The sequence below is a fragment of the Nymphaea colorata genome, chromosome 10, assembly GCF_008831285.2.
Source record: "Nymphaea colorata isolate Beijing-Zhang1983 chromosome 10, ASM883128v2, whole genome shotgun sequence".
In the NCBI taxonomy this organism is placed as follows: domain Eukaryota; kingdom Viridiplantae; phylum Streptophyta; class Magnoliopsida; order Nymphaeales; family Nymphaeaceae; genus Nymphaea; species Nymphaea colorata.
Window position 1 is genome coordinate 11,910,997 of NC_045147.1, and position 63,715 is coordinate 11,974,711.

Genomic DNA, 63,715 nt, shown 5'->3' on the forward strand with positions numbered 1-63,715 from the left:
AAAGAGGGACATCTGTAATCACCCCAAATTTTTCTAAAATTTTTGAAGATCCAAAACCGAAGTTCAGATCCAAATCGAGCATTTCAGATCCTAAATTCGAATTGCATTCGAAACGATAAAATTTGAGCGTCGCGCGTGCATAGACCTCCCCTTTGTTTTAAAAAAACTCATTTCTCACACCAAAATGTGTTTTTAAACACAAGTCGCACGCTCGAACGAGTCGAAAATCGATTAAACTAAAATCAGATTTGGAATGAGTTGAGAGTCGCTCAAAATGGAGTCGACCGCCCATTTTTCTTTAACTAAGAATTTTTTTTTACATATTTCAAATAAAAATCAATGTTTAAAAAAATATTTTTATTTCATATTTATTTCATTACGTTTTATTAAATTTAAATTAAAAAAAATTGCGTTTTTGAGTGTCCCACGACGCGCAGTTGCGCGACCGCGTGTCGTGAATCACGCGTGCGCACATGCAAAAGAGTGACATGTCGTGCGACATGTTCTCGTCGCCCGACAGTGCGGTCGGGTAATGACGCCCCGCGCGTCACAGCGCCCGACACTATTGCGTCCAGGCGTTGTCGTCTCCCCCTTTCACCCTTCATTTTTTACGAAAAACCACCCTTTAGGGGGCACTTTTGGTCTTCTTGAGTGGGCAAAGGCTCATCCCACTTCTAAAAAGTTTTTTAGAGGCCTAATGGCCAATCAAAACTCATTTCAAACCATTTCTTTTTCAAAATAATTCAAAATTATTTGAAATTCGGATGAAAATGTTATAAAATTTAAAATTTAGGTTTTAGCTCCAAAATCCTCTCTAAATACCCTCACAATTCTTCCCTTTTGAGTAAGAGTGGACATTGGGAGAAACCCTAGAGTATTCTCATTTGAACACTTAGGGTTTCTCTTGAGCTCTCTCTCTCTCTCTCTTCCTCTTTACATTTCTCATCTTCTTCTCCAACTTAGAGCAAGCTTTCAACTCTCTTGGAGGCATCATGTTGGAGCTTCACTCAAGGGGATCTTCATGTGAAGGTGTTCATCTTCCCTAGGTCTTTTCTTATTAGAGGTATGCAATCATCATCCCCCTCATTTCTCTCTTCATTTTCTTTTCATCTTCATCTCCCCATGTTTAAAGGAGATGACACTCAACCTCTTTTTAGAGACAAGAGACTATGCTCAAGTGCACCGGGAGCATGGAAAGATGAGATGATCTTTCATTTCATGATTGAATCATGTTTTCTCTTTTATTGAATGTAGCTTTGTTTTTCTTTCTTCATTTTCTTCTCATCTTCATCTCCCCATGGCCAAAGGAGATAGAACTCAACCTCTTTTTAGAAACAAGAAGTTATGTTCAAGTGCACCAGGAGCATAGAAAGATGAGATGATCTTTTATTTCATGATTGAATCATGTTTCCTCTTTTATTGAATGTAGCATTGTTTCTCTTTCTTCATTTTCTTCTTATCTTTATCTCTTTATGGCCAAAGGAGATAACACTCAACATCTTTTTAGAGACAAGAGACTATGCTCAAGTACACCGGAAGCATGGAAAGATGAGATGATCTTTAACTTCATGATTGAATCATGTTTTCTCTTTTATTGAATGTAGCATTGTTTTTCTTTTTTCATTTTCTTCTCATCTTCATCACCCCATGGCCAAAGGAGATAACACTTAACCTATTTTTAGAGACAAGAGATTATGCTGAAGTGCACTAGGAGCATGAAAAAGTGAGATGATCTTTCATTTCATGATTGAATCATGTTTTCTTTTTTATTGAATATAGCATTACCTTTCTTTCTTCATTTTTTTCTCATCTTTATCTCCTCATGGCCAAAGGAGATAGCACTCAACCTCTTTCTAGAGACAAGAGGCTATGCTCGAGTGCACCAAAAGCATAGAAAGATGAGATGATCCTTCATTTCATAGTCACATCATGCTCTCCTTCCTAGTTGAATCTTTCACTTTCCATAATCATCTCTCTCTCTCTCTCTCATTCTTTTTCCTTTCTTGAATATTGTCTATGTATTACCCATGCATAGTTGTTTGGTTTTCTGTTTATATGTGAATATATGATGAGAATGAGTGTGTAAATGGGGTTCTTTATTTTTATCTTCATATTAATTTTTAGGGTTGGGATTTGTCCAACCCAGGGAAACCTTCATGAATATGTACATGTTAAAAATGCATTATCATGTCATTGCGTATAGTTTCATTCTTAATCACCCAATTTGCAACCCTAACAACTGCCTCGTTATGTTGCTTGATTTTCTTTCATACCCAATGATTGAAGATTTTTCCTTGTAACAAACTAAATAATAACATTCTCCAATATGGCTTTGGAGATTTAGTTTAGGCTCTTACATGAGTCCAAGTTCCCCTCCGGCCCACATGAAAATTTGAAGTCGGTTATTTTTCATTTCCTGATTTTTAATTTCTTGAAGACATGTGTGTATATATATATATATGTGTATATATACATATATGTGTACATGAGGATTTTCGTTTCTCTTTTTATGTTTCCACACTTTATTTTACAAATTTTCATATACATATGAATGCATATATACATGTGTTTTATTTTTTCTTTCTAGAACCTTTTGTTCATTGTTTCAAGATAAATGTCTTATCCTACAAATTTCTTATATATATATATATATATATATATATATATATATATATATATATATATATATTTCTTTTTCTTTCCCTCTCAATTTAAGTTAAGACTTCATTTTTGAAAGCTCATAAAAATATGTATACATACATATGAAGAATATATATCTCATTTTATTTCAAAATCTTTCATCTAATGATCTTTGAAGTCTTTTTCTCTCTTTCTTTCTTTCTTTTTATAAAAATGTTGCATATCCTCTATTCCATTAAACATTTTCTCATGATATTTTATTTACCGATTTCACTAAGACCAAAAATCAAGTAATGACCCAATATTGGATTCATGCTTGATGGTCAACAACCCCAATCCATTTTCAAAAACTTTTCCTTCTTATATATGATATTTATCAAAACAAAAATCTTAAATGAATGTTATGGTAGGAATGCTTTTAGGTTAATATTATGGTAGGAATGAATGATTTTTCTGTCTAATCATATATGATCAATGCATCCATACATTTTCACACACTTTATTTCACTTATGATCACAAACATGTCACCAAAAGAACTTAAGTAAGATGAGATGGAGCACTAAGTAGGTGGTAACCGAATTAGAGCAAAATCTCAAACTACTTAAAGTCTTAAGACAACACTAAAGTGATTTCAAAATGATGTCACAAGCTTTTCAAATGATATTTACTAATTCTACTTTTTCCTCAAAACATTTCATATTTTCAAGCAACTCTTCAAGAATTTTTTCAAAAGTTTGAAAAATCAAACTTTCAATATTTTCTACACCGCATATAGCCCTTGGATTGTTTACTCATAGTAAAAGCGCCAGGAAAGATCGATCCTCGTACCAACGGACGAGTCCCTACCCCAACAAGGTTTCTTCCTATACGGCGGCGGCCTTTGGGTCAGAGACGTTGCTTCTACTATTTTCCTCGCTTGCAATCAAGTGGGAACCTCATTCAATACACGAGAGAGAGAGAGAGAGAGAGAGAGAGAGAGAGAGAGAGAGAGAACACAATCCGGAAAGTAACAAGAGAAGGTATATACGAGAAAACAAGAGAAATAACGGCTGCCATGTGAGGGAAACAAATCATTCAGGAGGTTCCGGGCGATTTGATATCCGGTCATGGGTCAGCGACTCAGCCACTTGGGTAAGAAAATGGATCTACTGATGCAAACGGGTCGGATTGAAATCACACCACCAGATTCAGCCGAATAATATCCAATTTTCTTTCCAATTTTCGAAACTTTAACTCATTTGTATTGGTAAAAGAGGGATGACAAATCACACCCCCAGATTCAGCTAACCGGATAATATCCATTTTTCTTTCCAATTTTTGAAACTTTAACTCCTGATAATATTCAATTTTCTTTCCAATTTTTGAAACTTTAACTTATTTGTATTGTATTGTAAAAGGGGGATCACAAATGCACAAGTTAAAGCCCCTCAAGTGTCACATCAAAGTTAAAGCCCAGCAAGAGTTACATCCCAAAAAGATATTGAGTGTGAGCTTGGTCGCGGTAGAATAAAATATTCTTCTACAGCTACTAATACTAAAGTTTGCACATCTGTCATTAAGAAAATCCAACACCTTCAATTGGACCTCCATCCACTTTCGAATTCCAGGCAATATCCGGCCGTCTACATCTCCAAATGCGGATAGGGTATGCAAGCACTTCTGTAGCCGCCACTGGATCTTCAATTGAGAATTGAGCATATTTGAGACAAAATTATGGGTTTGTCCGTTAGCAAAGGAGTCGCATCTGGATCTCCAAATTCATCGATTTGAACTTTTATTTGAAATCTGAGTTCCGAGTTCGATTAGATCCAGATCCAAAATGGGTTCTACAGCTACCTGCCGCAGGTCTTCTTCAGTAAGGTCCGGTCCAAATAGATTGTTATTTGTTTAGCCTAGTCCTCCGTTCGTCATGCCAAAGTATGAACATGAAAAGATGTAAAAAAACTGACTAAAAAAATATCAAGCGGAAATGGTGCGTGTGAGCACATACCAAAATCGTTTCAGTCGGCCTTCAGGAAAAAAGGAAAACAAAATTAGGAGTTGGTGGATTAAATAAAACAAAATGTTCCCACCTATTTTGGTGGGCAAAAAAGCTTTAGCACAAAACAAAGGCTGAGGCAGGCAGCAAAATAGCACCTTACCTTGTTCACACGTACCTTGTTGCTTTGAAATTGTTGATCATGTAGGCCCCGGAGAAGGAAAGGGGAATCCGCCTGAGAAAATGGAGTGGAAGAGATTTCATGGCAGATGACATTTCGTAGGTCTCAATTTCCAGAGTTGGAGAAACAAAAAAGTTGAGGTTCGTGATTCGTCAAAGAATGAGGACGGACTTAAAGTGGTCCAAAAACATTATGCTCAAATGAGCTACAAGGCCAGACAATAAATTACTACTGCAAATTTGCTTTTTTCTGCTTTTACATCGTTTTCTTTCATAATTTTGATCTGTATGCATCAACAAACACCTACCATGAGAAGAATGTGTATTCATGTGTATATATATTTTATGCCAGACATAAAATGGAAGCTTAAAAGTTCGTATATATTCTTTCTTTGCTCATAACCCGTCCATCTTATAAGTGTCAAAAATATTAAATTCTGTTGTTTTCAATGTTCATAAATATGAAGATCACTTAGATAAATGTTATATGTGACTGATTGCTTCATGCAAAATTTGTTTCTTCAGAAACATATGAGTGATAATTAGTACACGATTAATGTTTTGGTCCTGCAAACGTAACTTTATATGGTAAGATTTTAATAATTGGGACAGCCCATTTCATCCATTTCCTCATGAATGTTCAGTGATACAAAAGTAAGGTGTTGGTCAAAATTAGGTGCAACGTGTAGTTTTTTTTGTTTTGTTTTTTAACTGTAATGTATTCTTTCTAGTGCAAATTCAAGCGAATCTCCATTTGGATGATTCACAAAACCATGATTCAAACCCAGTTTTTGGGGCCGGACTCAGTTTGAATTTTTTTTGGCAACAAAAAACGGGACTAAAAAAAACCGGATATAATGAAGACGTTGAATTTTGAATAATACCCAACTCGGTTAGAATTAATAGCTGTTCAATATAGAGTGGTATCTCGGTAGTGGCTCAGTGCCCTTTTTCCCGAAAGGAAGCCTTCAACTTTTACTCAGTAGTCGGTAAACAGCTAGTTTCTGTAACTGTCTTGGCCCCAGCCAATGCTGGGCATTGAACTGGCACGACTCAGGCACTCTAGCCGGCCAGACAGGCCCACTCTTGTTAGACCCGACCTGATACTTTAATATGCTGGGCCCGTGCACTTTAATCAGCCCATTGGCAGCCTGATGGGCCTGACAATTTTTTTATTAAAAAAATTGAATACAATTTTAAAAAGTAAATTAAAAGGTTCTTAACTTTTATTTCGATGCTTCTGTGTGGCATGGACCACCTAACCCGAGGCCTAATAAGTCGTCGACCTGACCCCGGCCGACCCATGCCCAGCCGGCCAGCCCTATAACCGGCTGTTTATTTTTGGCTGATAATGGCTAGCTGAAAAAAAAAAAAAAATTATTGTGCATTTCTTTTCATGGTAGCATTTTCTGGTAGTGGGCCAGGAAGGAAACCGGTTGCCAGATCAGGTCACGCTGACATGGACGGATGACCTCAACAAACATGTTTTCTGGCTAGTGATGGCCGGAAACCGGCCGCCACTCGTGTGCCTAATAATGTGCTTTCTCTTCACCTAACCATGCGACTGAGCATGCAGACATGTATGTATTATGTATACATACACTCAAGTGTTTGCAGGTGTAGTCTTCTTCCGCAAAAGAGGTCAAAATGTATGATTTCTTTGTATTTGGTATCAGTTTTGCCAACAATTGATTTGATGTTTTCTATTATTCTTACATATCAACTATATATATATATATATATATAATGAAATCAACTGGCTAGTTCTGTGCTCAGATGGTTATTCTTATTTTGTATCAGTAAAAAACTTAGTAAAAGAGCAAGTCGCTTGACCACAATTTTTAGCGACAAAATACATAATTTGTAGTAGTTTTTAATGGCACAAAATAAAAAATAACCATCCGGCATGACCCAGGACGCTACTACACTCAAAGACCCCAGAAAAATGGATGCCCAAACCATTGGAGCTTCTTCCTCCTCGCCCCTAGGAAGCATATATAATGATATGTGTTGAAATTTGATGTCGATTATATACTCAGGGAGAAGGGATTGTTTACATGTACAAATAGGTTTGCATGCGTGTCTTATTCATTCAAATTTCAAAGCCATATTTAAAGTAATTAAGGACAGATTCTATATATTATACATATCATCAACCATGTTCGAAACGACCTGATCTCTTCCTTGTATTGGCACTCTTCTTTTAATTTGCGGACGATCTGATAGTTTTTAGGAAGACCACTATTACCTCCTTTAGAAATTCTGCATTTTCTTTGATCAAGTGGAATTTTTGTGCAGGCTTAGAAATCAACAAATGCAAGCCCATCTTGCTAATATCCAAACATTAATTGATGAATTTGCTTTTCGGTTGTAGCGTGCACTGCATGCAATTGGACTTTCCTTGTACATCATGAGTATCAGAATCTTATTCAAACTCAAGTCTAACATAGGAGCTGGAGACTATTATACACTGTGATATCAAATGCTAGTCTAATATAATAGTTCGAGAGTATTGCCAGGACAAGTCAAATATGAAAGTAGGGGAATACAATAAACCATGTGACATACCATATAATATAGAAGTTGGCGAACATCGGGGATGATCTAATACAATATAGGAACCATTCATATCTCCATTAAGGGAGAAGGGAATACAATAAGAGGCACGGCTTTCGGCAGTGTTACCCCATCCTTGGCCTCCATATCAAGTTGCTCTGGTTCCATCCCTTGGGGAAGCTCCCACGTAAAGGCATGGAGCAGAGAAGCCAGCATCAAGTGAACCATCCTTTCCCCCAAAGCTATGCCGACGCATATCCTCCTTCCTGCTCCAAAAGGGATGAATTGGTAGTGCTTCCCTTTAAAATCTACGTCAGAACCAATGAATCTCTCTGGCAAGAAGGATGTTGGGTTTTCCCAATATGCATCATCGCGGCTTATGGCCCATGCATTGATGAGAACTTGGGTGTGCTTGGGGATGGTGAACCCGGCAACCTGTACAGTAACATCTGCTCTGTGTGGTAAGAGAAGAGGACCAGGTAGGTGCAGCCTTAGGGTCTCTTTCACGATCGCATGCAAGTAAGGCAGCCGTGGGATGTCCGACTCTTGGACGGCGCGGCCGATGCCAATGGCCTGCTTTAGCTCAGACCTAGCTGCAGCCATCTTGTCCGGGTGGCGAAGTAGTTCCGCCATGGCCCATTCTACTGTGATACTGCTTGTCTCTGCGCCAGCAATGAAGATGTCCTGTTAATTAAACAAAGTCAGTATAGCAGGCTCATCAGCAAATTAATCCCATAAAATGATTGTTACTTGCATGCTTCGTCCTCTCATTATCGAAAGCTGTTTACGAAACACAAAATCAAGTAGCAATATTTCACCAAAATTGTTAAGGAGGTCAAACAATTAATGGGTATTGGGAGCTCTAAAGGATTTACCGTAGCGGATCGGCTTGTCAAAAGGGTAAAAGTCCCCTTCAATGCTTATGGGTGTTAGTCTATGTATAGCAAACAAGACAAAGAAGAAAAGGCTTTGAGAACGAAATCACCTAATAATTTATTTATTTTAGTGGACCATTCACTCAATATGATGAAAAATTGGTGATTTTGAATGGCTGAAGACGTCGGCTCATTAATGTCAATTGGGGACGTTCCATCTCCACTCCGATATCATTGGTGGATCTGTTTTATTGGAGGACAAGCGGGAACCTGATTTGAAGTCAACATATTAGATTGCTAACAATTGATAGCCAAGAGTCATTATCAGTGTTTGTTTTGGGCCAGTGGGCCCGTTTGATGGGCGAGAAATCTGAAGTAAGAAAGATGTTTTTGAAAATAAAATTTCGAAAAGAGTGAAATAGAAATAAATTTTGAAAATTTTCAAAATGACCGTGTGTTTGATAAGTTGGGATTTACATCTGTGGAAAAAAGAGAGATGGGCAGATGGGGAGCGGGTAATGGAGGCAGTGGCGGGGGACGTGGGGAGCGGCGGCGGCGAGAGATGGGGAGCTGGTAATAGAGGCGGTGCCATCGGCAGCGGTGGGGATGTGGGGAGGTGCCCTCGCCGTGCCCTCCTTCCCTCCTCGCCGTGCCCTCCCCCCTTCTTCTCCTCTTCCCGTGCCCTCCTTCCCTCCTCGCCGTGCCCTCCCCCCTTCTTCTCCTCTTCCCGTTCCCTCCTCGCCGTGCCCTCCTTCCCTCCTCGCGGTGCCCTCCCCCCTTCTTCTCCTCTTCCCGTTCCCTCCTCCCCGTGCCCTCTTCCCCTTCTTCCCCTCCCCTCCTCGCCGTGCCCTCTTCCTCTCTTCTCCTTCCCGTCTTCCTCCTCCCCCTCTTCTCCTTCCCTCCTCACCGTGCCCTCTTCCCCTTCTTCCCCTCCCGGTCTTCCTCCTCCCCCTCTTCTCCTTCCCTCATCGCCGTGCCCTCTTTCCCTTCTTCCCCTCTTCTCCTTCCCTTCTTCATCCTCCCTCCGCCCTTCCCTTCTTCCTCCTTCCTCCTTCTCCTTCCCTTCTTCATGGTAAAAAAAAATGTCCAAAAAATTTTTTCTACCTTTTGCCTGGAAAAGAATTTCCCCTGAATTTTTTTTTCCGTTTCCACCTCCAACCGTAAAAAAAAAAAAATCTTCACATTTGATAAAATCAGAAAAATTTCAAATATTTGAATTTTTTCTCCTTTGCTACAGAAATCTCCAACCATCAAACGACCCATTAAAGTATAGAGTTTATTTTGGGTACTTACCTTCATCATGCTTTAGCATGTACATGTGACCTTTCTTTTACAACCTATAAACTTAACAACCGGAATGTTCAAAGTGAAGACAGGTCGCTCACCAGCCCCATCTTAACCGTTGCACAAAACCTCTTGAGATAATTGTTTTATGTGTTCACTGTTTACTCAATCCTCTTTTAGAGAATAAAAAGGAAATCACACACCAAATTTGTCGTTTTACTCTCTTTGGTAGGAATATAGATTAAGGGATTAGATTTAAATCCGACGCACTCTTAACCGTACAGATCTTGAATTCAAGTTAAGATTCCAATACGAATGAAAAAAAAAAGCCTAGACCATATATACTTGAATCCAAATTCATGAATCCCATTTTTAAATTCAAACCCGAATTCGGTCTGACTTCGAAACCCAATCCAAATGATATTAAGATATATTGAAAACTGACTTTCAAAATGTGTGACTAGATGTTATATGTTTATTTAACACCAAATCTGATCCAAATTTGAAACAAAATTAATTTAAATCTGAATCCGATTCCAAAGAGATATCATCTTTTAAACCAAGCATGGCCTAATTTCTTATTGAATGTTAATTTTTTAAAAAAAAATTCAATTTTTTGAAGTAATTCCGTTAAAAAAGTCATAATCTTTATTAAAAAAAAGGAAAAAGGAAAAATTAAAAAAAAAAAAGGCATAAAGGATGTGTCATGTGTGGGAATGGTGAGTGAGAGCGCCGGTACCGAAAGTATGGGCTTGATGTTCTGTCTAGTGAACCCCGAGCTTGGGGTCGCCACAAGCCGAAGAAGCACGTCCAAGAAATCCTCGCCCTCCTTCTTCCACCCTTCTCCAGCGCCACATGATTGCAATCGTTTATCGATCAATTCGTCAAGGAAAGCAAACATTTGCTTCAAAAGAGCCTTGTTCCTTCGCCTGATCCCCTGAGGATCAACCAAGCTCAGCATCGGAAAGTAGTCGGCTATGTTTGCTTTCAAGACAGACTGTGTCAATCCCCACACCAGGCTCTTGAACTCGCCTGCCGACTCCGACTCCACATCCACAACGTCCTCCGAATACACCGTACGCGACACCAAATTCAGAGCAGTGGAAAAAGTACACTTGCCGATGTCCACCGGACGCCCGGCCGCTGATGCCGTTTGGATGTGCTTGAGGAGTGCCTGCACCTTCTCCTCCCGGAGTCCCCTCATGGCGTCCAGCCTCTTAGGCAAGAACATCTCGTTGTTGCAGAGGCGTCTCAGCTCCCGCCACCTCGGGCAGTTTTGGTTCATCGCGATGCTCGACTCGGCGTAGTTGAACACGTTGGTAGCGTCCAGTCCAGTCCGGCCGGCGAGGTCGCGGTCGTGCTTCAGCAGCACCTCCTCCGCCATCCCCGCGGAGGACACCACCACCGTGGTCTTCAGTCCGAGACGGAGGGTCATGAGAGGTCCATACTGCTTGGAGAGTCTAGCCAGGGACTCATAGGGCTTGGCGCCGAGTTGGAATAGAGAGCCAACCACCGGCAAACCCACTGGGCCTGGAGGGAGATTGCTGGTTTTCCGGGAAATAAGAGAATAGAAGGTGACAAAGGATAGCAAGATGCAGAAACAAGGTACCACCAAATCACAAAGGGCAGCCATTTATTTTCCGCTCCTATTCTTTGTTCCTCTCCCTTCCTTCCTGGCTGCCTCGATCGCTTTATAAAAGACTCCAAGACATTATGCTAAAATTTGATGCATGTCAATTATTACTTAAGAAAATGGGATTCTTAATTTACATGTGCAAATAGTTTTGGGTGCATGTCTTGTTCATTCAAAGCCATATTCAAGGTATTTAAGGACTCATTCTACACAACCATGTTGGGATCAGTCGCTTTTCCTAGTATTGAAACTCTTCTCCTTGCAAATGTTGGGATAGTTTTTAGTTGGCGCAAGTTGTGCAAGCAGTCTTCCAAAAGAATAATGCCCACAATATAAAACAAAATTATAGCACCAAAGACAAGTAACAATAACATGCTCCACAGGGCATGCATAGACATGATGAAGTCTGAAGATAATGCCTCTCAGCATATTAGACATGCCAGCCATGTGTTTGATGAGCAGAGAAACAGTCAGTTTTTTTTAGAAATTCCACTTATGGGCTCTTTTTTCAGTATGATCTCAAATGGGTTTCTTGCTTTTTCTGATTTTTTTGATAAGGACATCGCTTGTTCAAAGTTCCATTGAGAGGTTGCTTGGAAGGTTCACTCCCCTATCTATTGCTACAAGAAACACAATAAAAAACACGGCACTCTTGTTCACAGTTAAATCAAGTAAGTTTGTACTTTTAGACATTGTCCCTTAAAAATAAAAAAGTGTTGTTCATTTTTTCTTTAAGGCAATAAGAAAGGCAAGCCTCCTTTGGCGGTTGTAGTTGGAACAGGTACCCATATCGGAAAAATAGAAGATGTAAGGATCATAATTGAAGTCATGGAAGAAGACTAGATATTTTTTTCCTTATGTCAACTTTGGTCTGCTAGGGCCAAAAAAAGTGTGACATCTTCTCGTTGTCTTTTAGTGTGAAAACCTCTGCAAACATATGCATGCTTAACATATGCATGTTTAACAGTCAAGGAAAGTAAGTTCATGTTTCTCCCAGTCAAATATCATGACGTCTTAAATTTACTGCGCCCCCATTGGCTGATTGGATTCATTTTTTCAAAGGTGGATATACATGTGCGACGCAGCGGGTTATGTACCCCTCGGTGCACCCGATAGGCAACGACGAAAATGGTCCTCATTAATAGAAAAGGAAAACTCTTTGTAGGAACAGGAAGAAAACTAAAAACCAAAGAGAGTTAAAAAAAGATTAGAAAAAAGAGATTTTTTAAATCACAGAAAACACGTTTTTTTTTAAAAAAAAACACAAAAACACGTGATAAATTAAATCACCGATTAAAACTAAAAAAAAAGGAAAACTCTTTGTAGAAACAAAAAGAAAACCAAGGGGAGTGCGTGAACCGGTACATTCAATCACCTCTCCTTGTTGGTTGTGAGGAAATGGTTTAAACCGCGTCTGTGTCACATTAAATATGACTGAGCTTCCCTCTCTATCTATTGGATGCAGCTTTTCAAGACGGACATAACAAGGCTTGAATCTAGCATGGTGAGGCTAGAAAAATTAGAGCAGAGGCTGTAAGGGAAGTTAAAGGAGGCTGTTCAAGCCAGCCGATAAAGATTCATACATTAACTTTGAGATTCAAATTCACAACCATGTGCCAATTGTTCAGTAACCGAATGAATTTGATTTCAGTATTTATCTTTGTCACGTGATCATGAACAAAATGAAAGTCCTCCACGCCATGCTTGGTCCAAACATATACGATAGGGTTTGCCGCCAATTCTGGCGTTCCATCACATTCGAACCCCAATACTTTGCTCAAGGAAGGTAACCAAAGTCATTCAATTGCTGTACATGCCAAGATCTTATATTCTGCCTCAATGCTCTGCTTATGCGACTCAAGATACTATTTTCTCTTTCAGAAATTGACAAAACCTCTTGTGGACTTTCTATCTTCTACATTTTCAGCCCAATTGGCATCAGCTTACGTTGTAAGATTTAACATAGATGACCGTTGAATATGTAGGCCATAATCGTTTGTGCCTTTGAAATATCTAAGAATGTGTTTTACTAGCATTTCCAATGTGTCCCTCTAAAGGCTGATGCATGTGTTGACATGCATGATTGACAGCAAACGCAACATCCGGTGGAGTCAAGGTTATGTAATGTAATGCTCCCACCATGCTCCCATAGAGGGGCAGAACCAACGTAGGACTCTCATGGGTCCTAGCCCCAAATAAAAAAAAAAAAGTATATGTAAATTTTAAAAATTTTCACTTGTTATGTGTAAAAATTTTGAAAAATGATATTTCAGCCCTAGTCAAAATTTAAAAACATTCAACCCGTCTCAGTAAAAATTTTTTACTCTGCCCCTGCTCTGATGAAAGAATGGATCCAAGAGCGGAGCATAAGAAGTAGAAGTCCAACAAGAACTCATGGGCTTGGCATCAGAAATTTTGAACTTCGCAAAAACAGTTTGCAAGTAGCACCTTTGCCGAAGGCCTATTAACCACAATTTCGAGAAAATAAGAGAGATCCCCAAGGATCATGAAAAAACTAGTCCCAACTTTAGCAATCATGCGCTGAATAAGAATTGGCGATGCTCTTGCGACAATGAAGTCATCAACACATACAAGAAAATATAGTTGGTCATTCCCTTGAGTAAAGATAAATAAAGATGCGTCAAATTGAAAAACTCGAAAGACATGAGATAAACGAAAACAACTCAGTTGGTGGTATCATGCCTGAAGGGCTTCTTTGAGCTCATATAATGACTCATCCAACTTACACACATAGTGGGGATATGTGGGATTTATAAATCCGCTGGATTGAGATATGTAAACATCTTCTGCGGCCACTGGTGTTGAATGGTTTTTTCACTTTTATCGATGTCTGGTGTCAGGCAAAGGTTTAACTTCAATGACACAATAGCTTTATGCATTGGTGAAGGCTACAGTTAATCGACGTCTTTTGATAAACGTCGGTGGAAATTCATACTTACAGACATTTAGCTCCAATCGTTAGTAAAAGTCAACTTTTACCGATATTATATTTTCAATGTATCAATGAAACTATCTTTTTTTAAGTGACCCCATTAAAAAGGACATTATCAAAATCTAATTGCCGAAGTTCCTATTGAGATTGAACAGCTAGAGTAAGAAGAACTTGTATGGTTGTAGGTTTGATAGTCGGACTTAAAGTCTCAGTGAAATCAAGGGCTACTTCTTGGACAAAACTCTATGAGACAAGATGAGCTTGCAATAATCCCATCGACATTTCGTTTGATACCAAAGATGAATTTCCGGTCGACTAGGAACTGAATGTCATGTGCCATTCTTGTGCAATGCGTCTATATCTTGTTGTATTGCTTGCTGCCAATGAGGGAATTGAGCTGCCTGAGAATAGGCTTGAGGTTCAAAATTCGAGTTCTAGGTAGCATAGAAGGCATTTGGTTTGACAGAGTTGGCCATAGAACGAGTTACCATGGAGTATACATGGTGAGTTTGAATTTCGCTCATGAGAATGCATGGTTATTATGGGTATGATCACGCTATGTGAAAAGTGGTGGGAGAGGATGCTCATCATGGACATGTGGCAACATTTGGAGTTGAAGGCACAGGTCTCGCTTTAATAGATGTTAAGTTACAGTTTGATAAATCTTCATGTGGCTGATAGACATTGGCAGGAGGCAAACACATGGCAGGTGGCAAATACACAACATCATTATTTAATTGATCCTCACAATTTGTTTAATGACTACTAACCCACTTTGAAGTAGAGCAGGCCTTTGGCGAGTTAAAACGAGATAAAATCCATTGATCCAAGGCTGCTTCTTTGTAAGTGAATGAATCAAAAGTTGCAGGGCCATCTTGAATGCTCGTCAAATATTACATGTCTGGATATGATTTTCTTGCTTGCGGTTGGAAGCATCAGTAGCCTTTCTGTTGGAATTGGTAGGCATTAAAAGCGGTCTCTTACCGAACAATATTTCATAAGGCGATTTTCTATTAAGTTTCAGTGTCGGAAGGCGAATAAACTGCTTTAAATGCTTCAACCCAAAGCTAAAGATGAATTTCTGCATCATCCAGCATACTTAATCTGGTCTCGATAACATGATGGTTTTCACGCTCTACTATTCTGTTTCGCTCTGTAGTGTGTGGAGAAGACAAACGATGAATACCTTGATATTGCAGTTCTTTTTCGAAATCATGATTGCAAAATTCCTCTCTAGAGTTTTAATTGTCTGACCATATCATTTGAATTGGCTCTCCTGTTGCTTCTCAACAGGAGATTTGAAATTAGCAAAACAATCTTTGGACATCAGATTTGTTATTCAATAGAAATATCAATGAAAACCAAGATAAATTATCCACAATTAACAAAAGTTATTTAAACCCTTCTCGTGAGAAAACAGGTGCCAGACCCCATACATTTATCTGAATAAGGATGTCAACAGCAGATTCAAATCGGATCTGTCCATGTCAATGGATAAGATTCAGATTGGATAGATCCTTAAACGGATGTCAATAGATCATATTCAAATAGGGTATATTAATTGTGTTTTTACAAATATACCATGATTCACAATGAGCGGGGCCTTGATGCACCGACATGTCTAAGGCTATTTCAAGGCCGATTTGCCACTTCTGCCTCTCTAGGCTTCGGTATTGCTCCCCTATATGAAATGAAAGAAAGAGAGTGTGGTCAGAGGGTGATAGTGGAAAAAGTTGACAGATAAGTCACCCTTACTGTCACTCTATAGAAATCAAACTGACAAAGAGCAGAATAGGATTGTCGATATCGACCGACCTAAAAAAGTACCGATAGTAAAAAGGTCTTTTTTCTGCAACACTGCCTCTGTTTGGGACGCCCCCATCCATTAGGCCAGTGTTTCCTGCTGCCTGATGACTTTGGGACAAAAGGTAGGAAATGGGCAGGGCTCGCTATAGTCATGCTATGCCGGTCAGAGTGCCCCTTCGGTGACATTGACCTTTCTTTTTCTCCCCCAATCCGCTCTCGCTTGTCGCTACTAACAGGGTTTCAGTTGATTTCCCATCCTACATATTGGATTCAAATTCAGATTCAAATACAAATAAAGAAAAGTTATGTCCGGATCCAAAATATAAAATCCGTTTCACAATCGGAATCCAATTTTTATATTCATACCCGAATTCGAGTCTGAATTTTGAACCGAATCTTGCCAATTTTTAAAATGTAGGAGCAGTAGATATAGAATGTTTGCTTAAAAATAAATTCAATCTTAATCTCTATTCAAATGTGATTGGATATTTATATATACCGAATCTGATCAAATATTTATGTATATATGAATCTAAATCCGAATCCGATCGGATGTTGTTTCTCAAATCTGAATTGATCCGATTTCATAATCGGATGTTAAAATTTTTTTGGATTGGTTCGATCTGATATCCAAATCAAGTCAGATATATTGACATCCCTACATATGAAATATGAAGTACTTCAAGAACCTTTGAGGCACGATAATGAGATTCAAAAATGACACTTTATGAGCTTTTCCAGTTAAACAATGTTCACACACATGTCTAAGGCATGGAACTTATTGAAATGCAATTAAGAGAATTCAAAAGGAAATAATCTTCTTATTCACATGACGTAGGCTCGATGCCACTCTTTAAACGTGCCTTTAATTGCATTAGATTCTTGGGTAATGAAAGCTTTCTTGATATCTTCTTTGTGTGAACCCAAGTTGAGTATGATAAATCCCATCACTAGTTTTCAGCCCCTGTAGAAGCACCTTGCCTGTTCTCCGATCCTTAACCACAAATTAAGAAGGAGAAAATTTAAAAATGCAATCATTGCGTGCAGAAATAAATCACCCACATATATGAGACTATAACCTATTTTTGGAACATTGAGGTTATCCATTAGAACAAAAGAATCCCCTTGACCTTTAACTAACATATCTTCAGTATGAGCAACTGGAAGAAACTTACCGTTTCCCATCACAACAGCATTTGTTGTCAAGCTAACCATCACTGTCGAGTATACTGTTGGTAGCACCAATATTCATCCCCCAACTCTTGCATAGTCATAGTTGAAAAAGCTCGAGGGATGTTATAGCAAGTTCTTGCAGTATGACCTTTGTGATCACGACGATGACATATAATCGGGCCTCTTTGATTTGACAAAAAAATCTTTATTTCTAACAGATAAAGAAATACCTTAGTGGTTTTGATTGAATTGTTTTTGTCCTCAACCCCCGTCATGGAAATTCCACATCCATATCTGTGAACTCTGTCAAAATAGAAAGCCGTATGGACGACATCTTTGGAGGCCTCGATTTGAGCAAGACTATTGGCTTCATAATCTGTAAAAGCCTTTTCCTGATTTAGCAGCAAAAAGTCAATTTAAATGAGTTTGAAGGCGTTGTCATGCTTGTGACAAGGATCTCGTACTCTGCTGGTAGTCCATTTAGAGTTATTTGTACTAGGTCTCAGTGATCAATATGATTTCCAGCAGCATCAAGAGCACCTGCTGGAAATCTGATATGCTCTAGATAAGCCATCATTGAACTTGAACACTGCGCTGGGCATGGACACATACTCGATATCCGGCTTGACTCGAGCTCAGGCCTGGGCACTATTGCTGGCCCCATCGAGCCTATACTTATCGAGCTTGGTGTGGCCTGGCCCAATAATCTAAGGGGCCAAGGCTGGGCTAGGGCAATACAAAATTCACGTTGGTGGCTCAATAAGCCCAATAAACCTTCTAAACATTTTTTTTTTTAAATCTTTGCAGGCTGAAATTATGACACTCTTCGTCACGAATCGAACTCTATATGCAAACTAGTGCTTCAACAATTTCAAGAGTGGTTAAACATCAATAATCGTTAATGGTACTTCCTATTATATAGAATGCAGAGTCTAAAGCGACTGTAGATATAGAGATTGCTAATCTGTTTTGAGTCGTCTTAGATAAAATTTTATATTTACTTTTATTTGTTTTTCACCAAGATAATATGTTGAAGTCTTCATTATGTTGAACTCATTCTATTGATTCCGCTAAATATATTTACAGATCTGTGCAAGAAACAATTAAGGAAATGCATAATTCAAGTAGGAAATTATGACACTCTTCGTCACGAATCGAACTCTGTATGCAAACTAGTGCTTCAACAGTTTCAAGTGTGGTTAAACATCAATAATCATTAATGGTGCTTCCTACTATATAGAACGCAGAGTCTAAAGCGACTGTAGATATAGAGATTGCTAATCTATTTTTAGCCGTCTTAGATAAAATTCTATATTTACTTTTATTTGTTTTTCACCAAGATAATATGTTGAAGTTTTCATTATGTTGAACTCATTCTATTGAATCCGCTAAATATATTTCTAGATCTGTGCAAGAAACAATTAAATGCATAATTCAAGTAGTATGTGAACAAGGCATCTTTTGAAACATCTATATCTTTCACTTTTCACTATGACACTATTCGCAATTTCTTTCTCTCTATAGTTTGTACCATACACACTTTTATACTCGGTATACAACTCACGAAGGTTCTTCTCTATTTTCTCATATTAAATTATCATTACAACAAGTTCATTGAAACTCTAAACCAAAAAATTCAAATACCACAATTTGAAGCAGGATCTAAAATAAATTCAATTATAAAGAGAATAATGTAGTCTTTCTAATATTTGTGAAAATTTTCTTGCATTTTATATGCCAATGCCCTTGTATAGATGCCTATGCAAATTTTTTATACCTTTCGTATTTCTTGAAAAACTATATTAGCTGTTACATATTTAGTGATTGAGAAAATATTTGTTGCATTGTACAATAACTTCAAAAGTTGGCACAAAGAGATGCATAAGACCACTCATCATCAAAAGACAAATTTACTAATTATGATCAACATAAGCCAAATGTTGAAAAACATCTTTGTAAAGCAATGTGTCTCTCAACATGACATATGCAGCCCACCGAGTAGAAATATCATAGGTTAATTCTTTTTATATTATTCAATCCAACTGTTTTAATACAATCCTTAAAAGTAGGTAGTCGTTTTCGTGATCCCTTTGTATATTTAATAATTTCATGAATTTTTAAAATTGCATGATGCATATCTTGTATACCATCTTGAACTATGAGATTTAGAATATGTTCAATATAATGAAAATGTAAGTGTTTCTCTCTCAATAGAAAAAGGTTTCTTCTTTCCAAGTTATTTTTTAGTGTAATTATTGTACTGTCATTCATCGAATAGTTATTAGCAGCAATATAAATTAATATTCACTGATTGTTCATTTAGAGATGCATTCTGATGAAACCTCACACAAACGGTTTGCATCATGTGGTGAATACATATATAGAATGCATGTTTAGTAATGCATCTGTTGTGTTACTAAAAGTCTTCACTAATGCATTACGTCCGAACTTTGTTACCAGAGGCCCGTAACTAAAACTTTTTGTAATGAAAAGCCTTGCATTTCTGTTTAATGAAGTTTGTTGAAAACTGATATGGAAACATCAATAACACATTATTTGCGTCATAAATTATGTTTTTTTTTTAAAAAAAAAAAACTGTCTCCACTATCTCCAGTTGTCTAAACTTTTACATTTTCATACAATACAGCTACATCTTAACATATATAATATACACATCCAAATATGCACAATATGAATAAAGCTTAGACTCCTGCAATCATGAGCTGGATGTCTTCATTCATCAAAATGAAGGGAAGCTCTTTCAATCCACCAGTTACTGCATTGTCTAGTAAATTCCGCATACAATAGCAATAGAGTTACAACCATCAGAAAATAGACAACACACATGCTAAGAATTAGTTTCATCCAACCATTTCTTTTATAATTGGAAGAGTTTACAAGAAGCATTGGACAAAGCATGGAGTGCAGCTTACTGCATGTCAGGAGGTTCCACAAATTCACAATCTCACCATCCAACAAAAGTAAAACAAATGAAAAACATAAAACAATACAAGTATAGACATTTAAAAATTTTAGGAGAGCCCGGCAAATGGAAGGAATTTGACTGGGTCAATAAGCGTAAGGCTTATATAGTATAGTGTTCAATAAATAAACCACCAACCTTAATTATCATGATGTCAACATGCATCCGATAGGCATTATCATCTCCATGAAGTCGAGAAGAAGGAACACCTGGTTTAGGTCCTACACCAAACAAAAATCTGGTGAACCCAAACATAAGATGCAAAGAAAGCAAGAAAATAGGAAAAGTTATTAACTTCATTTTTACTATAATAGGATAATCGTATAGAGAACAACTTGAAAAAAATATTGCTACCTAAATGTGTGTGTGACCAACTGCGTTTGCCTCACATTCAAGTACTTTACCTGAGACAGTGTTAATTGTAGTTTCTATCTCAGCCAAGTTCACAAAGAGCTGTTCTCCTGTCTTCTTTTGCAGCTTGGGCATTTCACCTCTTCTCTAATGATTCTCCTATGCAACTCGTCCAGTTGAACAAATTGCACATGCGACAAGGAGATTAGACTGCCCTTGTTGCTGACTTGATCAAATAAGCCATCCAGCTAATGCTTAGGCTGAATCTCTGCAACCTTACTGTACTTGAGAAAAGTCTCTAGGGTACTGGTTAGGATGATGAATTCATCCTCAGAACGTCCTCTTTTATTGCATTTGCTTTTGCATTGTAGTAGATCTCATAGTGGTGGATGACTGAGCAGATCAATGGCGCAAATTGGTGATGAGCTTTTGGATCCCTTTGGACAGCCTTGAGTTCCTGGAGTTGGAGGTTTTGCTCTTTCATTCAGGTCACACAATATAAACTTTAGTTAAAAAAAAAAACCCAAGGTCGAAGAATGATCGGCTCTAAATTGACTTACAGAAGCTTCATACAATAAACTATCTTTCAGCAGCTGTTTATACAACTTCTTACAATTGAATAGGGTTAACTCCGTAACTTACAACAATGAGTTTCTAATAATACTCGAATTTCACTAATTTTGCAGAATTCAGCTTTAATACTTCTAGACTTTCAACTCTCTTCTAAAACCTGCTAAAAACCTATTAAAGTCCCTTTTTCCTCTGAAAGTCTACTACAAAGTCTAGTTCACCAAAGAATTTGTGAGTAAGGTTAGCTATTTTTGTGGTCAATATAAGAGGTTAACTAAGATAAAGAAAAACTTAATGCCAAAATTAAACTAATATCTGCTCGTGTAAAAAAGATGTTAGAGGCAAATATCATGGATATGAAAAGTAAGTCAAGAAATGTATGCAATTTCACTATATTTACATATAGAAAACATTAATTAACCGGTAATTAACTGCTGATTTTTCTGAGAATGTTCACATAATCTACCTGAGAAAGAATGCATGTGATCACTGATGCTTTGGCAAAATTTTCATGCGTTGATGACTCAAAGATCATTGCTTGACATTTCTAATACGATTCCGCATTTAAGGAAAAAGAAAAACGTACAACATGGTCACAGATATAAGCTATTCAAGAAAAGCTAAACATTCGGTGAGTACATTTTGAGCTTCAAACAGCTTTCTTTAATCACATGAGAAGCTACTGTCATGTAACTAATAAAAGAGAAAAAGATTTGCAACAAGCATCTTTATATTCAATAAAAAACTTATACTGTACCAACACATTTATCTCATCAACAACCAGAGTGAGAACGAAGCACAAGAAATAAAGCATCAAGAGAAAACCAAGAAGCAATCCTACAAAGCATAAAATTGGAATAGAGCATTTTATTGCTCATCGCTTCCCCTGTCATGAACAGCGCTAACGTGGATCAGGTACAGGGCATCGAGAAGAGAAAGGAAAAGAGAAGGGAATTTGTCAAAGTTGAATATCGTTTCAAATTTCCTATTAAGTGAAAAGAAAAGTTCTGGTGCAAACTTCCCTTCAAAGAAGTGAAAAGAAACACATTTTTGGAGTGTTTGTGGTGTATGGACCTGAACGTCTAACCTCATGTTTGATCGTCTCTACAGTCTTGTGTGCAACCCACTTTGAATATTTTTGATAAAGTAAAGGCATATAGATAGACATAGCACTGGCTTGTATCGGCCAGCTCAGCCTCGTACTTGCCGATATTTCAAGAAAATAATTGTAGCATTCAACTATTTACATGTGTTAGTAAGAATTCCAGCCCAAAATATCTGGCTTCGCCATCGCTGCACTCAAAGCGCGGATGCATGTATCGCTCTCCCACAACTCCGTTTTCATGGTTTAAGCTGCTCCCATTTCCCTGGCTGCTACTATGAGAATCCCCTTTGCTTTTGTTCTCTCTCTCAGTTCGTCAGGTTATCTATTACGTGATCCATTCATCATTCATGAATCTCCAAATTTGTGCTTATTTTCAACTCCCAAAGCATTTGGCTGCTGATGGACTTTGAAGATAAAATGACAGTGTTTAGAATGAGTCTTTTAATTGGAGCACGTTTAATGTTTTCGTGCTCTGATATGATAAAAAATTGGCGATTTTGAATGGCCGAAGATGCCACGCCCCTGAAAATTCATTAATTATTTGATGAGGTCATGTGCCTATCGATTGAACACCCGATGATCTAGCATTGAAGTCGATGGTCTGACATTTCCTTGGCGTCGTCTGCCTCTGGACAAGTGTTGCTCCTTCTCTTGTCAATGATTAATAACAAGTAGGCTTATTAATTTTTCCGGGACATGGTATAATAATTGGGTGAGGCTGGTTGGTGGTTCAAGTATTATAGCCTTAACCCTTTGTATTATAAAAAGAGAGCAACTGAGTGCATGTTGAATCATCACGCATCAAAATTAACCCTTAATCGTAGGAAGATGGAAAGAGACTTTGGTCTTCACTTGAGATTAACCTCCCGTTTACCCAAAAATAAAAGAAAAATAAACAATGTTAATTATAAAAACTTTTAATGGCAACAAAATTGGAGCTAAGAGAAAGTAGATTGTATATTGGACCTACTTGTCCAACTCGTTTCAGGTGCTGTTCGATGTCATCGTGGACCCAACTGGGCTCTAATGAATGCAAATGGCTCGGCCATGTTGGCATCAGATAGAATCCAGATCCAGATTCCAAGAGTTGTTACCCAAACGTCATGTCCACTAGCAGGTAATTAGTTTTTCCTTGCGTATCAAAATGATCAGAATCTTATTCAAAGGTAAGTCCTAATGATAAAGTTGTGGTGTGTAATACAATAGAAAATCATCTCACAAGATATCAGAACCATGTACATATCCATTAATTAAAGGAGATGGGAACACTGTAAGAGGTACAGCTTTATGTAGTGTTATCCCAAACTTGGCCTCTACGCTAACTTGCTCTGGTTCGATCCCGTGGGGAAGCTCCCATGAAAAGGCCTGCAGCAAAGAAGCGAGTACCAAGTGAACCATTCGGTGCCCCAAAGCCATGCCGACGCACTTTCTCCTTCCTGCTCCGAAGGGGATGAATTGGAAGTTCTTTCCTTTAAAATCAATGTTCGAACCGATAAATCTCTCCGGCAAAAAAGACGTCGGGCTTTCCCAGTAGGAAGCATCGCGGCCGATAGCCCAAGCATTGACAACCACCTGCGTGTGTTTGGGGATGGTGAACCCACCAAGCCGTTTGGTGACATCTGCTCGGTGTGGCATGAGCAAGGGAGCAGGTGGGTGTAGCCTTAGGGTCTCTTTCACGACTGCCTGCAAGTAAGGGAGCCGTGGGATGTCCGACTCCTGGACGACACAATCCACGCCGACCGTCCGTTTTATCTCGGACTGAGCTGCAGCCATCTTGTTCGGGTGGCGAAGCAGTTCTGTCATGGCCCATTCCACTGTAATGCTGCTTGTGTCGGTTCCAGCGACAAAGAGGTCCTGTTAAATGCACCATGGTGACGAAACGGGCTTTTATGAGATGACCATCACAGATCAAAAAAAAGGGAAAAACTATAGGTTAGTCATTTTTTCTTGTGGGAGCAGAACTGTAATTTCAAAATTTTAATAATAACGAAAATATAATTTATATATGCCAAACTAAGATTTCTAACTTTTATATATATAATTTTTATTTTTTAAAAAAAATCTGAAATGAGACCATGCCCTCCGCAGCTCCGCTAGCACCCTTTTTCCACCCCTACCTATTGCGTCACTAGCAGACAATAATAGCATAGAAAGGGAAATGTGGAAATCCATGTGATTATTAGAAAAGAAAAAAGTTAAGAGCATCGCACATAAAAAAAAAAAAAGGAAAAAAAATAGAGAAGACAATATCCAAAACCCTCTTTTTATTAATCCTGTTGGGGGAGTAAGAATCTATTAATGTGTTGGGAGACTTACCACACAATAAAAAATTTTTCCAGCTTAACTAATGGTTTCACGTATATATAAGAAACAGAGTTTTGATTCCGGTCCCAATAATCTGAAATCGCCAAGGTTAAAATGAGATAAAATGCAGTGCTGCTGTAAAAAACGAAAATTTACAAAAAATACGTTCAATACGTAATTTAATTTAACTGTTAACAAGAACATGATTAATTAAAACAACCCATATATAAGCGTATTGATTGTGATATTGATTTCTATAACAAATTGCTGAAAGATTCACTTGTATTTTTCGCTCATGTAAAAAACTAAAAAAGTGACTATTTTCAAATACTCGCGAGGGGGCGCTTTTGGGTGTATTAAGAAAACTTTGTTTGGAAAAATGCCCAACCACAAAAGTAGATTTGACCCAAAAAAAATCGTACTTTTACCTAAATCCTGAAAAACATCCACATTTGAAGGTTGAACTTTTTCTTATTTTGTGTGAACAGATTTTTCCTTTTTTTTTTTTATGTGGCATCAAGATCAAAGGTGAAACTTATTCATTTAAACTGGAAAAAGTTGTGTCTATCTTGACGTTAGAAAAATTCTTCATCTTGTGATGGCAAAATTTTCTTTTGTTTTAACATCACCGGATAGCACATTTATCCGTGATTTCACATAGATCGAAGTAAACGTTTGCTGAGGGTTTGCTTTGAATACATGAAATTCTTTACTGTAGAGCCGATAGTCTAGTTCAATTTCGACCAAAAGTTTCAGTTGTAGACAAAGACAGAGTTTTCCCGTGAAACAAACACACACACACTGTTTTAATACCGAGAGCTTTGAATCTATTATGGAGCTTTAGTACCTAAACAAGTGAAACTTGAATGTTGAAATAAATTTTTTGCTAATAAATTTTTTAATACTTAAAACAAAGTCTCAAGAAATCAAACGATAAAGTAAATAAAAGGTGAAACAAAATTTCAACAAAAAAAAAAAGTACATGGCACTAAATGCGAATTTTAAGCCCAGTGAATAGTTTCATAATTCAAACAGGGCCTTGCAGGATAAAAATTTTTAGTTTTACAACTTTCCTTGCAATCCAATCTCCCCAACTTTTTAAACCTAAAAGTGGATCCATTTTTCATGAATTTCACTCTTTCCAGTATAATAGAAAAACAAAAGAAATTCCACTACTTTTATATAGAAAGTAACTTGAACCTATATTTAGAGGAAAAGAAAAAAAAGAATACAACGTTTTCCAACGTTTTCCAAAAGAAGAAGACAAAAAGAAAAAGTAAAGGATGATTTGATAAGGGTAGGTGGAATCGGTACCATGATGATGGGCTTGACGTTCTGTCTAGTGAAGCCGGAGTTTGGGGTCTCCACAAGTCGGAGCAGCACGTCCAAGAAATCCTCCCTCTCTTTCTTCCACCCTTCTGTTGCAGCGCCATGCGACTGGGATCGCTTCTCCATCAATTCGTCAAGGATAGCATCCGTTTGCTTTAAGAGAGTCTGAACTCGCCTTCTAAGGCCCTGAGGATCCACCAATCTTAGCATCGGAAAGTAATCAGCAACGTTCGGCTTCCTGGCTGCCTCTATCAACCCCCAGACCAAGCCCTGGAACTCTCCCATCGACTCCGATTCCAAATCCACCACGTCCTCCGAGAACACTGTACTGGACATCAAGTTGAGAGCCATTTTGAAGACGCACTGACCGATGTTGACCGGACGTCCGGCCACCGATGCCGTGTGGATGTGTTTGAGGAGCACTCCCACCTTCTCCTCCCGGAGTCCCCTCATGGCCTCCAGCTTCTTAGGCGCGAACAACTCGTTATTGCAGACGCGTCTTATTTCCCGCCATCTCGGGCAATTCTGGTTCATTATGATGGACGACTCGGGGCAGCCGCACACATTGACTGCATCCAAGATGGTCCGGCCGGCAAAGTCCTGGTCGTGCTTCTGCAGCACCTCCTCCGCCATCTCCGCCGAGGACACCACCACAGTGGTCGTCAACCCAAGGCGAAGGCTCATTAGGGGTCCATACCGTTTGGAGAGCTTAGCCAAAGACTCATTGGGCATATCGCCAACCTGGAACAGGGAGCCGACCACCGGCAAACCCACCGGGCCTGGTGGTAGCTTGCTGGTTTTCGAGGAAATGAGATTGTAGAAGATGACAAAGGATAGCAAGATGCAGACCCAAGGTACCAAATCACAAAGGGCAGCCATTTACTTCTGCTAGCTTCTATTCTTTGTTCCTCTACCTTCGTTCTTGGCTGCCTTGACTGCTTTATAAGAGATCCCTTGGAAGGGGGGAAGCTTGAAAGGGGGCTGAGAGAGACCTTCACGGCACGGCAGGGAAAAGCTTGAAAGGGGGCTGAGAGACCTTCACGCCACGGCAGGAGGGGAAAAGCTTGAAAGTGGCTGTGAGAGAGACCCTGAGACCCTGCAGGGCAGCAGCAATGGGGTCGGGCTGGGCCGGGCCTAGGCATAATGTCAAGCCCGCTTCATCGGCCTGGTAGTTAGCGGGCTTAGTTTTTGTCACTTTTTTTTGGTCAGGTCAGCCTGATCCGATGCCCAGCCTTACAATGCAGGGATAGTTTTTTCTATTACCTCAGCTAGAAATATATACCATTTGAGTCAATAAAAGCAAGCCTATGTTCCTCCTCCTCCCAATCAACATCAAGGCCTGCCTCTGGTTTCCTTCCTCCGTTCAAAGATAAGTTAAAGGAGGATGCATGTACTAACAAACATGCATGATGGTCGGTATCTCATTAAACACGACTCAGCTTCCATTCTTATCCATTGGATGTAGGTTTTGAAAAGCCCTAAAGACGATCTTAACAAGGGTTGAATCTCATATGGTGAGGTTCCTCTGGGTTGAAGATGCTGATTAGAAGAAGAAACTTCATTTGATCTCATGGAAGACGATATGTAAATTAACCAAAGCATAGTCGGCAAACTTGGGAATGGGACTTGGATTGGCAGCCAACCAGGTCAACGGGTCAATGAGTTGACTCGATGATTTGGTGGGGACAAGTACTAAGAATTGGACTATTAACATGCAATTGAGTTACCATACTCATACTCTAGCTATCTCTTTCTTTTTATTTATTTTTTTCAAATGATCTAATTAACTACTCAATCCTTAAAGACTTGGTGAAATCATTAAAATGTAAAAAAAAAAAAATATGTTCTCTCTGAAGTCACTGATGACCCGAGATAAAGAGATTGAGAGAGATAGGATGAGGCTGGTTTGGAGGTTTGAACTTGGGGTTGCCGAAAAGGAAAAAACTCCCAACAAATGGTCCACTGGCCTCTGTCGTAAAGGAATATAATATACATATTGAGGGAACCAAAATTTAGCCTTCTCCTCCCTTTTTTGGTCTTTGCAACTGATTCAGGAAAAAAAAAAACCTGAATCAAAATCAATTTTTACCATTAATTTAGTTTTATATTGCCAAACTAAAATTGTACCTGATTCAGCCGAGTCTTGCAGGAGTTTTAGTGTGGATCACTTGGGTCCTAACCCGTGAACCATTAAATGAACAATTCCGATCTGGTGACCCATTAAATGAACAATTCCGATCCAACTCTTGCGATCTGAGAGCTGGGTTTGCCAACTATGAACTGAAGAAGGGATTTAGTTTAGGTTGTACCTGCTACTTGAGAATGATAGAGCCTTACTCACGTGCAGAGTGGTGACTTGCAACCATCCCCACATTGCTCGATTGAGATAGAAAAAAAGAAATTAGATGCCTACATCCATGAACCGAGTGGCCGATCTTTACTTGGTTCTCAACACAATATGTTCTCTTCTATATACAACAAAGGCTAAAAGCATTAATCCAAATAAGAGTACAACAATTCCCTATAATAAAGAAAACATTTGTTCAATGTTTAAAAGTTGATTGATGCTCCTTTCTTTTTTATTCAATCAATGAATAGGGCAATAGATTTCTCAACGGCCATTTCATTTTTATCACTCCCCCTCAAGTGGAGAGTAGATGTTATGACATCCCCTGGAGTTTTTCTTTTGTGACTCCTTTAGTTAAAGCATCAACAACTTGCTCAATGCCACTTATGTGAAGGGTCTTGATTTCTTTGGAATTTAGTCTTTTTTTGACATAGTGACAGTCAATTTTAATGTGCTTCGTCCTTTTAGGAAAGACTTGATTGATAGAGATAATATAGCAAGTAGATTATCAAAAAACATGGCCATGGACTTTGAAACTTCAATGTTTAATTATTCGTTCACGTTCTTAGTCCATATGAGTTCACTAGTACCTGTAGCCATAGTACGATAATCCGCTTGAGCAACTATTTTTTATTTCTTGCTTTTCCAGGTCATAAGGTTCCACTAACAAAAACATAATATCATGTTGTTGATTTTTTGTTGTTGATATCTTCTGCCCAGTTTGCATATGTAAATCCCACTATGTCTAAATTTTGATTTCTTTTTTACCAAAGTCCTTGTTTTGGAGAGCCTTTGATGTATCAAAAAATGTGTTCTACAACCTTCATGTGTGACTTTCTAGGGCTTTGCATGTACCTACTAGTGACATTCACAACAAAAGGTAGAAAGCAAATCCAAGGAAGGGAACTTTGAGGACAACGCCAAACTGAGATTGATTTCATCACAATTGGAATCAAGTTGCTGCAAGGATTCCCAGGTGCAAGTCACTGCTTGTTAAGAACAAAAGTTACTAGTTACTATCCTGAATTATCACATTATGCAAGATGACCACTATCACAAATTGAAAGATGGCCATTATTGAAGGTTGCAGCATGGTTGATGATTTTTCTTGCTGTTTTGATATTTGTTGATAATTTATTAATTACAGGAAATGTAGAAGCTCACATTACAAAGTTCAAGTCCATCCTTTGCTAAAAAATTCACATGAAGGACTTGGAAAAACCAAAGTATTTATTAGGTATTGAAATTGCTTACTCATCTAACGGTATTTAGCTGTCACGACAAAAATATGCATTGGATATTATTCAAGAAGCAAGTCATTTGGGAGCCAAACCAGTTAAATTTCTAATAGAACTAAAGCATGGCCTAGATGCCGATCAAGGAGAATTTACCAAAGACCCTACTCATTATCATCGTTTAGTAAGAAGGTTGATTTATCTCAGCATTACTCGACCGGTTATACAGTAGTTCACGGTGCATGTCCTAAGTCAATTTATGCAACAGCCCTGTCTACCTCAACTTCAAGCAACATTACAAGTTTTTCAGTATCTCAAATCGAACCCAGGACAAGGTATTCTAATAAGCAAAAAAAATAATATGCACCTAAGTGTGTTCTGTAAATCTGATTGGGCAGTGTGTCAGACAACAAGACGCTCAACCATTGGCTATTGTGTGTTTCTTGGGTTTGTTCTGGTCTTTTGAAAGACAAAAAAGTAGCAAACTGTGTCTCGATCATTCACCGAAGTTTAATATAGGTCAATGGCTAATGTGTGTGCGAGATTACTTGGTTGAAGAATTTATGACATGATTTAAAGCAAACACAACCCATTATGGTGTTTTGTGATAATTAGGTTGCATTCCATATTGCGGTGAATCCAGTCTTCCATGAACAAACAAAGCACATTGAGTTAGATTGTTAGAGTGTCATGTTGTGTGAGAAAAACGGCTTCAAGAAATAATACGAACATACTACATTCGCAAAAATTACCAATTGGGCAATTTGTTTACTAAGGCACTAGGGTGAGAGGCATTCCATCATTTACTAAACAAACTGGGTGTTTTGAACACTCACACTTCAGTTTGAGGAGGACTGTTAAGAACTAAAGTTACTAGTTTCTATCATGAATTATCGCATTATGCAAGATGGTCACTATAGGTTGCAACGTGGTTACTGTTGGGGGCTGGTGGCTATTGAAGAAGGTCTGGTATTTCCGTAGCATTCCATTATCTATGTGCGACAACACCTCCATGAGTGGCAACCACTAAAGAAGAAAGGCTGTTTCATGCCCGTTGTACTCTTCGACGTTGTTTTTTGGATGTTAATTTTTATTTTGTTAACTATATAACGTCTTGCACAAATTCTTCAGAAAAAAATAGAAAGAATACTCGATTTCTCACCTTTAATCCCATCTCCCTCGTCCGCTTGAAACCTTGTCTTGGTTTGTAACATTGCTACAATTAATGCATGAGGCTGGAAGCATCCGATGAATTAAGAAGAACGTTGAAGATAGGTTCAACCTACAATGCGATTGGTCATTCTAAATGGTAGCCCTGCTATTGAAGCTCGGAGAGGCTCTACTCAAGCAAACGAGCTTTTTGGGTGTCAATGAATTGGCTAAGTTCTATAGTCTACTGATATTCGGTTGCCAATTTTGTTTTTTTGGAGTTTTCTTGGCTTTGCTAGGAAGGGCTTTCATGGTGAGCTTGGTTTTACTCGTAATATTGCTGAGACCTGTAAATTTTTGTTTCATATACATATCATTTTAATCTTGCTAAATAATGAAATAGATCTCTTCTATTATTTGGCACCTCTGGAAGGAAAAGAAACCATGTTGGTAAAAAGTTAGAATCCAAATCCAGTTAATTATTTTTATTACCCAGACAAGATCCGCTTGGCATTCCAAAAAAGATTGGCTTGTTCTTATGTATCATGATTATCAAAATGTTCTTCAAAATACAAGTCTAACATAAAAGTAAAGATCAGACTATTATAAACAATGTGATATTAAATCGAAGTTTAATGTAAAAGTTGGAGAGTATTATAAATTATATGACATCCAATACAAGTCAAATATAAAAGTTGGGGAGTACAATAAACTGTGATAGCAACACAAGTCTAATAGGAAAGTTAGGGAGTACTATAAAATATGTGACATCCAGTGCAAAAACAATATAAAAGTTGGACAGACCCAGCCATGATCTAAGACAATATATGCATGAACCAATCACATCTCCACTGAGGTTCAAGGGAGCACAATAAGGTAGAGTTGGACTAGTGGAACAATTTGTAAGTGTTTTATGAATCTACCTCAAAAACTGAAGTAGATTCATGAATAGCACCGACCATGTTCTAACTACCAAAACGATTCCTAAAAGGCACTGCTCTCTGTAATGCTACCCCCAAACTTGGCCGCTATATCAAGTGTCTCTGGTTCGATCCCTTGGGGAAGCCCCCATGGAAAGACATGCAGCAAAGAAGCCAGTACCAAGTGAACCATCCAGCCAGTGCCCCAAAGCCATGCGTCGCTCCTTCCTGCTTCGAAAGAGATGAATTGTGCTTGCAGCAAAAAACTATTACTGGCATCAGAAGTGGCGCTAAGAAAAAGTGGGTTCTTTTCTTGTGCAAATAGATTCAGGCTTGGATCTGAAATAGATAACATTCAAAGGGAAACCAGAATTTCAAATCGATAGCTTGTCGATCTGAATGAACACCCATATTTTCCTTTGATGAATTAAATATCCAGAAATAGTATATTGCATATTGGACCTGCATGTCCTACTCATTTGAAGCGCTGGTCGAGGTAATCGTGGACCCAACTGGCTCGAAAGAATACAAATGGCTCTGATCCATGTTGGCATCAGATAGAATCCAGATCCAATTTATTACATTTATTACCCAAAAGTGATCTCCAAGAGGTAATTAGTTTCTTCCTGCTTTATCAAAATTATTGGAACCTTATTCGAAGGCAAGTCCTGTAATATTAAAGTTGAGGTGTGTGCTAGAAACTAGGTCATATCCAGATAGCAAATCATCTCATAAAATAACGGAACCATTTACGTATCTATTAAAGGAGAAGGGAACACCCTAATAGGCACAGCTTTATGCAGTGTTAACCCAAACTTGGCCTCTACATCAACTTGCTCTGGTTCGAGCCCATGGGAAAGCTCCCATGAAAAGGCCTGCAGAAAAGAAGCGAGTACCAAGTGAACCATCCGGTGCCCCAAAGCCATGCCGACACACATTCTCCTTCTTGCTCCAAAAGGGATGAACTGGAAGTACTTTCCTTCGAAATCAATGTTCGAACCGATAAATCTCTCCGGCGAGAAAGATGTCGGGTTTTCCCAGTATGCAGCATCGCGACCGACAGCCCAAGCATTGACGGCCACCTGGGCATGCTTGGGGATGGTGAACCCACCAACTTTTGTAGCAACATCAGCTCGGTGTGGTATGAGAAGGGGAGCTGGTGGGTGCAGCCTTAAGGTCTCTTTCACGACAGCCTGTAAGTAGGGGAGCTGTGGGATGTCCGACTCTTGGACGATGCGATCCCTGCCGACGGTCCGTTTTAGCTCGGACTGAATTGCAGCCATCTTGTCCGGGTGGCGAAGTAGTTCTGCCATGGCCCATTCCACTGTGCTGCTGCTTGTGTCGGTTCCAGCAACAAAGAGGTCCTGTTAAATGCACCAGGATGGCAGGTCCTTTTATAAAATGACCTGTGATGATTGAAAAGGGGAAAAAGTATAGGCTCACAGAGCCGCTAGCCGATAGTAACAAAAGATAAAAATATATAGAAAATGACTGTGTACAAGAATCGGAGAAGGAAAACTGGAGAAGGAAAAGTTTTAAGTTGCGTCTGTTGCACTGCGGTAGATCTCATCTCGTATCTATGGATTTAAGGTCAGACCATTCTCTTATTGAACTTTAAAATCTATGGTTTGTTACATGTTTTATGGATTTTAAAAATCCATTTAGTTTGTTCTTCCAAAACAGACCTTTAAGCTATCAAACACAGTCTTAGAGTATTAAATATAAAATTTTAAAAAATAGTCAAGACATAATCCAAAGCCCTCCATTTATTTGTGGCTTGACATGTATATAAGAGAGAGAGAGTTTCAACTCCGATCTCAATAACCTAAAAACGTCAAGGATAAAATGCGAAAAAATTCAGTACTGCTGAAAAAAAAAAATGAAAATTTACAAAAATACGTTCAACAAAAAAAATGAAATTGCATTTGACTGTTGAAAGTAGCCAGTTTAATTAAAAAAAGCCACATATATAAGCGTATTGTTTGTGGTAGTTGTTTCTATAAAAAAAACTGCAGAAACTTCTCTTTTATTTTTCGCTCATGCCATGGTGCTCCACCATCACTCTCTCTTTCTCTTGCTTTAATCATTCAAGAAACTAAAATCAGTAAGCTCCAACATGTGGCGCAATGTTGGGGACAAGCACTTAGTTATTGTTTAAAATCTCATGGGGGTTTCACTAATACTCATGTTGAAGTGAGATGCTAAAAGTAGGAAGGGAGACCATGAGATCTAAAAGTAGGCTTTAATGGAGTCTTTAGATCGGAGCCTTAGCTCTCCTCTCAAATAAAAGGCTAAATACTCTTTTTATTTAAAAAAAAGAACTGAAAGTAGCTATTTTAATGTGCATTACATAAATATAAAAGGCAGTCTGACTTCAAAACCAGTGGGCTGCCTAACGCCCGACAAAAGAGGGCAATGATACTTTTTGGCGCATTTGGAAAATATATATCGAATACGAAGTATTTTTTGGCGCATATGTATCCGTTTTATCTGGAAAAGCGTCTAAGTTTGAAGGTTGAGATCTTTTTCATTTTGTCTCAGAGCAAATTTTTCTGTCATTCTAAGATTATCCGTGGCTTCAAGATCAAGGTGAAATTTACTCATTTAATCTCTGAAAAAAAATGTCTCTATTCTGACGTCAGAAAGCCTCTTCAAATTGTGATAGCATATTTTTCTTTCGTTTTAAGATCACCCTATAGCACATTTAAGTTTTATTAGAGTTCAATTTCCACCACCTAACTTTTCAACAAAAAGTGACTTTTTTTTTCCTTAGTTTCACTCTTTTTTATATGGTTGTAGAATGAATCGAACCAATTCGAACTCGACTTGAATTCTTACAAATAAGTCGAGCTGGAGTTATACTGAAAACTTGAGCTTACTGAACTTGAATTGATTAAGCTCAAGTACGGTCATGAAATATAGGTTTATCTTTTTTCAATAATTTCGAAACCTAAAACTAAGAGATGAAATTAAATGGAGAGCTGGCAAATTACGCGAGTCGCGCTCAAGTTTGGACTCAGTCTATCAAGCTAGCCTCGTACAATTCAATTTGAGCCAAGCTGAGCTCGACTCTGACTGTGAACAGGCCTAATTTCTAGTACAATAAAAAAATCACTAGTAAAGTAACTTTTTTTTTGTTTTTAGTTGAGTGGCTCATCTCCACCGACTTGAAGAGTAACTGCCTTCCTTACTCTAAAATTCACAAAGATTGCCTCGGAACTTATTATGATTTAGCAAATAAAGCAATTATGAGATTTTAGGCTGTCTCGCACGTATATTTAAAAAAAGAAAAGGTAATGATAGAAAGGATGTGGAAATGATAAGTAGAATCGGTACCATGAGTAGGGCCTCATGTTCTGTCCAGTGAAACCCGAGTTTGGGGTCTCCACAAGTCTTCTTCCACCCTTCTGTTGCAGCGCCGTGCGACTGTGATCGCTTCCCGATCAAGAAAAGCATACATTTGCTTGAAAAGTATCCGAAGTCTCCGCCGGAGGCCCTGAGGATCCACCAGCCTCGGCACCGGAAAATAGTCGGCGACATTCGCTTTTCCGGCTGCCTCTATGATCCCCCACGACTCCAGATCCACCATGTCCTCTGAGAACAACGTGTTGGGAGATAAGTTGAGATGCTGTGTGGATGTGTTTGAGGAGCACTTCCCACCTTCTCCTCCCGGAGTCCCCTCATGGCCTCCAGCGTCTTGGGGGTGAACAGCTCATTATTGCAGACGCATCTTAGCTGCCGTCATCTCCGGCAGTTCTGGTTCAGTATGATGGTCGACTCGGGGTGGTCAAAACCATGTAATCCCCTCCTAGCGGCCCCATAACCATAACCATGTAAGGAGAGACAAGGCCTCCTTGCCTCAAGCTTCTCCAACTCCCAAACTGTCTGCCTTCTCCACCATTTATAAGGATCGAGAAGGAAGTTGTTTAAGATGACACATATCTTTTTAAATCCAATCAATATGGAACCCCAACATCTACATGTTCTTTCTAAAAAAATCCAAAGATGCGCCATCTTAAGCCTTTATAACTCCATCTTGAGACACACAACTTCTTATGCTCCCATTCTTGAACCAATCTATCAGATCGTAGGCCAACAAAAGTCGGTCATGAATTCATCCATCTATTAGTACAACACCTTCGATGATAACTCGCTGGAAACTAACTACAAAATCCAAGAGGGACAATATTCACAGGAGGAGGAAGCAAGTCCTCACTGCATAAAAATTAACTCTATTCTGCTTCAGAATTAAAAGGGTTATGGCACCATGACCTATTTTGATTCCACCTACAAACCCATTGAATTGCAGCCGAATAAGTACCAAAAGGGGGTCGTGGGTCGATCATTTTGATACAGCCTCTTGGTTCCCCTCAATTCTCTTGGATCCTAAGCACCATGAGAATTAAATCCATTCAAAAGGAAAACAGAACTTCAAATCGAATGCTTGTCGATCTGAATGCACACCCATGTTTCCTTTGATTAATTGAATATACAAAAATAGTGGATTGTATATTGGAACTTCATGTCCTTCTCATTTGAAGAGCTCTGTTCCATGTGATCGAGAGCTCAGCCCGGGTTGTAAAGAATTCAATTGGGTCTGATCCATGTTGGCATCGGATGGATTCCGAATCCAGTTTCTTACCTTGATTTAGGGATGCCAATGGATCATCTTCGAGCACGATATAAACCTAACCGTATCTTCTTCTTCAAATAATCACATATTTGGATTCCAATGCCAAAAAAAAAAAAAGCTATACCTGAATTTGAATCTAATTTCATGATCCGAATCTAATTTTAACATTCATATTTAAATCCAAATTTTGAACCGAACCTGGCCAATTTCCAAAATGTAGGAATATTGGATATATAATATTTATTTAAAAAATTAAATCTGATCCGAATCTAAACAGATATTTATGTATACTTCTGATTAGATGTCATTTTTTGAATCCAAATATGATCTGATTTGTTAATCAAATATTATTTTTTTTCTATATCTAATTTTTTTAGAATAGTTCGATTGGATATCTGATCAAAATCTGATACATTGATATATCTACGCTTATTACGTAAACGTATCTCCACTCGATAATTAGTTCCTTCACTAAGTCATACTACAGATGGCTTAGTTTTTGAACCATCTACACATTTAGAATACGCTAAGAGGCACAGCTTTCTGTAGTGTTAGCCCAAACTTGGCCTCTACATTAAGTTCCTCTGATTCGATCCCTTGGGGAAGCTCCCAAGAAAAGGCATGGAGCAAAGAAGCTAGTACTAAGTGAACCATTCGATGCCCTAAAGGCATGCCGATGCACATCCTCCTTCCTGCTCCAAAGGGGATGAGTTGGAAGTTTTTCCTTTGAAATCTATGTCGGGACCGATAAATCTCTTCGGCGAGAAAGATGCCGGATTCTGCAAATACATGGCGTCTCGGCCGAAGGCCCATGCATTAACAATCACTTGGGTGTGCTTAGGGATGGTGAACCCACCAACATGTGTGGTGACGTCTGCTCGGTGCGGTAGGAGAAGAGGAACAAGTGGATGTAGCCTTGGGGTCTCCTTACCACTGCCTGCAAGTAAGGGAGCAGCGGAATGTCAGACTCTTGGACCATGCGGTGTGTGCCGATGGTCCGTTTTAGCTCGGATTGAGCGGCAGCCATCTTGTCCGGGTTGCGAACCAGTTCTGTCATGGCCCATTCCACTGTGGTGCTGCTTGTGTCGGTTCGAGAGGTCCTGTTAAATGCACAAGATGACGATGACAGGGGCTTTTATAAGATGCCCTTGACAGATCAAAAAGGGGAAAAAGTATATAGCCTAGGTCTATGAATTTTTAGTTGTATCCGCAGAATTATAATTTCAAAATTTAATAGGTGTAAAATTAAATTTTTTCAAATTTTTTATATATGTTAAACTAAGTTTTTTAAATTATATATATATTAATTTTTATTTTTTAAAAAACCTGAAGGGAGACCGTGGCTCTTTTCGCTCCTACCATAGTAGCTAGCAGACAGTAGCATGAAAAGGGGAAATGTGGAAATCCATGTGATTATAAAAAAAAAAGGAAAAAGTAAAGAGTATTGCACATAAAATTTACAAAGAAAATTGAAGAAGATTAATATGTTGGGGAGTAAAAAGAGTACTTTATCTTACCACAATAAAATTTTTTTTTCTGAAGTTATTAATGGTTTGACATATATATATATATATATATATAAAAGAAAGAGAGTTTTGATTCCGGTCCCAATAATCTGAAAACGTTAAGGTTAAAATGAGATAAAATACTGTACTTCTGTAAAAAAAATGAAAATTTACAACAAATACGTTCAATATGTAATTAACTATTAACAATAACCTGATTAATCAAAACAACCCATATATAAGCGTATTGTTTGTGATATTGATTTCTATAAAAAAAATGCAGGAAACATATCTTGCATTTTTTCCTCATGTAAAAAAACTAAAAAGTGACTACTTTCAAATACTCGCGAGGAGGCGCTTTTGGGTGTATTAAAAAAATTTTGTTTTCAAAAATGCCCAATAATATAAAAGTTGATTTGACGTAAAAAGACTCCTACTTCTACCGAAATCCTGAAAAACATCCATGATATGACGTAAAAAGACTCTACTTTTACCGAAATCCTGAAAAACATCCATAATTGAAGGTTGAAAATTTTCTTATTTTGTGTGAACAGATTTTTTTTCGTGTGGCTTCAAGACCAAGGTGAATCTTATTTATTTAATCTGGACAAAGTTGTCTCTATCTTGACGTCAGAAAGATTCTCCATCTTGTGATGGCAAAATTTCCTTTTGTTTTAACATCGCCTAAGCACATTTGTCCGTCCGTAATTTCACATATATCGAAATAAATGTTCGCCGAGGATCTGTTTTGAATACATGTAATTCTTTATTGCAGACCTGAAACTTTAGTTCAATTTCGATCAAAAGTTTCAAACACAGAGTTTTCCCGTGAAACAAATGCACAAACACACAGGAGCTTTAGTACCTGAACAAGTAAAGCTTGAACGTTGAAAGAAATTTTTTGCTTATTAATTTATTAATATTTTAAACACAGTCTCATGAAATCAAACGATGAAGAAATAGAAGGTGAAACAAAATTTCAACAAAAAAACAGAAGTACATTGTACTAAGAATTTTAAGCCCAATGCTTACTTTCATTATTCAAACAGGGTCTCCCAGGATAAAAAAAAAATTAGTTTTATTATAATTCAACTTTTCTCACAAACCAATTTCCCCAACTTTTTCAACCTAAAAGTGAATCCATTTTTCATGAATTTCACTCTTTCCAGTATAATAAAAAATACAAAAAAAAATCAACTACTTTTCTATGGAAAGTGCCTTAAACCTATATTTAGAGAAAAAGAAAAAAAAATCCAAAAAAAAAAAGTAGAGAACAAAAAGGATGCGACAAGGGTAGGTGAAATCTGTACCGTGAGTAAAGCTCTGATGTTCTGTCTAGTGAAGGCGTGAAGCGGGGTCTCCACAAGTAGGAGCAGCACGTCCAAGAAATCCTCCCTCTCCTTTATTCAGAACCATGCGACTGTGATAGTTTTTGGATCAATTCATCAATCACAACATACAATCGTTTCATCAGAGTCCCAACCCTTCGCCTGAGCCCCTGAGGATCCACCAATCTTAGCATCGGAAAGTAGTCGGCGATGTTTGGTTTCGCGGCTGCCTCAAACAGTCCCCACACCATGCTCTTGAACTCTCCTGCCGACTCAGACTCCACGTCCACCACTTCCTCCGAGAACACCGTGCTGGAGATCAAGTTTAGAGCCATTGAGAAGATGCATTGACCAATGTTGACCGGACGTCCGGCCGCCGATGCCATGTGGATGTGCTTCAGGAGCGCTCGCACCTTTTCCTCCCCGAGTCCCCTCATGGCGTCCAGCTTCTTAGGCGCAAACAGTTCGTTATTGCAAATGCGTCTCAGCTCCCGCCATCTCGGGCAGTTCTGGTTCAGTGTGATGGTCGACTCGGGGTGTCAAAACACCTTGGCTGCGTCCATGATGGTCCGATGGTCCTGATCATGTTTGTGCAGCACCTCCTCCTTCATCTCTGCCGAGGACACCACCACCATGGTCGTTAGCCCGAGGCGAAGCCTCATGAAGGGTCCATACCGCTTGGAGAGCCTAGCCAAAGACTCGTTGGGCATATTGCCGAGCTGGAACAGGGAGCCGACCACCGGCAAACCCAGCGGACCCGGTGGGAGCTTGCTGGTTTTTTGGAAAGCGAGACAAAAAAGGACGGCAAACGATGACAATATCCAGAACCATGATACAGGACCATAAAGGACAGTCATGGCTTTCCTTCTAGCTCTCCCTTCATTCCTCGATGCTTATTAAAGGCTCGAGAGGCAAGCAAGCCGGCCATTAATATCTCCACCGTCCTGACATCCATACTGACGTCTTGCAAAGAAAAAAATTAAATGAAATTACGCTTCAATCTAACCCAAGTCATGGCTTTCCTTTTACATCTCCCTTCATTGCTCGAAAAGCAGATATAAAAGGGCTAAGAGTGACAGAGAGGATGAGTCAACAGGGCTATGCAAACAGTTAAAGTCTCCTGCCAGCAGCCAAGGTGAAGCTGCAAACTGGCGAACCTCACGCAAAGCCCCAACGCAAGGGCCATAAACCGCAGTAATTAAGACAGGACCATTGGGCCAAAGTTCGCTGAGATAGAGTACCTACCAACATGCACCACAGCCCCCGTAAGGGGTGGAAACCAAGCCAGCAGGATGCCGCCAGCAGCTCCATTAGCTGGAAGGAACCCGAAAGACAGTTGACGCAACAAAGTACGAACACAAGAATGAGAGATGACAGACATCTTGGTCTCAACCACGATTAGCACCGAAAGTTCATGCTGACGGACCAAAGAAGAGAGATATCTACGCCGATAATGGGCACAGAGGCTTCACACATTCCAACACGCAACCCTCATGGGGAAACCACGTGAAGCGACGCATGCCTGGCCGCCCTAGCGGCACCGGGAGGGAGGATGGAGGCTGCGAAAGCCCCAATCCTACGCAATTCTTGCCGCAACCTGGCCAGGCTGAAGCGGGAGACCGATACCACAGCGGCAACAAAAAAGGAACGCAACAAATCATGTTGCTCCTGCGAAAGAAATACCTTAAGAGCGGGCAAGCGCATCTGAGAGGGAGATGTCTAACTCAACATCCAACAAGAGGGCAACATGTGGCAACCTATCGGGCAGGGAGCGGCCAACAACAGGTCTATTGGTGGGACCAGGCAACTTAGCAGGGGAGGACAGGGGGTCAGAGGTGGACGCAGAATCAGACGGAAAAGCGGGGAAGTCCGAAATCCTAAATATGAAGAATGAGAACGACTTGAACAATTGTTCTTAAGTTGGATCAAATTGTCCTAAGAGGTCCAAGGGCATGTGGTAGGACTTATTCTTCCTATGAAATCTGGTATGAGTTGAAAAGAATGTATGTGTCTAGGTCCAGAGCATGCATATAACAATTAAAAAGACATTCAGACCAGTAGGGTTCTTCTCAAAGGAACTAGCAACATCGCTTGTATCAGCTGTAGCCCAATGGAATGAAGGAAGACAGTGTCAAACCGGAAGCAGCCTTGATTGGAGAGCGAGCTACTTTTCACACATGATACAAGCGAATGGGCCATCCATCGTTCAAGATAGTGCAGTATGTTATCAATAAATGGGGTATTCCTTTCCAAAGGGAGAAGAATAACAACCTTTGTGAGGCCTGTCAAATGGGAAAAGCTCATGCTCTACCCTTTGACAAGGACACTCAATTAGTTAAACAGCCTCAATCGTTGCATGGACACTTCTAATATGTTGCTTGGGTTTATGGTTATTTATGTTTCACATGGATTTATATTTTGAAACATAAGTCTGAAGTCTTGCTTGTGTTTAAATCTTTTCAAAGTATGATTGAAAATAAATTAGAGTGACGCATCAAAGCAATGCAAAGCGATTGGGGTGGAGAGTATAGTTCGCACGCCTCCTACCTTAAAGAACTAGACATTGAGCATAGGGTGATCTATCCGCACACTCATGAACAAGCCGGCAAAGTAGAACACATGCCCATGTGCCTCACAAATTTTTCGGATTATGCCTTTCTAACTGTTGTTTATTTGCTAAACAGGACGTTGTCACCAGTTACAAAGATGCAATTACCATATGCTTTGCTTTTTGGACAGCAGCCAAATTATCAGTTTCTTAAGGTTTTTTGGGTGTTACTTGTGACCATATACTCACAATCTTCAGTTTTGCAGTAAGAAATCCTTATTCTTGGGCTACAGCAGACAACATAGAGGCTACATTTGCTATGATCTTGACTCTAGACGAGTGTACAGAAGTGGCCATGTGCGTTTTAGTGATCACCAATTTCTGTTTCATCTGCCACAGCCCTCGCAACCTTCTACCTCCCAACCATCTTCTACATCCAACCCTATCATCTCTATACCTATACCCATGTTTATTCAGAATAATAATTCACCTTCTATAGAAGCCAATTTTATTCCTAGTGATACCATTCACATTGAGACATATCAGAATGTCCCCCCACTAATCCAAGCTAGTGCATCTGATCCTATGACCATGCCCGAGACCTCCATCGAGCCTATCACACATGACGTTACACCTACACTTTCCCAAAACCAACTTGAACCACCTCCATTATCACCACAAACCCCGGACCCATCATATGATCACTCGTTCCCAAACAGGCTCTTTAAAACCCCAAAGTTTCCTACCTATACACCTTCCATCCCATGTTGTTGACGTTGAACCTACCAATTTCAAAATGGCTTACAAACATGGTCAGTTGTGCAAAGCAATGGAAGAAGAATTTTCAGCTCTAATATGCAATGGTTCATGGAAACTGGTTCCTCCAGCGCCAACATACGATCACATTAGCAATAAATAGGTCTTTAAGATCAAGAGAAAATCTGATGAATCCATTGAAAGGTACAAAGCTAATCTAGTTGATCATGGTTTTACCTAAGAAGAAGGAATTGATTATTTGATACTTTCATTCCATTTGTTAAGGCACACTTTTGTCTGTGCTATTCTCACCATTGCAATTTCTTGCCATTGGTCCTCACGCCAACTTGACGTTCACAATGAGTTTGTCAATGGCATACTATATGAGGATGCTGATGTGCAACAACCACAAGGTTTTGTTGATGACAAATTTTAACACTATGTTTGCAAGCTTTTCAAGACCCTGTTTGGACTTAAACAAGTTCCATGGGCATGGTACCATCACCTCAGTGACTTTCTTTTCTGGCTGGGCTTTACTTCGTCCAATATTGACACATCATTTTTCATGAAATTTCAGGGCAAGAATGTGATTTTTATTCTTATTTATGTTGACGATATTATTATTATTATTATTACTGGAAGCTCACAGACTGAACTTGCAGAGGTCATCACTTATCTCAACCATGAGTTTTTAGCATTTGCACTATTTCCTTGGTATGGACTATGGAGTTACACTCTCTCTAAAGAATACAAATGCCTCTGCCATGTTTGGCATCAGATAGAATCCAGATCCAGTTTCTAAGAGTTATTACCCAAATGTGGCGCCCACTAGCAGGTAATTAGTTTCTCCTTGTGTATCAGAATTATCGGAATCTTATTCAAAGGCAGGTCCTCTAATGATAACGTTGAGGTGTGTAATACAAACTATGCCATATCCAGATAGAAAACCTTCTCGTAAGGTATCTGAACCATCTACATATCCATTAAAGGGGATGGGAACACTATAAGAGGTACAGCTTTATGTAGTGTTATCCCGAACTTGGCGTCTACGTTAACTCGCTCTGGTTCGATCCCCTGCGGAAGCTCCCATGAAAAGGCTTGCAGCAAAGAAGCGAGTACCAAGTGAACCATTCGGTGCCCCAACGCCATGCCGACGCACATTCTCCTTCCTGCTCCAAAGGGGATGAATCCAAAGGGGATGAATTGGAAGTTCTTTCCTTTAAAATCAATGTTTGAACTGATAAATCTCTCGGGAGTAAAAGACGTCGGGTTTTCCCAGTACGAAGCATCACGGCCGATAGCCCAAGCATTGACAACCACCTGGGTGTGTTTGGGGATGATGAACCCACCAACTCGTTTAGTGACATCTGCTCGGTGTGGTATGAGCAAGGGAGCAGGCGGGTGTAGCCTTAAGGTCTCTTTCACGACCGCCTGCAAGTATGGGAGCCGTGGGATGTCCGACTCTTGGACGACACAATCTATGCCGACGGTCTGTTTTATCTCGGACTGAGCTGCAGCCATCTTGTTCGGGTGGCGAAGAAGTTCTGTCATGGCCCATTCCACTGTGATGCTGCTTGTGTCGGTTCCAGCGACAAAGAGGTCCTGTTAAATGCACCAAGATGACAGGGGCTTTTATAAGATGACCGTCACAGATCGAAAAAGGGAGAAAGTACATATTAGTAATTGTTCCTTGCCGAGCAGAACTGTAATTTCAAAATTTTAATAATAGCAAAAATATAATTTTTAAAATTTTTTATGTATGTTAAACTAAGATTTTTAAATTTTATATATATACTTTTTATTTTTTAAAAAATGTGAAGGGAGACCTTGGCATCTGCTGGCACCCTTTTTTCCATCCCTATTCATAGAGTCGCTAGCAGACACCAGCATAAAAAGGGAGTTGTGGAAATCCATGTGATTATCAAAAGAAGGAAAAAGTTAAGATTAGTGCACATAAAATTTAAAAAAAAAAAATTGGAGGAGACAATATCCGAAACCCTCTCTCTAATAATCTTTTGGGGGATAGAAATCTATTAATGTGTTTGGAGAATAGAAAGAGTATTTTATCTTACCATACAAAAAAAAGTTTATGAAGTTATTAATGGTTTGACATATATAAAAAGAACGAGAGTTTTGATTCCGGTCCCAACAAACTGAAAATATCAAGGACAAGGTGAGATAAAATACAGTTTTGCTGTAAAAAAATGAAAAATTACAAAAATACGTTCAATACGTAATTGCATTTAACTGTTAACAAGAACATAATGAATTAAAAAAACCCATATATAAGCGTATTGTTTGTTATATTGATTTCTATAACAAATTGCAGAATCATCACTTGTATTTTTCGCTCATGTAAAAAACTAAAAGGTGACTAAACTACTCGCCAGGAGGCGCTTTTGGATGTATTAAGAAAATTTTGTTAACAAAAAAGCCCACCAATACAAAAGTTGATTTGACCTAAAAAAATCGTAGTTTTACCTAAATCCTGAAAAATATCCACATTTGAAGGTAGAACTTTTTCTTATTTTGTGTGAACAGTTTTTTTTTTTTTTTTTACGTGGCTTCAAGATCAAGGTGAAACTTATTCATTTAATATTGAAAAAGTTGTCACTACCTTCACGTTAGAAAGATTGTCCATCTTCTGAAGGCAAAATTTTCTTTTGTTTTAAGATCGAAGTAAATGTTCGCTGAGGATCTGTTTTGAATACATGTAATTCTTTATTGTAGAGCTGAAACTTTAGTTCAATTTCGACTAAGAGTTTCAGTTGTAGACAAACACAGAGTTTTCCCGTGACACAAACACACACAGAGTGCTTTAATCCGGAGAGTTTTGAATCTATTATGGAGCTTTAGTACCTAAACAAGTGAAACTTGAATGTTGAAATAAATTTTTTGCTAATTAATTTTTTAATACTTAAAACAAAGTCTCAAGAAATCGAACGATAAAGTAAATAAAAGGTGAAACAAAATTTCAACAAAAAAAAAGTACATGGCACTAAATGCGAATTTTAAGCCCAGTGAATAGTTTCATAATTCAAACAGGGCCTCGCAGGATAAAAATTTTTAGTTTTACAACTTTCCTTACAATCCAATCTCCCCAACTTTTTCAACCTAAAAGTGGATCCATTTTTCATGAATTTGACTCTTTCCAGTATAATAGAAAAACAAAAGAAACTCCACTACTTTTATATAGAAAGTAACTTGAACCTATATTTAGAGAAAAAGAAAAAAAAGAATCCAACGTTTTCCAAAAGAAGAAGACAGAAAGAAAAAGTAAAGGATGATTTGATAAGGGTAGGTGGAATCGGTACCGTGATGATGGGCTTGATGTTCTGTCTAGTGAAGCCGGAGTTTGGGGTCTCCACAAGTCGGAGCAGCACGTCCAAGAAATCCTCCCTCTCTTTCTTCCACCCTTCTGTTGCAGCGCCATGCGACTGGGATCGCTTCTCCATCAATTCGTCAAGGATAGCATCCGTTTGCTTTAATAGAGTCTGAACTCGCCTTCTAAGGCCCTGAGGATCCACCAATCTTAGCATCGGAAAGTAGTCAGCAACGTTCGGCTTCCTGCCTGCCTCTATCAACCCCCACAACACGCCCTGGAACTCTCCCGTCGACTCCGATTCCAAGTCCACCACGTCCTCTGAGAACACTGTACTGGACAACAAATTGAGAGCCATTTTGAAGACGCACTGACTGATGTTGACCGGACGTCCGGCCAACGAAGCCATGTGGATGTGTTTGAGGAGCACTCGCACCTTCTCCTCCCGGAGCCCCCTCATGGCCTCCAGCTTCTTAGGCGCGAACAACTAGTTATTGCAGACGCGTCTTATTTCCCGCCATCTCGGGCAATTCTGGTTCATTATGATGGACGAATCGGGGTAGTCGCACACGTTGACTGCATCCATGATGGTCCGGCCGGCAAAGTCCTGGTCGTGCTTCAGCAGAACCTCCTCCGCCATCTCCGCCGAGGACACCACCACAGTGGTCGTCAGCCCAAGGCGAAGGCTCATTAGGGATCCATACCGCTTGGAGAGCTTAGCCAAAGACTCATTGGGCATATTGCCAAGCTGGAACAGAGAACCGACCACCGGCAAACCCACGGGGCCTGGTGGTAGCTTGCTGGTTTTCCAAGAAATGAGATGGTAGAAGATGACAAAGGATAGCAAGATGCAGACACAAGGTACCAAATCACAAAGGGCAGCCATTTATTTCTGCTAGCTGCTATTATTTGTTCCTCTCCCTTCATTCTCCACTGCCTTGATCGCTTTATAAAAGGCTCCCCGGGCATGCAAGTACGTCATTTAATGTCACACCATTCCAGACGGCTCCCAGAGAAGACAGACACTGATCAATGATTATCGCTTAGTCACTGTTTGGCAATGGAAATAGTAACATATTATTCAATTATACCTACCCCACAGACTGTTCGTTAATCACACGATTTCATGTTGAGGAACATAAAGTAAAATTAGTCTTAAAATGTAACTAGAGAAAAACACACAAAGTTGACAATGAATTGGCTGTAAATATTGAGATTGAGGTACCTCTCTCTCTCTCGCGAGTGCGCTTATGCATGCAAGGTTCCAAGCGCAAATCGCTAATTATATACATAGCCAAATCGCACTCAAACTATGATACATGTCAATATATACTTAAGAAAATGAAATTCTTTACATGTACAAATAGATTTAGGTGCATGTCTTCTTCATTGAAAGCCATACTCATGGTATTTAAGGACTCATCCTATATTATCAAACTATCAACCATGTGGGGATAGTTTTTAGTAAGACAACTATTACCTCCGTTAGAAATAGATTTAGCCAGTTCTATCTTCTTTCCTCTCTCCTCCCCCAATTTGGTATCAGAGTTAGATAATAAGTTTGTCTAAGTATAGTCTAGATAGTCTCATGGAGCCTATTCCAGAGACAATAAGTGATCTAGCCAGTTCAGCTTCGGGAGAAGTTGGTGAAATACTTATAAGTATGTTTATTTTCATGTTGATGGAATAAAAGATTATTTTCCTTACAAGTTGTTGTTAACTAGTTGATTGTGAAGCATGTGATAGTATAAGTTTTATTTCTATGTTTTAATAGTTGCTAGAACCCCAACTTATAATATAAGAACATTGGTAAAATAAGAGGTCTTAAGGTGTAACCCAAGAGGCAGAGACCCAGACGAGTACCCACAAACGCAGAGGCCGATAGGGGAAAGCAGAGGCCGATAGGGAAAAGTGAGATGGTCATATGATGAAGGAAACACTTGATAGAAGAGTCTTGAGCCAATTAACTCTTATATTATCAAAAGGGATATTTCAATTATTGCAAAGTGATAGTTATATGACACTACAACACATATTCTGTAATGAGCTTGTTCACACTTCTCAGATGGAAAATATTATCTCCACATACATGGAAAAAACAGAATTTCAAAAAATACAAAATGATTTACAAATACTTTTAGAAAATAAAAAAAGAATCAGTTACCAGTTAATAGACATAATAAGGAAAATGGATAACAAAAAACCAGAAGTACAAAAGGTAGAATTCAAACATAATAAAACTTATATATCAGAAAATATAGTAAAAAGAGAAATAAAATATTTGGTTGCTATGTATAACCCATATCTTATAATAGGATGAATAATAACTGAATCTTTCATATAATGAACAAAAACGAATATGAGATAGCATCAACTAAAATATTTAACTTTGGACAAAAATGCAAAATCATAGAATCTTTCCTAGATAGAAAATTCCTAGAATTAAATAGAGATGATCTGTATCTAATACTAGATGAAGAAGAAATGAAAACTGAGACAGTTCTATAAAGACTAACAAGACTAAATGAAGAAAACAGACCTAAAAAAGGAAAGATGTAGCAAAATGAAGGTTGTCTTGTCGATACATCACAATCGGTGTATGGTTGCCCGGCGCATCTAGAAGATAAAATGGACAAAGTAATAGAACTATTAGAAAAAATGATAATACAAATAGACAAAGGATTCGAAACAGTAACTAAGGAACTAACATAAATAAAAACCCAAAATAATCAAACAATAGTAAAATTAGATTATCTGATTGAACAAAAAACCGAAATAACAGAGATAAATATGGTAAACACAAATGAAAACATATAAGATCAATAAATCGAAACAGAAAACTATGAACCATGTACAACATATACTGATCTAATAAACTAACAATAAGATATGGAAATTAATATAAACACCACTCCTAAAGAAGGGATAAAAATAAAAGAAGAATATCATACAGATCCAAAAACTTACAAAGGTAATCCTAGTAGAAATAAACATTGTGACGAGTATAGTAAGTCCGAAAGATGGGATAAGATATGGCCATCTAGATTAAAAACAAAGTTTACATAAAAGATTATTAAAACAAGGACTTAGATAATACAAAGGATATATTACAGAAACTATAGATATGGAAGGCGGAAATAAGTAAGAACATAACAGAAAAAAAGATACATATAAAAGATGTAGCAGTCTACATAGAAAATTCATTTGTAGGAAATGTTTATTTATGGTTTGAACAACTAGCTAGTATTGCCAAAGACTCGCTAAGAGCCGAAACAGACAGTATAGGTACTACGACAATAAACCCATTAGAAATCCTGAAAAAATATTTAGGATCTATAAAAGCAGAATTTGCACACTCAAATATTGACAAAATATATGAGGAACAAATAAAAGTTGAAGCCAAACAAATTCTCCTAAATATAACTATATGTGATATGTGTTATACAGAACAATATATTGAACTATTTAGTAGATACTATTATCAAGCATGATTAACAAATGATGAAAAAACCAAATATTTAGACTTATTCTTTACAAAATTACCACAATAACTAAATAAAGACTTCCAACAAAATAAACCTAAGGAAGATACAAGAATAGAATTCTTAAGAACGTGGTACAAAATAACTTGCGAAAATTACATAAAAAATAGAAAATTAAAACTAATAATACAATCACCATGCAAATGTTGTGCAAAACACAAAACACCTCAATTAGGATGCAAGACATACTATGAGAAGAATAGGAAGAAAGTAAAATAGTATAGAAAAATGAAACATTTCGATAATAAATATAAAAATTACAAGAAAAAATATCCTCGAAAGAAGTTTTATATTAAAAACAGAAACAAATATCCTAAAAATCCTAAATCATGTAAATGTTATAATTCTGGAAAAATAGGACATATAGCAAGAGAATATAGACAGCCAATAAAAACCAAACTATTCAATATTATAGAAGAAGGCTGTATTAAAATAGACAATATTAGTGAAACAGATATATTGGATCTAGAAACAATATACGAAACAGATAACAGTACTGATATAAATTCAGACTCAGAAAATGATGAGTAAAGAAATAGAGACACCACAAGAAGTAAAATATCAGGAAGAGCTAACAGAAGATTCTACAATCCAAAGAATTATATTTGATGATAAAATATTTAAACAAATCGAAAAACAAGAAATAGACATTAATACAGAAAAAATATTCAAGTTTCCACTTATACGAAAAATACCAGTTATAAAAAACATACTAAAAAATGTAAAGAAGAATATTATATTATAAACCAAAGAGAACATGTCATAGACATAGACCAAGCAACAGGAACAATGAGAGTACCATTAATAAGTAAACAAAGTAGACAAGAAGAGTTAAAACAATTGAAACTAAAAACACCAATGAAATATGTATATTTCGAAGGAATAGAGATTCTAGTTAAAGCTTGTTTTAAAGAATGAATTGGCACCCCATTAGAATTATATTTATCAGACGATAGAATAATATACCCAGCTAAAAAGGCAATTATAGCAAAAATTAAAGGAAATCTAATATACCAGAAATTAAAATTCATAATTAAACCCAATTATACAATCAAGTTAACAGATCAAAACATAGATAGAAGTTTGGTATTATATTGAAAACTATCAGAATTAAAATTAGAAAAAAGATGTAAAGTAATGACAATAAAAGGGAAAAATATGTTTGTACTAACAAATAAACACAAGATTTCAACCAAAGTAAGAACAAATGACACCATCCAAATAGATAATCCATTCAAACAATTAATTACAATAATACAAGATGATGAACCATAATATTTAGAACATGAGGAAAGTGAACTACAGATAATTAAACAGAGACTTAGTGTTAGTAACAATGCTGAATCTAGACGAAAATATAATCAATTTTATGTCATAGGAAGTATAGATGACAAATTAAGAAGGATATTAATAGATACAGGATCAAAAAATAACTATATAACACCAGACATAATGAATAATGATATAGTTTTACCAAGTGAACATCAATATAAAGATATACAAGGTAACATCTTAACAAGTCAAGGAAAAGTTAGTAAAAAAATAATTATCTCCAATTATACTTTTGAAATACAAAAACAAAGGAATGATGAAAATTCTGAAATTATATTAGGAAACAATTGGCTTAATAAATATGAAAACTACAAGATAGAAAAAGATATTCTTGAAATTCAAAGTATGGGAAAACGAATCATAATACGAAGAGATTAAATGATTAACAGGATAAACCATAACATGTTCAAAGAAGAATGTAGCATACAATGTAACATATGGACAAAAGAAAAACCAGCACACCTATTCAAATTATACATACTCATTAATAGATTTATAAATAATATAAGAGAACATACAGAAGAACGGCAAGTTATGTATGCATATTCTCCAACAGATGACTATCAAACTATGGACTATGATGATGAAATACTTTGGAAAAATATTGAGAATAGAATGTATGGATAAATGATCAAATTAGAAAAAGGTATAACTTACATAGTACCAATAAACATAAGAGATAGAAGACAAATAATCATTACAAGGAATAAATGGATATTATGGTTAAAGAAAATGATCATAGTAAAACAATTTATAGATAAACTTGTGCACAAAGTATATGATAAATGGATAAGAGACATCAGAAATATAGAATTAGACGAAACAATGTCAAACATATCCTATGATGAATCAGAATGTTTCCAAGAACTAGTCTAAAAGCCTTTAATAAAAAATGCAGACAAAAATATAGGCAAAAGATAGTAGACAAATTCTTAACATACTGTTTAATAAATAGGTTCAAAGGTAAACTAGCAAAAAAATTTATAGACAAAAAATTTAAGAAATTTCAAAGAAGTTATAGGCAAGCTCAAGTAGCATTACAAATATTTGAACAAGAAAGACTAATAGCCCAAACTAATTACATAACCTTTGTAACTAACAAGTATAATCTAACACATAATTATAGTTATAGACTATATGGCCAACCCAACTTTAATACAGATAGTGAAGACAGCGAATGAATATAACCAAAGACAAATTCATCTATATACTTGCAAAAATCATACCGAAAGGATATAATATAGATATTATACAGCCTATATAGACACAGAAGCCCAGATAAATTTGTGCAAGAAAAATTGTTTACCAAACAACTTATGGGAAAAATTACAAAATCTATTAAAAGTAAAAGGATTTAACGGAGTCAAGGATACTATACTATACAAAGCTGAAAATATAATAATCCAAATTTGGAAAAAATTAATTAAGATAAATAGGATATATGTTTTTGAACTACAAAGTAAAGATATCATTCTAGGAATACCATTCTTAAATAATTACTTACTGATTAATATAATAGAAAAATATTTTATATTGACAACACCTTGTGGCGACAAAATAAGCGCACTAATAGTAAAAAATAACGAGAGAAAACAAACACCATGGAAAAAGGGCAGTAACCAAATTACACAATGATTGGCTAGAGAAAATTAACACAATAATGATACATGTATACAAAATAAATGAACTAAGCAACATAGAAAAAAGATTAGAAAAACTTTACTCAGAAAACCCATTACAATATTGAGAAAAACATAAAACAGAAGTAAAAATAGAATTAATAAACAAAGATAGTATAATCACACAACCACCATTAATATACTTACCTGATGATCTTAAAGAATTCGATTTACACATCCAAGAATTATTAAAAGGAAATTATATACAAAAATCAAACTCAAAACATAGTAGTCCAGCTTTCATAGTAAATAAACATAGTGAACAAAAAAAAGAAAAAACTAAAATGGTAATAGATTACAGAAACTTGAATGCTAAAACAAAAACATACAATTATCCAATCCCAAATAAGATTTTAAAATTAAAACAAATATCAGGATATCAATACTTTAGTAAATTCGACTGTAAAAGTGGATTTTATCATTTAAAGTTAGATAATGAAAGTAAAAACCTTACATCGTTTACAGTACCTAACGGATACTAAGTTTGTCCAAGTATAGTATAGATATTCCCATGGAGCCTGTTTCAGAGACAATAAGTGATCTAGCCCGTTCAGCTTTGAGAGAAGTTGACGAAATACTTGTATGTTTATTTTCATGTTGATGGAATAAAAGATTATTTTCCTTACCAATCTCCGCTATCAACCATATCATTGGAGTCATATGGAGGCCTAAAAGTCAACAAAAGCGGGTTCACTTTCCTCCCAATCAATCAAGGCCATTAAGGCTTATCTTGCGGCCTCCACCCAGATTGGTTGATTGGATTTTTGCCAGCTTACTGCCTCAAACTTCCTTTGTTCAAAGGTACGTTAAAGGAGGGTGTACACACTAACAAACGTACATGGTCTTTGTCTCATTAAACACGACTTAGCTACCATTTCTATCCATTGAATGTAGGTTTTTGAAAAGTTCTAAAGACAATCTTAAGAAGAAGAAGAAGCTTCATATTTGATCTCATGAAAGACGATAAGTAAATTAACCAAAAATGTTGAAAGAAATTTTCTACTTATTAACTTATTAATTCTTAAAAAAATGTCTCTTGAAATAAAAAATGAAGTAAATAGAAGGTGAAACAAAATTTCAACAAAAAACAAAAATACATGGTACTACATGCGAATTTTAAGCCTAGTGCTTAGTTTCATTATTCAAACAGGGCATCGCAGGATAAAAAATTTTAGTTATATTAAAGTTCAACTTTTCTCACAATCCAACCGGCGTCCATGATGGTCCGACCGGCGAAGTCGTCATCATGTTTCTGCAGCACCTCTTCCGCCATCTCTGCCGAGGACACCGCCACCATGGTCGTTAGCCCGACGCGAAGCCTCATGAGGGGTCTGTACCGCTTGGAGAGCCTAGCCAAAGACTCGTTGGGCATATTGCCAAGCTGGAACAGGGAGCCGACACCGGCAAACCCACCGGACCCGGTGGGAGCTTGCTGGTTTTTTGGCGAACGAGACAGAAAAGGATGGCAAATGATGACAACATCCAGAACCATGATACCAGACCACAAAGGACAGTCATCTCTTTCCTTCTACCTCTCCCTTCGTTCCTCGACGCTTGGTTTCGTCGTCAAGCAAGCCGTCCATGAATATCTCCACCGTCCTGTGACATCCATACTGACGTGTTGCATAGAAAATTAAATGAATTTATTCTTCAAATTAACCCTGCTTTATTCATAACTTTCCGTAGTAAGAATGAGGTTATCATTATTAAAAACACAGAATAAGCACCTTTTTTTGTGAAGGATAAAGACGAAAAAACAAAACAATGTCCCAGGAGTCTCGCACGTGACCGTGCTAATAGGAGGTGGAGGCGAGAGGATTCCTTCTCAGGTTTTGAGGGTCTCGCACATTGCCATATTCGTATAGGTGGAGGAGGATTGGAGAGGATTCGCTCTCAAATTTAAACAGCGTTTGGATGATATCTTTATCTAAGACAGTTTCATAAAATATTGATTAATGAATTCTAAAAACCTTATTTGTTTGTTTGGGGGGCACGCCTTTAACCTGGTTCAGGAAGAAGAGCTTTTCACTCCTAGAAAATTGGGTTTTGTCAAAACTGACTTTTCTTTAAATTCAGTTCTGATGATACCCAACACTCCAAAATATTGTTTTTGATGGCAAAACAATGTCTGCTAGAAACCCAGTTTTTTGGTGTCATCCAAACACTCCTTCAATTTTTTTTTTCTTTATTATATAGTTTTGAAAAACGAAGAGAGAAAGGAATATGTAAAAAATGAATGTTGTTTGCTATCTAAAATTATTTTTTCGTTAGTGGAAAATCAATGTTTGCTTTCTCTTAGCCCCACCTTTTGGTCAAGGGAGTTCTCAACTGTCTGAAAACTTTAATAACGAGAGAGAATATGTTCATCTGTTGTGGTTTCTTGTTCTCTTTTGTTCTGATTGATTTTCTTTGTGGTTTGTGACTATAGTTCTTCCTTTGATTAAAATCACCAAGTCGGCTGCTTATACTGGGCCTTTCATACTAGTAAAATTAAAACCTGAAACATAGAAACAAAAGGGAGTGAACAGCAACCCAGAAGAAAAAGCCACCTGCGGCTTCCTGGAACTGTTCTGCGCATTTTCTTACTGGACTCAAAGCCATTTAAACCACAAGAGAAGGAAGATCTTATCAGTTGTTTGAGCTCTTGTTGAATTTTTTGCTAAGGGGCACTCAAATCACCTTCTCAAGTATGCTGTGGGCACCCCCATATGATTTTTTAATATTATCATATAATTTAAGTGGTTTAAAAGAAAATTTTTGATTGGCTGGGGTGGGCCATTGCCCACACCGACTGTCAAGCATCTCCGCCACTAGAGGGAAAAAAACAGAAAGGAAATGAAAGGAAAAGTGAGCCATGAGATGTTTTGATGGAATGAAAGAGAGAAAGAAAATGAAAGGATATCATGGGTAGGTGGTTTGATGTTGAAAGTTCTCACAAAAGCTTCTCGAGAAAGGAGAGGTCAGGGAGAGATAGTTACTTGTGAATGGGCGCACGGTGCACATTAAAGGACTGAAGGATCTTTTAGTAATTTGTTAAAAATAAATATGTTTAATAATTTTTTTTTTCGTTTTTAATTTTTCTCGTTATAAAATGTTTTATTTTTCAATACGAACTAAAAGTATTTTAGTAAAAATATAATTTAAACTCGCTCATGAAAAATTCTTTAGCGTTGTGTTTTATTTATCCCCTTTGTCTACATTATAAACATGTTCTTTGGAGGGTATCCCTTGGTAGCCATTTGTAGCATGTCTGCCATGTTAACATTTTTGTACACGAAATGACGGAGAATTGCAAAATTTCATGGAGGATGTTCATGGCCTTTAAAAGCTTGTTGCTTGATATGCCTATGTAGATATTAAGATTTTCCATGTAATTTAAAATTCATTTTAAAAAATAAGCAATAATGTTCAAAAATAATATTTGCCCATGTAGGATCCGGTTTTGAGGAGAGGTTTATTTGGGCTTCATAAGAATTTTTTAAAGCTGCCCCACAAATCTCACCAAATTTTCGAAAATACTGTTATATTAATCTTTTTGTGTTCATCAAACCTCATTTTCATAAAAGGAATTTCGGAAAGAGGCTTACTGCCTTAATTTGAAATTTTAATAGCTTTACTTGTTTAAAAATTACGAGAGGAGGATTTCAAAGTTTTCAAAAAAAAGTTAGCAAAATTCAGATTTTACTTTCTTTTGCTAAGGTGAGATCCCATGGATTTTAAATTTTTATTAAGAGGGCTACCAAAATAGCGGAGAAGATCTTTTCTAATGAAATTGGAAAGTTTATGTTTGTCACTTTATTTGGCCTCAACCTTAGTTGTCAAGGCATCACCTAGGCATGCACTAGTCATCAGTCCACATCCCACGCTTAAATCCACCATTTATGCATGGGGTATGGGTTTGGTGCCTAGGTTGGACTGGTGTGCTGGTGCCTAATCTATTTGGGTGTTTGGGTGATTTTTGGCTCTGATATTTTATTTGGTTTGCTTCTTAAGACATATTATCCCTTGAATTTAGTTTAATTTTATTACAGGGAGTCTCATTTGACCAAGTGGTTGCAAAATTTATGTTGAAAACAGAGAACTTTTGCTATAAGTAACTCAGAAAACTACAATTTGTGCATAAATTAGATTGGCTAACAAGGCTATCTTTTACCTCAATTAATTGAGTTAGGATTGTAGGTGTGATTTGAGTTCTCCTAATATTTAAATTGAACAACTTAAGTCAGAGTCATGTATGCGTCTTTCACTGTCTTTCAAATTTGTTCATCTTCTATTGCCATCTACCATAGGTCCAATTTAGACAACACAGATTTCAAAGTATGTATTATTTTGGTTATTTCCTGTTTCATGTATATTGTTTAGAGCTCAGTTTCAGTTCTACAATGAGAAGTCTATCATCTGGTTTATTCTTCACTAAACTTTTCTTCTACTGTTTTATAAGTTGATTTTGATTAATCCTAACTTGCTAACATCCTAACTTAATAAAGAAAACATAAAGCTAACATTTTAGAATTAAAAACAACTAAGCAAAATTGTAAAAACTTTTGGATGCCTTTTGGGCTAGGTTGCATCTAGGCAGCGCCTAGACAACAAAGGCATCAACATGAATAATCTTGGAATATAAAAGACATACAGTATAGGAAATCGATAGAATGGGATTTGTATCTATGTCTTTGGTAAATAAAAATATCTTTCTTTATTGTAAGTGGATTTAGATATGGGTTCAACATTCTTGAAATATATATACATTATCACATTGGACTTGGATCTAAATCTAAATTGTTTTAGATACATCGGTTCACAAGATTATTGCTGTCAATGAATTTGAGTTGCATTGTCTAAAAGCATCTATACACGTTGCTTGGATTGATGTGTGGCTTAATTTGAGACATGTATGTGCATGCATCTATATGTATATGTGAAGGTAAGTCCAGACTTATGTACTGCATAGAGGCATGTGTTTGTCAAAATTTGGCTGAGGTCATCAGTATGATGGCTAGAAACTTTGTAACATGTCAATTTACTTCAATCTAGACATGCTATTTCAAAGTTGAGCACTTACAATGAATGAACTATATGAGCAAATATATATGCATTGAAAAGTACTCTTAGGTATATGGACTAAATCATGAATGCTCGTAATGATTAATGTATAATCTGGTTTGAGTGTACATGGTTCGAACTGCTCATGGAGCAGGCTGCCATGATCTCTCATCACATGAAAAAGGAGTAAGGTGGGGACCAAACAGACTAGTGCTAGGCTATCTAGATTGTTTTTGTTCTACAATTGAGTCTGCTCATGTTTTGGGCACACCCATTATCTGTGACCTACTCTCGAGCCATGACATTTGGGAAACAACCCTCCAACTTGTCATGTTAAAGGGTCTGTTCAATGAAGGAAGACAATGACCGACCGGTGAGTTTAGTTGCTAGCACTATTGGTGTATGGAACTTGATCCATACTGAACACTCATATGTCATTTTGTACAAATGCGAGTTTCGCCCTAATCCTTATGTTGTGAGGAGGGCCGCAGTTTTCTGGGTGGTCTTCTCTGAGAGTGTCTGTGTCATCTGTGAGTGAATAGTAAAGATCTGTGCAATCGTGGACGTATGAGATTATTACTCCGAACCACGTAAATCTTTGTCTTCTTTCTTGTTGCTTCTAATCCCCTTCTTGAGAGTGCGTGAGAAGAGTTGTTGTTTGTTCCTAACAATTGGTACCAAAGCAAGGTTCGTTCGCGATAGGAACAATAGCGCTGGAAGAAGGAAAAGTCAGAATCGAGAAGTTCGACAGTAAATACTTTGAATTCTGAAATATGCAGATCAATGACTACTTGTATCAGAAGAAACTACATGAACCGCTCATGGGAGCGAAGCCCACAACAATGGCTGATGCATATTGGAAGTTGTTGGATAGACAAGCCCTTATAGTCATCCGGTTGACGCTGGCAAGAAACGTCACCTTCAACATTGTTAACGAAAGGACAACTGCAAGTTTGGTGAAGACGCTAACAAATATGTACAAAAAGCCCTCTGCTTCGAATAAGGTATATCTGATGCGTCGATTGTTTAATTTGAAAATGCCTGAAGGTGCCTCTGTTACGGATCACATAAATGAGTTCAATGTTATTACTTCTCAATTATGTTCTGTGCATATCAAATTTGATTATGAGGTTCAAGCCCTAATTTTACTGTCATCTCTACCAGAGAGTTGGAGTGCCACTGTGACCGCTGTGAGTAGTTCATCGAGGTCAAGTAAATTGAAGTTTAGTGGCGTTTGAGATTTAATACTTACTGAGGACATTCGTAGAAGGGAGGCAGAAGAACCTCTCGGTTCTGCCCTAAACGTTCAAAACAGGGGCAGAACTAATCAACGCTACCAAGAGCGTGGAAGGTCCAAATCTAAGGGAAAGAGTCAATCCAAACTTCGAAGTGATGACTGTTAGAACTGTGGTAAGCCAGGACACTGGAAAATAGACTACAGGTTGTTGAAGAAGAAGAACCCAAATCGTAAGGATGATTCAGCAAATGCAGCAACAGAAGATATAGCTGATGCACTTGCTTTGAGTGTACACAGCTCTATAGAGTCTTGAATTTTAGACTCTGGTGCATCTTTTCATTCGACATATTTTAATGAAAGTATGTACAACTATGTTGCAGGAAAATTTGGCAAAGTATACTTTGTAGATGATGAACCTCTGGATATTATAGGGAAAGGTGAGGTTCACATTAAAATGCGGAATGGACGTGTATGGAAATTAAAAGATGTCAAACATGTCCCAGGGTTGAAAGGAATCTCATTTCGGTCGGGTAGTTAAATGACGAAGGCTATGTTACTACCTTTGTTGGCAGATCTTAAAAAATAACCAAAGGTGTTATAGTTATAGCACGAGGTCACAAACTTGGCACATTGTGCATGACCGCCGATATGAAAGACACAATGGCTGTGGCGAAATGTGAAAATAAATCTTTATTGTGGCATTGCAGGCTTGGACATATGAGTGAGAAGCGAATGAAGATCATGGCAACAACTAACAAGTTGCATGACTTGAAATCTGTAGACATTGGGCTATGTGAAGACTGTGTCTTCGAGAAACAGAAAATAGTTACATTCTCCAAAGTTGAACGGCCTCCAAAGAAGGAAAAGTTAGAGTTGGTGCATATTGATGCTTGGGGACCAGCTCCAGTTCGTTCTCTTGGAGGATCCCTATACTATGTCACATTTATTGATGATTGTACTAGAAATATTTTCTCAAGCATAAATCTGACGTGTTTAATGTTTTTAAAAGGTGGAAAGTAGAAGTAAAAAATCAAACCGGAAATAAGATTAAATGTCTACGGTCAGACAATGGAGGTGAGTATGATAGCAAAGAGTTTAAAGACTTTTGTGCAAATCATGGGATTCGAACACAAATGACGATTCCTAAAAAGCCATGACAAAATGGGGTTGCTGAAAGAATGAACTGAACCATTTGTGAAAGAGCAAGGAGCATGAGACTGCATTCAGGCTTGCCAAAGATGTTTTGGGCCGATGCAATCAGTACTACTGCATACTTAATTATTCGTGGGCCTTCTGTTCCTTTGGACTATGGGATACCTAAAGAAGTATGGATCGGTAAGGAGGTAAATCTTGCACACTTAAGAGTCTTTGGTTGTGTCTCTTACATACATATAGACTCGAATAAAAGAGATAAATTAGATCCTAAGTCTAGGAAATGTTATTTCATTTGTTATGGAAATGATGAATTTAGGTATCGTTTTTTGGATGATAAAGTGAAGAAAATCATTAGACATAATGATGTAGTGTTCAATGAGATGGCTCTGTACAAAGACAGGAATAGTCTTATGTCTGAGAAGAATGAACATCATAACACAAGTGAAGACATTGCAGAACTTGAAGATGTCTCTGAAGATGATGTTGCAATTAAGACTCAGGTTGAAAACAGTCAGAGGGAACAAGAGCCAAACACATCTCAACCTCCATTGAGGAGATCAAGTAGAAGGCTAAGACCAAATCGAATGTATTCTTCTTACTTACATTACTTGTTCTGAGAACCTGAGTGTTTTGATGAAGCAATGCAGGTTACAGATTCAGTCAAGTGGGGAGTTAGCTATGAAAGAAGAAACGGACTCTCTACATGCTAACAGAATATGAAAATTTACTGAACTTCCTTGTGGGAAGAACGCATTGCAAAACAAGTGGGTATACTGGATTAAAGAAGAAGCAGATGGAAGAAAAAGGTACAAAGCAAGGTTAGTAGTGAAAGGTTTTCAACAGAAAGAAAGTATAGATTATACAGAAATTTTCTCTCCTGTTGTAAAACTAACTACTATAAGATTGGTATTGAGTTTAGTTGCAGCTGAAAATTTATATTTAAAACAACTAGATGTAAAGACCCCATTTCTTCATGGAGATTTGGAGGAAGATATTTATATGGTGCAACCTGAAGGCTTCTAAGTATTAGGAAAAGAAAGTCTTGTATGCAAGTTAGAGAAGAGTAGCAGACACCGAGACAGTGGTACAAAAAGTTTGATAACTTCATGGGGAGAAATGTCTTTAAGAAGTATGATATGGATTACTGTTGTTATATCAAGAACCTTGATAGTTGTTATATTATTTTACTATTATATGTGGATGATATGCTTATTACATGCTCAAATTTGCAAGAGATCAATTCTTTGAAAGAACAACTATCAAAGGAGTTTGAAATGAAATATCTAGACGCTGCAAAACAAATCATCGGGATGAGAATTAGTAGGGACAGTAAGACAGGTACCTTAAATTTGTCTCAACAAAATTATATTGAGAAAATCTTGTGCAGGTTTAAGATGCAAGATGTTAAACCTGTTAGCACGCCTCTTGCTAGTCATTTCAAATTGTCCAAGGATTTGTCACCTAAGACATATGAAGAACATGAAGAAATGTCAAGGATACCATATGTTTCAGCAGTAGGTAGCTTGATGTATGTTATGGTATGCACCAGACCAGACATAGCATAAACAGTGGGAGTAGTGAGCAGATACATGGCTGAACCTGGAAAGAAACATTAGGAGGTTGTGAAGTGGATATTACGATATTTGAAAGGAACTTCAGGTATGAGCCTTTGTTTTAAGAAAAACGAATTACTCTTGCATGGTTTTGTGGATGCAGATTTGGGTGGTGATCTTGACAATATGAGAAGTACCACCAGGTACATTTACACCCTATGAGGAACCTGTGTGAGTTGGGTTTCACAGCTTCAAAAGGTCGTTGCGTTGTCTACTATTGAAGCTGAATATATTGCAATTGCAGAAGTCAGTAAAGAGATGATTTGGCTAAAGACTATTCTAAAAGAATTGCATGTAAAGGAAGAGAAGAGTGTTCTCTCTTGTGACAGTCAAAGTGCAATTCATTTAGCCAAGAATCCAGTGTTTCATGATAGGACAAAACATATTGAATTGAAGTATCATTTCATTAAAGACTTGTTGGAAGAGAAGATACTATCCCTTGTAAAGATTCGTAGAACAGATAATCCAGCAGACATGTTGACAAAGTCTGTGACTGCTGAGAAGCTGAGGTTATGTTTAACCTCAGTTGGTCTCCAAGGTTGATTGATGAGGAGGTGTCACACAGGTTGAGTATGTGATTTACAAGCACTTAGATGGATCAAATTCCAAGTGGAGGATTGTTGGTGTATGGAACTTGATCCATACTGGACACTCACATGTCATTTTGTACAAATGCGGGTTTCGCCCTAATCCTTATGTTGTGAGGAGGGTCGCAGTTTTCTGGGTGGTCTCTCTGAGAGTGTCTATGTTCATCTGTGAGTAAATAGTAAAGATCTGTGTGACCGTGGACGTAGGATATTATTGCTCCGAACTATGTAAATCTTTATCTTCTTCCTTGTTGCTTCTAACCTCCTTCTTGAGAGTGCGTGAGAAGAGTTGTTGTTTGTTCCTAACAAGCACATGTTGAGGTAAATACCTTGTGATTGTTATTGGTTGTTCTCACGAGAACTATAATACATATGTTGTGTGAGAATACCAATATCGGCAGAAACACCACCTGTGTAGTGTTTGCAGTGAATTGACAAAAGAAAATTATGCTTGAAAGCATACCAACTGACAAAAGAAAATTATGCTTGAAAGCGTACCAACTGATAATAACAATTGCATGCATATGAATATATTCATATATCTTACTACATGAATACTTACTAATGGTTGTTCCTTTATTTACTTGTTTATGTATTCATGAATTACTTGTTATGATGCTATGCAGTATGCACCTAGTTAATATCGATATCATGTATTTACTGTTCTGCCTATATTTAGTGGAATAATTCGATTTGATCATCAAAAGCTAGTAAACCAACGGTAGACATCCTACTAAGAATTTTCTCAAGTTTCCCAAATTTTCCTTTTTAGACGATTGTGAATAGAAGAGATGTTAACTATGTTGTTTTGCTGTGATGGTCTGATGTTGTCCAACTTATCCATCTTGTGAACTAGATTTTTGTAAATTTAAGGATTTTGGAAGGCCACAACCTTTGTATTGTATGCTTTTGCGAAATGCTGCTTTTAATATAATTCATTATTTAAACGAAGCTGAAAAGAATGGCGAAGGATATCAACACACTGAACCATGATAGCAGACCACAAAGGACAGTCATCTCTTTTCTTACTTCCTTTCCCATGCGTCGATTGACCATTTTATAAAAATACTCGGATGGAAAGCAAGCCTGCCATTAATTAATTCTCCACCATTCTGACGTAATGTCTAGAAAATTATATTAATTTAATCCTGCATTATTAATAACTTACAGTACTTGTGCCTATGCACTTAAGGAAAATGAGGATTTACGTTACCTGAGAATTGGTTATTATTATTATTATTGAATATATGAACAGGGCCTCCTTTTTTTTTTTTTTGAAAAAAAGAAGACAAAGATGGAGAAAACAAAACAATGCCCCCAGATGAAGCTGCGAAAGGCCCTGAGCATGAGAGTCTCGCACTTGACCGTGTTCGTATAGGGGGAGGAGGGTTGGAGAGGATTCCCTGTCAAGTTTGGAGAGGCTTCGACCATTAGAGTCTCGCACATGGCCGTGATCGTATAAGTGGAGAAGGATTTTAGAGGATTCTCTCTCAAATTTAAGCAGTGTCAGTATAAGCTAGTTTTATAAAATCTTTGATTAACCAATGAGTTTTGAAAACAGTATTTGTTTAATAACTTAAGGGTACGGTTGGGCATCGATCGGGCTGGGCTGGGCAGACTCAAGGGTCAACAAAGCTAGGCTCGAACTAGTTCAAAGCCTTTGCTGAAAGCTCAAGCACGGCCTGCTTAGTTACTGGGTTGGGCCAACTATGAACTTTATTTTTGTTGAGTACTCGGTTGGATGTCCACCATACTTGAAATACTTCACATTTCATATTTTAATATCTCAAAACCTTTAATGGCATGTTAGGAGTTTCTAAAGGTATCATTGGCAGCACGTGAAGAGTTTCTAAGGGTGTCATTCATGATACATTAAGAGTATATATATATATATATATATATATGTATATATATATATATATATTGGGCCAAGTCAAACCCTCAATGCCAAACCCTGGCCAGCTCACCCTGAGAATTTTTTCAATTGGACAGGCCCATGTGTCAAATAGCTAGTTCATGCTCGGCCCTCGGCCCATCATAAGTCGGGCACCCGATCCATTGCC

At 37.7% G+C, this 63,715-nt stretch overlaps 3 protein-coding genes and 1 pseudogene across 3 annotated transcripts; all 4 read right to left on the reverse strand.

Moving 5' to 3' along the window:
- Window positions 1-7,343: 7,343 nt before the first annotated feature.
- Window positions 7,344-11,151, reverse strand: LOC116263105 (geraniol 8-hydroxylase-like). Its single transcript, XM_031642696.2, has 2 exons — window positions 10,254-11,151; window positions 7,344-8,039 (listed from the first exon to the last, which is right to left on the reverse strand). Exons 1-2 carry the CDS (start codon window positions 11,145-11,147, stop codon window positions 7,425-7,427), a joined length of 1,509 nt encoding a protein of 502 aa, XP_031498556.1. The 5' UTR covers window positions 11,148-11,151; the 3' UTR covers window positions 7,344-7,424.
- A 12,077-nt stretch (window positions 11,152-23,228) lies between these two features.
- Window positions 23,229-26,849, reverse strand: LOC116263368 (geraniol 8-hydroxylase-like). Its single transcript, XM_031643082.2, has 2 exons — window positions 25,707-26,849; window positions 23,229-23,942 (listed from the first exon to the last, which is right to left on the reverse strand). Exons 1-2 carry the CDS (start codon window positions 26,598-26,600, stop codon window positions 23,304-23,306), a joined length of 1,533 nt encoding a protein of 510 aa, XP_031498942.1. The 5' UTR covers window positions 26,601-26,849; the 3' UTR covers window positions 23,229-23,303.
- Window positions 26,850-32,121: 5,272 nt separating this feature from the next.
- On the reverse strand, window positions 32,122-35,216 carry LOC116262613 (cytochrome P450 76T24-like; annotated as a pseudogene).
- A 7,771-nt stretch (window positions 35,217-42,987) lies between these two features.
- Window positions 42,988-53,575, reverse strand: LOC116263370 (geraniol 8-hydroxylase-like). The gene is given in 3 exon segments (XM_050080216.1): window positions 42,988-43,744; window positions 45,457-46,514; window positions 53,219-53,575. Coding segments are annotated over 2 exon segments (1,524 nt in total). The 5' UTR covers window positions 46,351-46,514; window positions 53,219-53,575; the 3' UTR covers window positions 42,988-43,114.
- Window positions 53,576-63,715: the final 10,140 nt, after the last annotated feature.

Excerpts from the sequence above, each read along its gene's own strand:
- LOC116263105 (XM_031642696.2), bottom strand. The coding sequence starts at position 11,147 with ATGGCTGCCCTTTGTGATTTGGTGGTACCTTGTTTCTGCATCTTGCTA. Across the intron at positions 8,040-10,253 it reads ACATCAAGCCCATACTTTCG|GACATCTTCATTGCTGGCGC; the intron begins GTACCGGCGCTC and ends TTTAATTAACAG.
- LOC116263368 (XM_031643082.2), bottom strand. The coding sequence starts at position 26,600 with ATGGCTGCCCTTTGTGATTTGGTACCTTGGGTCTGCATCTTGCTATCC. Across the intron at positions 23,943-25,706 it reads ACGTCAAGCCCATCATCATG|GACCTCTTTGTCGCTGGAAC; the intron begins GTACCGATTCCA and ends TGCATTTAACAG.